The sequence below is a fragment of the Eptesicus fuscus genome, chromosome 2 (assembly GCF_027574615.1).
Source record: "Eptesicus fuscus isolate TK198812 chromosome 2, DD_ASM_mEF_20220401, whole genome shotgun sequence".
Classification (NCBI taxonomy): domain Eukaryota; kingdom Metazoa; phylum Chordata; class Mammalia; order Chiroptera; family Vespertilionidae; genus Eptesicus; species Eptesicus fuscus.
Window position 1 is genome coordinate 94,000,724 of NC_072474.1, and position 72,089 is coordinate 94,072,812.

Here is a 72,089-nt window from a genome sequence, read left to right on the forward strand (position 1 = left end):
ACACATCCTGGCCCACTTCTGCGGGCTGTGGTTTGAATGTTAATTTACCTTTTGAACCTTTGCAGTGCTGTTCTGGACTGCCCCACTGTGCCTGGCTGAGAGGCCAGTCTGAAACCTGGGTGGTATTCCACACTGCAGCCCAGTTCTCAAAGCCATTGCTGTGTTGACTCTGGCCAGTTTTAATGCTTGGGCCACTCAGAGATGAGCCTGGGACTTGATACTTAGATGTAAAGGGTCTCTTTCTTCTGCTCCCTCTTTTTCATAATCCTCTCCCAACTGTCTAGTTGGAAGGGGCAGAGGATGCTGTCTCTCTGTGGTTAGTGCTGGGCCAGCATTGACTACAGGGTTCCACCCCACATTCGCTCACCACTATGCTTGGTGGTGAGAAGGAGAAGCAATGCCTTTGCTTACATTTATTTAATGTGGAACAGGGACAGACAGCAGGTCCAAATGCAAAACTATAAAACTTCTAGAAGAAATAGGGGAAGATCTTGGTGATCTTGGAGTAGGTAAAGATTTTTTAGATAAAACACAAAAAGCATGATCCATTAAAAAATGATAAATTGAACTTCATCAAATTAAAAACATCTGCTGTTTAAAAGTGTTTTTTTTGTTTTTTTGTTTTTTTTAACACCACACCTGCGGCTTATTTATTGGAGTTGATATATTATGGCTATCTTGCCATGCAATCACTACATTGAAATATACAATAATCATCAAATAAATGTACCAACAGGTTGGTCACCCTTTCTTGAGTAGAAATGTTCAGTTACATTATAATTTGCTGTTTTTTTTTTTATTGGAAATAGGCTGTAATATTTGTCTTCATCCCCCCATTCCCATCCCACACCCCACCCCACGGATGCCCCAACCCCCGGTTGAACTTAACCATTGGATAGGCGCATATGCATGCACACAAGTCCTTGGTTGATCTCTCCCCTCTCCCCCTACCCTCCCCTATCCTCCCTCTGAGGCCCGATAGTCCGGTCGATGCCTCCTTGCTTCTGGTTCTGTTCTTGTTCCTCAGTCTATGTTGTTCATCATTTCCCCTAGATGAGCGAGATCATATGTCACTAGATATATACTTATGAGAACTGAATGTGAGACGAGCAATAATAGTTATGCTGACAGGCAAATGAATCAGTCTGTAGTGAGTTTCTTTCTGGACCAACAGTTCTTTTGAGACCCAATTTCAATGTCCACCAGTTCCTTATGTGTACATGGCAGCACTGACCCCTCAGCTCTGGATGGTGGACAAATGGTGGTAACGTAGGTCCGACTCCCTCTGGTTTGGTCTCGGCCGGACCCAGGGGCACGGCTTCACCCGGACTAAGGGGCACATGGCCTCACCCAGACCCAAGGGGCGCGTGGCCTCACCTGGGCCCGGGACCCAGCCTCACCTGGATGGATCCAGGGGCACACGGCCTCACCCAGACCCAGGATCCGGCTTCACCCGTACCCAGGGGCGCAAGACCTCACCCGGACCCAGGGGCACATGGCCTCACCCGGGCCCAGGGACCCAGCCTCACACGCGTGGCCTCACCCGGACCTAGGTGCGCAAGGCCTCACCCGGATCCAGGGACACATGGCCTCACCTGGACCCGGGGGCGCGTGGCCTCTCCCAGACCCAGGGGCACGTGGCCTCACCCGGACCAAGGGGCACGAGGCCTCACCCGGACCTGGGACCCAGCCTCACCCGGATCCAGGGACACATGGCCTCACCTGGACCCGGGGGCGCGTGGCCTCTCCCAGACCCAGGGGCGCGTGGCCTCACCCGGACCTAGATGCGCGAGGCCTCACCCGGATCCAGGGACACATGACCTCACCCGGACCCAGGGGCGTGTGGCCTCTCCCAGACCGAGGGGCGCGTGGCCTCACAAGGACCTGGGACCCAGCCTCACCCGGATCCAGGGACACATGACCTCACCTGGACCCGGGGGCGCGTGGCCTCTCCCAGACCCAGGGGCGCGTGGCCTCACCCGGACCTAGATGCGCGAGGCCTCACCCGGATCCAGGGACACATGGCCTCACCCGGACCCAGGGGCGTGTGGCCTCTCCCAGACCGAGGGGCGCGTGGCCTCACAAGGACCTGGGACCCAGCCTCACCCGGATCCAGGGACACATGACCTCACCTGGACCCGGGGGCGCGTGGCCTCTCCCAGACCCAGGGGCGCGTGGCCTCACCCGGACCTAGATGCGCGAGGCCTCACCCGGATCCAGGGACACATGGCCTCACCCGGACCCAGGGGCGCGTGGCCTCTCCCAGACCCAGGGGCGCGTGGCCTCACCCGGACCTAGGTGCGCAAGGCCTCACCCGGACCCGGGACCCAGCCTCACCCGGATCCAGGGACACATGGCCTCACCCGGACCCGGGCTCCAGCTACACCCAGACCCAGGGGCGCGTGGCCTCACCCGGACCCAGGGGCACATGGCCTCACCCGGACCCAGGGGCGCGTGACCTCTCCCAGACCCCTGGTCGCGTGGCCTCACCTGGATCCAGGGGCGGGTCCCGTGGCCTCACCCGGATCCAGGGGCGCACAGCCTCACCCGGACCCGGGACCCAGCCTTACCCGGATCCAGGGGCACACGGCCTCACCCGGACCCAGGATTCAGCTTCACCCGGACCCAGGGGCGCATGGCCTCACCCGAACCCGGAATCCGGCTTCACTTGGACCCAGGGGCACGTGGCCTCACCCAGACCCAGGGGCGTGAGGCCTCACCTAGACCCAAGGGCGTTTGACCACACCCGAGCCCAGAGGCTCGCAGCCTCGCCTGGACCCGGGTCTCAGCGGGGTTTCGTCTTCTTGATCCCAATTCCTGTTGGTCAATTCCCTCTCAGCAATTCCTTCGGCCATTTTCTCAGAGCTCCAGGGCGGCTGCCGCAGAACTCGTTGGGCGGCGGGCTTGGCGAAGCTCCGGTGTGCCCGGTGCGCGGCGGCGGGCTGGTCCGGTGTCGCTGCGTCGGCCCTTGGGTCTGCAGTGGTGGCCGGTCGCCGAGCGTGCGCACCTGGCCGCTTCCGGGGCATTGAGATTCTTGAAGGACTCGGAGGTCAGCAAGCGCGGAGTCTCCCACCCCATGTCTCCCAGGGGCTCGTCTGTCCGTGCTTGGCAGCGAGTGGAGCCGTCCCCTCAGCCGGAGACCGCCGGAGGAACTGCGCCGAGCACGTTCCAGGTCGCCATTGTGTCGCCTGAGCCATAGTTCTTAAAGTGTGGACTTTGGGTCACCTGCATCAGCATCATCCCGCGTACCCCTCTCTTTTATGCTAGTTGTAGAGCATCTGCTCAGCCAGCCCTCTGGTGGTTCTGGATGGTGTCTACTCTGCTCTCCTGTCGTAGTCTCAAAATTGTTGTGGTAGGCAATGATCAGGCTTCCGCCCTATGTCTCCATCTTGGTCCTCCTTTGTACAGTTAAGTCTTGATTGTTATTGGTGTCACTGGGAGGAATTGTCCTCCAGGCCAATTGGCCGTGAGGACCCTCTTTGTCTATATAGGAAGAGTTGCTGTGCAGGAGACATGTTTATGGGCCGGGTCTTGGTGCAGCAATGCTTTGGCGCTCACTGAGTCTTCCTCTCGAATGTATCCCTTATGAGAGTGGTTGAAATGTGGTGTCATCTCACACCAACCACTAGATCTCCTCGTTTCTGGGTCTCCGATGGAGTGTAGGTCAGCTACTGCCTGAGGCACTCAGCAGGGAAAAGCTTCTGTGCTCAGCTTGGATGGGGTGGGGTTACAGGGTGGAGCCTACAACCTTGGCTTCCTGTCAGCCCCGCCCTATGAGGTTCCTGTGTCTGTGTCCCTCTGTACTCCTTGAAAACACCTCTGAGAGAAACGCGCCCTGGAGTTTCGTCCGCTGCCAAACAGTCTAGTCTCTCCCCTAATGAATCTGGATTCCCAGATTCTCGCCTGGAACTGGGTTTCAGTGTAGTTGGAACTGGATCTCAGCACAGTCTGGCGCCTTTGTCTCCTTCCCAGCAGGGCAATTCAGTGGCGCAGGCAACAGTCCATCCTCTGCGCACCTTCCCATGCGTGCCTCTGGAGCTCTGCCTTCCGCTGCTCCTCTGTGCCTGTGCCCCACATCCCAGATTCATTCCCCCAGCGTGCGCCTGGCTTCCCAGGGTTTCGCTCGGAACTGGGGTTCAGTGCAGTCGGAGCTGGTGTTCAGCGCAATCTGGAGCTTTTATCTCCTTCCTGCTAGTGAACGCCGGCCAGGCCGTCAGCCGCCCCTTCCTCTCCGGCTCCGTCCTCCCCGCACGCGCGCGTGCTCGTGTCTCCTCCCGTGTCTCCATACCTCAGGCTTTTACAGCTCCTCTGATTATCCTTGTGGTTTTCTCTTTCCTTCTAGTTGTGGGCATTTCAGTCCGCCAGCTTTCCTGTGGTTCTGGATGATGTCCGTTTTGACTTTTAGTTGTATTTTTGAAATTGTTGTGCCTGGCTGTAGGTTAGGTGTTTAACCTATGCCGCCATCTTGGTTTTTTCTAAAAGTTACTGTTAAGAGAATGAAAAGACAAGCCGCAATTGGGGAGAAAATATTAGCAAAAGAGGACCTACATCTAGAATATATAGAGATTTCTCAAAACTCAGTAACATGAAAGCAAACGACCTACTAAAAAATGGGCAAGAGACTTGACCAGACACTCCACCAAAGAAGATATATGGATAGCAAATAAAGCACATGAAAAGATGCTCATCGTAAGTCATGAGGGAAATACAAATTAAACCACAATGAGGTACTGCTCCACTTATTAGGATGGATAAAACAAAACAAAACAAAACAAAACACTGGACAGTACCAAGTGCTGGTGAGGTTGTGGAGTACCTGGGAGCGCTCATACCTTGCTGCTGGTGGAAATGCAAAATGGTACAGTGACTGAAAAACTGCTTGGCAGTTTGTTTTAGCACTAACATGCACTCACCACACAATCCAGCAATTGCATTTTTAAGCAATTGTCCAAGAGAAATGAAAATTTATGTTAACACAAAAACCTGTATGTGAATATTTGTAGCAGCTCTATTCATAGGGGTCTCAAACTGGAAACAATCCAAATATCCTTCAACTGGAGAATGCACAAGCATATTGTAGTTCTTGAATGATTAAGAGGAACAAACTACTGATACACATCACATGGATGAATACATAATGCCAAGTGATAGAAAGCCAAGTGAGAGAAGCCGTACTCAAAAGGCTACATCTATTCTGAAAAAGGCAAAAGTTCAGGCATGGCTGAGAGGCCTGGAGGTGGGGATTGACTACAAAGAGCCATGAATTTTAGGGAGGATAAAATTGTTCTAGGTTTTGATTGTGGTGACTACATGAGTGTATGTGCTTGTTAAATTCATTAGAAGGTGCGCTAAAAAGATTATTTTACTTTATGTAAATTATACCTCAATATACCTGATATACCTGACATTTAAAAAATCTATCAAGAGCATTTCCCTGTTCTGTTTCTGTCGAGAGGATGGCTCTGGAGACGGTGCCCGAGGACCTGCGGCATCTGCAGGCTTGTTTGTTGTGTTCGCTGGTCAAGTCTATAGACCAGTTTGAATACGATGGTTGTGACAATTGTGATGCATCCCTTCAGATGAAGGGTAACCGAGAGATGGTATATGACTGCACCAGCTCTTCCTTTGATGGAATCATTGCAATGATGAGTCCAGAGGACAGCTGGGTCTCCAAGTGGCAGCGAGTCAGTAACTTTAAGCCTGGTGTGTATGCAGTGTCAGTCACTGGTTGTCTGCTCCAAGGAATCATGAGGGAGCTGAAAAGTCGAGGAGTGGCCTACAAATCCAGAGACACAGCTATAAAGACCTAGCAAGATGCATGGCTGCCAGTGTCTTTGCCACCTCCTCCTGCCTCTACTTATTTATTGTTGTGAAACTAAATGGACAGACCTTCACATACTCCCCCCTCTCCAATTCTGAGGCTCAGCGGACTGAGGAGAGAGCAGCACAGCATGTTCCTGGGCCATTTTACCTTCTTTGGACTACTAGTTGGGGTAGGAGTGGTGTGGGTTGATGGATTAATAGAGTGAATTGAGTGTGGGGTAGGATTTTTTTTCCTACCCACACCTCTGGCTGCTTCCTTGCCCATGGTCAGGTCTCTGTATCAAATGCCAATAAATGTGAATCCATAGCAAAAAAAAAAAAAAAAATCTATCAAGCTTCATTTATGGAAATCAACAAATTGGCTGTGCAATTATTGAAGGATTAATAGTATTTTTCTAGTTAAGAAATGGATAAGTGGGGCCTGGGATAGTGGGGAGGGCATCTCAGAAGATAGCCCTTGTATGAGCAAAGACAAGCAGATGTGATTTGAGTTTTGAGAGAAGGCACCAAAATAACCTGGCGGTCACTCAGAGGAGAAATCTGTTTAATAGTTAAGAGAGCAGGCTCTGGAGTTAGACAGCCTGAATTTGAATCTGGCTCTTGTACTTCTTATCTTTGTGACTGTCAATGTAAGAAACATTCAAACCTATAGATAATTTTTGTGCATTTATTTGAGCTAAACTGATGACAATTTGCAGGAAGCATACTCTCAGCTGATTGAGTAAATGCTCCAGAAATATGTCAGTTTGCACCTTATTTTATACATTATAATCAAAAGAGAAGACAGTAAGTGGGTTACATGAAATCCATTGGTGATAGATTAGAGAGGCAGGAGAAAGCAAAACTGGGCAATTTCTGAGATTGAGTAAAGAGTAACACGGATAGGCACATCCATCTCTTACACAGATGGGTACAGGATAGTTAAGTGTCAACAATTAACATGATAGCAATAACAATGAGGGGATTTGTGGTTTCTGCTGGTGAGGTATCTGTGCTTTGAGGGGTCTAGAAAAAGGGAGACTTCTTTGATATTCTGTTATAGTAGGTGCAAAAAGACAATAGAAAGGCTCAATTAAGGTAAAGGTTGACTTTTGTCAGGGAGGATTCTAGCCTAGGACATGACTACCCACCATAATCTGCTTTTAGTTAAAAAGTTGTAATTTCAGACCATCCTATGTGATTATTTTAGGTCTCTGAGTTAGCAAGGCCACCACACAGGCCTCCCCTGAGCTTGTCAGGTTAGTATGTGGCCCCTTTTCGTATAGTTGGGCACGTTACTTAACCTGTCTGTGCCTCAATTTCCATCTGCATAAAGAGAATGATAATAGTTACATGCCTTACAGGATTGAGAATTGAACTAATTAATACCCTCAAGTGCTTAGAATAGTGCTGAACATACAGTACATGCTCAATTAATGATAATAGATAAGGCTTTGGGGGTGGGGCAGGGCTGAATTAAGAAGAACCAGTTCAGGTGCCAGTGAGTTCCATGTAAGGCTTTTAAAAGGTGGGGCAGCAACATGATCAGATCTTTGTTTTGGAAGGATGGCCCGGCAGCTGCTGTGGAGGATTGAAGTAAGACAGTGAGGGACTGCTGTGATAGTCCCAGAGGCCTGAGCTGGGGCAGGGGAATACTGGTTCTGTGTCTCTGGAGGATGCGAATACACTAAGTCTTGAGAGAAAGAAGAAACATCAAATGCATTCAATGCGAAGAGGTAAGGTCTAAGAGCCAGAAGATCCAGCTTCTGTCTTCTCTCCTTAACCCAGACCATTCAGGATGCTCATAGGAAATGAAAAACCAGGGACATAATGAGCAGAAGCATTCAAAGCAATAAACATGTCTACCTAAACTTGGTGAGAACTGCACTCCCACACCCCTATTAAGTAATAAGTTTAAAAAGAATTCTAATTTACAACATGTGTCATACTAATTCGGGAGTCACTCTATGCAGAGAGTGCCTGGGAAAGGCCCCTGAACTGATTGTCATCTGAATCCAGTGGTGCCCAGCAGAGCCATGCCCTGGAAACATACCTTGCCAGAGGCAGATGTGTTGTCAGCCTGACCTTCAGCTCAGGCGCCAGAGGGTGGGTTTCATTATCTAAATCAAGCCAAGCACCAGGAACAAACACGATTATCCGGGCCCATCCAGAAGTGATGATTCCAAAGAAGCCACAAGAATGCACATAATCTCCTTTGTCTTGGGCTTTAGTAAAACTTCCTGGTATTTTGCCTATATTAGCTCTGGGTCACTGTCCTCCATCAGAGGACAGCTATTCCACCCGGCCCCAGCTTTTTCCTTCTATCTCTGTGTCTGTCTCTTCCTTTCATTTTCTCAGTCCCCAGCCGCCCTTACTCAGGAATCGAACCGCTCTCTAGCCACACTGGACGCAGAAAAGAGAGAAATATTTATAACTCTGTATATATACTGCACCATTACTAACCATCATGACTGTGGCCACCTCAGATAACAGGAAATGGTAACAGGTTCAATTTACACATCAAAATGAATGTACCCTTGAAGGGCAGTTCATTGCTAAGTTTTGCACGTGTGTGCGCGCACACACACACATACACCACTCTAGTCTTGAATAGCTTAACTTATACATCTATATATTTTTACTACCATCTGAACAGAGCCACTTCCTTTCTTTAATGCACACTAGAATTGATAACTTGCCCCAGCAAGGTTCCCAATCCCTTCTTCTTAAATCCAACAGCATTTAAAATATTGGGCAATGATTATGAATGTGTGTGTGTGTGTGTGTGTGTGTGTATGTGTGTATGCATGCACTGAACATCCGTACTTTGTTCAACCACTCCTCAATAGTTTCTCATAAAATCTATACTTGTCACATCCTCATCACTCACATGGAATCCAGCTTTAACATACAATCTCCTAAGTTGGTCTCATTTTGAACTCAGCAAGGGTCATCTCTCCATATGGGAAGTATAATGTAAGCATTACAGCCAACCATCTAGACTAATCCAAGCCAATGTTCCATTAGGACATGTTACATACAACACCTTTTTGAACTTGTAGTCATGTATCTCAGTATAAAAGCAGTTTCCTGGAAAAGGCTGAGTTCAACCTTCTCCCAACCTCCTTCCAAGCCCCAGCCTGTGACGGTGAGTCACGTGATAAGTGCCAGCCAGACATCATCTTGTGTTTTACTAAGATGAACTTTGGGTTGGAGGAAGCTGCTTGAGATAGAACAAGCCAATATCTCAGTTACAGTTGTGTTTAAGGTGTGTGTGTGGGGGTGAGGGTGGGGGAGGGTGGTATACGGGGAAGGTAATTACATTTTGCTTTTAACAAAATAACTCTAAATCATCATTAGAAATAAATTGTTCCTGTGATGCTGCAGACACAGCAGTGTCCATGGACATGGCTTACTAACAATGTTTATCCAGAATTATTCACTTTAATGCACTTACTGTCTCCTGCCTGACTCACCAAGTTATGAATCCTTTCTTTTATCTTACTTAAAAAGCAAAGTATTTAACACATGCCTCTTAATACAAGGCACTGACATTTTTTTGGAAGCAGGTAAGGGTCATAAATAACTGACCATTCTGAGAATGCATTAGATGAGTTTGTAGATTTATGCCGGGTTGTCTGCAGGTTTATGGTTTGTGCTTAGATTTCCTGTTGGCCATAATCAGAAAACCAGGGACAATGCTTTAGTGCTGAGGTAATTTTTTTTTTTTTTTTTTAGTGCATCTTCCAGTTAGATCGGTTTTTCTTTTCCTCCAACAACAATAATTGCCTATCAGAGTGATTTGCTTGGAAATTTCTGAGCAGGGTCTCTCACAGGTTACATTGCTAAGTTTTGTTCCTTGTGATCATTGCATCTATAGTAATCACATGATCACACTTAATATTCTGATGGTTTTATTAACAAGTATATAATACATATATTGCATACTGTATATAGTATATGAGGACTGTACAGTACAAATTTATGTTCACAGTTTGACATGACAAAATGTCATTACTGAATTCCCATTGGACTACAGAGTAGAAACAGAGAAGGTACATTAAACATTCACATCTTTAGTAAGAAAGGTTACCAAAATGTTTCAGTATTTGCAAGTATACTAATGCATGCTAAAAACCTTTACCCATTCAGTCTTATTAGCTTATAAAATATATTACACTTTATTAAAAATTTCTGCATAGTTTATACAAGTATTAAAGTACTGTAAATGTAATAATCCTGCTATACTTGCAGGTATGGTTTAAGAGATGCTAAGCAGAAAGATTATGTTGACCCTCTATCACTAAGTACATATCAGCAAAAAAAAAAAAAAGTGCTAGTATTTGTAAAACATAATATTGTAGCCCTCGTTTAATGCATGGAAAATGGCTTTGTAAATGTATTATTTCATAAGTGGATTTGCAATCATTTAGAAATTGTTAACCTTGACCAAGAAGAGAATAAATACCGCTCTGAGCAACTTCATGTATGACAGCGATTCCTTCAAGATGACAATATTTTCAAACCAATGGATTTATTTTAAAACTTTAGATCTTTGAGATTGTCTTTAAAACAACCTAACCAAGAATGATGTGCAGATATACAGTATCAGCAATATAGTCTTTCAAATTCCACATTAGTGCAACACTGATAGTGCAGGTGGGTGTTTAATAATGAAATATACATGTACATATGTAGTTCCCTGTAAATCTGTTCCAAGGCTCTCGAAGCTTCTGCATGTTTAGCATTTCCTTAGCTGAACGTAGCTATGCTGCTAACATTCTCCAAACAAGGCGCTTCAGAATGTTTAATGCCCATTTATGATGCCGATTCACATTTTAAAACTCTAATATATGATGGATTCAGATTTAATTTTTCTGACACTTGGATAATAACTGAATAAATTCTATAGCAATTTATACACTAGCTCCATGCTTACAAATCATTCTCATCAACTTGAATATTGCAATTAAAATCAGCCTTGATAGTAACATGGCACATCATTAAAACCACACACTCAAGGGCACCTTCTTTGAGGTCTCCCACAATAACAGCTAAAAATGACTAAGAGACTAAATTTCTCAACTATGATAGTAAGATACAGATATATATATAAAAGGAAAATTTGTAGAGCCAATTGGTAACTAAAGTATGTAGACCAGCAAGGGAACAGAGAATGATGGCTTCTCTGGATGGTTCTTTCAGTAAAAATGGAACTTTGTTAATGAACTGTTAACATAATCTAAGCAAGCTAAGTATAATGTAATAGTCTCTGCAGGGTTTTGCTTGTACTTTTGAACAGAATTTTGATATGCCATAGCAAACATTACATTTCATTAGAACCCATGAAGCTTTCTATTAATTGGACTCAGACTCAAAGCTCATTATAGAAAGATCAACTCTACCCTTTCTCATCCCCCTTCCCACCTTCTGTGGTTAGAATATACATAAACTGGTTTTCTCTATCAAAACAAAAAAAAAGTCCCTTGCATTCAAACTTAATTCTTCGGTGTGTTGTGGAAGAACCATTTCAAGAAATAAACACTTTGGCATGAATGTGACTAAGTATTTACAATACAGACAATACCTACTTTCCCAAGAGCTATTTTTTTTTATCCCTCAATTCATATCTTAGTTGCAACCAAACACACAACAACAAAGAAAAAGCCCAATTAGGATGTTTTAATATTCTAAACGAATTTTGCAGTGCTTAAAAAGAAAAAAAGTAAAAACCAAGTGCCAGATAACAAATTATTTTGCGTTTTTGTACATTTCCTTTCAGTTGGTTCAGAGAGCTGTTGAGTGGGACCTCTAGGTGTGCAGTCCTTACAACTACTTTCATTAACAGAGCGCCAAAGTAAGCTCCCCACACAATTCGCAGGCCTCCAGAATCACTTCTTCACTGATGCTTTGAAAACAGTGTATTCCTCCCAGTTAAAGTTGTGTTGGATCCTGAGTTGTGGCTCGGACGAATCTTCAGGATTCCATTCTTCTCTTCTCCATCCTTTTATGAAGGGGCATTTGGTCACATGTGCCCACTTTTGACCACCGTTGCCACTTCCTTCAAATTCAGAACCAAGGCATTTCTACACATGAATTATTTTTATTGGCATTTAGACTATGATGCTCAAAAGCCTACTTTTGAGAAATGTCCCCCAAATAATGGTGCTTTTTGTCTTGAACATGAACACGAGTCATTTTCAGTTTGTTCTTCTGACAGGATACTTGGTAGTGAGAGTGCCAGCTCCAACAGTAAACTTCGGGAATTGTTGAGCTACGTAGATGAATCCCTGAACTGTGATTTTCTATTTTTTTAGGAATCTGTCCCCCCAGTAAAGGTCTGTGTGCTTCACAACTATTTACAAATAGCGTCACTCAGGTCTTAATGAATCTACTTAGCAGATGCTTACCTGTGATATGTGTCATGAACACCAATGACAGCCAATTTGGCACCTTGTTACACACTTTCTGTACGAAAGCTATAGGAGTAATTTGGTTTGGGAATATAATCACCGCGCAACGTTTCCCTGTTTGCAGAAAGGCTCTCAGTAGGTTGGGTAAAGGAGCCATTCAGACCCCGATCCAAAAGATTCTTCACCATTATGGGGCAAGTATTTTTGTGGCGTCCCTCCTCTCAATGCTTGATGATCTATATTAAGGACATTATAGGACTGGAGATCGGTGCATGGGTAACCCCATCAGTATCTGGCTTCGCTGGACGGTTCTGCACAGCTGAAGATGCAGAAACCGAAGTTCTAGGAACGCACTGCACAGCTAACCAAATGATGAACTCTCACTGAAAACCCCTAGCTGGCTTCCTCCTTTGCCCCCTTGCTCAATGCCCCTTTGCTCCAACTCCATGCGATGCAAATACAGCATCCATCCCTTGAACTGACAGAGATCCCCTCCCTACGTCAACAACTCTAGCTTATCTTCCACTGGTGGCAAAGTCCTCCTTATTAGCTGCAGGCACGAAGGAGGGTAAAGGACTTAATGTCGATGAAGTGATAAATCCAAGTTGACAAGCAAGATTGGTGAAGGAAAAAGGAAGAGCTGACTGTACTCGCCTGGAATCTTGCTGCCCTTCTAGCTGACCTGTGAAGGGGTCCACCCGTCTTTTCTCTGTGCAGCACAAAATGCGATCACAGGGCTCAGAGGTATGCATGTCTCTGGCAAGGACTAGCAGGCTGGATACTGTATTTCTAATACATTTACTTTGACATTCTTTTGAGGAATACATGGACAAACCGACAACTGGTTCTGTTAGTTTACATGTTCCCTTGTTCTCATTACATTAAACTTATCTGTAAGAAGGGTTTGCTTAGCATCCCCGGAAAAAAAAAAGTGTTCACATTCTTTAGGTCTGACCCGTGGTAAGGAGGGAGGATTAGAGAATATTTACTACTGACCATATGGAAGTTTGACTGATATAAATTCAGAGATTCAGACCAGCTGAATCAAAATTAAAATGTACATGTAAAAAATGAGTTAGACAACGGGAGGGAGGACAGAGAGAGCTGGGCGAGTGGGGAGCCGCGTGCCTAGGCAGAGACGGAGACATTCAAACTAGCATGTGGCGTTTCCTATGCAGGGCAAGGTGGTCAGAACGGGAGAAGCTGCGGTCACAGTCCGGACACTGGAAAGGTTTGATTCCAGTATGTTTTCGGAAATGTCTTGTTAGTTCATCAGACCGAGCAAATTTCCATGTGCATCCTTCCCATGTACATTTGTAGGGTTTTTCTCCTGTAAAAAGAAAGTGAAAAAAGCTTATTTTTTTTTTCTGATAGAAAAAGGCTATTAATTAGTAAAGGCAGTAAAATTAAAATGAGCTAAAGCTCTTGACATATATTATTTCCAAGGTATGTCTATCCATTTGTCCCTCAATAACAATCTATATATATATGTAAAAGCCTAAGCAACTGTCCGACTGTCCAACCGGTAGCTATGATGCACACTGACCACCAGGGGGCAGATGCTTAATGCAGGAGCTGCTGAGCTGCAATGACTTGGCAGCTGCATTTCTCGGGTGATGCACCCGGAACCAGAGAGGAGGGAGCCCGATTCCAGGGTGCGTCACCCGAGAACTGCCCTCTCACAATCCAGGACCCCTCGGGGGATGTCTGAGAGCTGGTTTCAGCCCGATCCCTGCAGGCCAGGCTGAGGGACCCAACTGGTGCAAGAATCCATGCACCGGGCCTCTAGTATCTTATAAACCACTACAGGACAAGCAAGAAAACATTAATTCTCTTCAAAAAATCTGAAGTCTCTATCAACCGAAATATCTGTTGGGGATTTCAACATCTTATCTTTTGTTTAATGGATAATAACTATGCCTAAGTATAATGCTTTAATTCGGAAGTACTAACACTATAATAATGCGTCCCCACCCTGTTACAGCCAGGCCTCTCCAACCCCCTCCTGTGGGGTAATGGTGAGGACAGAAGACCCTTGTGGGAAAATCCTAGGGAGAGCCATTGGGAAGACCCTCTCAAATAAAAAGGCTGTTAATGGCTATCTTCCATGTTTAAATAAGTAAAAAATAGGTAATGGGCATCACTAACTAATTTCCATCCCTTGTTCTGGAGAAACCTTATATACTGCCATTCCTTGGCATTTCAATGAGATATTCAGACTTCGTCTTCTCTGCTTTGCAGCACAGAATATAAATGCTAAGAGGTATTTTGCCTACATCTGAATTGTTATACAATATTCAACTTGGTCTTTTTAATATTAGGCTGGAATTTGGTAGCATCCACCTCTGGGTTGTCCCATTAATGTCCTGGAGATGCTTTTATGAACCTATCTGACATAGGTTTGGGTGATTGGGTGTTCCTCTAAATGCAAGCTGTAGGTAGGCTGATTTTTCCTGGCTTCCTCCCCCCAGAATTCAATGAAAAACTCACTTCCACTGTGCCAGACACTTTCCTGCCCTTTTCCAAATCCCAGAGTCTTCTGTTTAAATATTTCTCATAAGAATGACTCATAAGAATTAAAAAAAAAAAAAAAAAATCGCCGAAACCGGTTTGGCTCAGTGGATAGAGCGTCGGCCTGCGGACTGAAAGGTCCCAGGTTCGATTCCGGTCAAGGGCATGTACCTTGGTTGCGGGCACATCCCCAGTAGGGGGTGTGCAAGAGGCAGCTGATCGATGTTTCTCTCTCATCGATGTTTCTAACTCTATCCCTCTCTCTTCCTCTCTGTAAAAAATCAATAAAATATATTAAAAACAAAAACAAAAAAAAAAACAAAAAAAACTACGTTCTGAGTTAAGAACAATGTATACAGAGGCAAATCCCTATCACACTAGAATTTCATACTGAAGAGTCTGAGGTTGGGTCAGATGTGACCTACAGTAAACATTAATCACCAATACGCACTACAATTAATCGGATTGTTTATAACATTTTTATACAATTTCCTTAAGATACTTTGCTACAAAATGTTGAAGAGCCCACGGAATAATTTTACATTTTCTTCACCTATACAACAATTTTCATAAGATCTGGCTGCACACTCTCTATTCGAGACTGGGCAAGATGGAAAATATTCTAGAACAAATATGGCAGGCAATCACATAGAAGTTCCCTCGGTTTTAGAAGTGAGGATTTACCCAAATTCAACTTCTATAGACTGCTGCATTTATTTGTCCTGTGTAAGGAGATGGTTTTTACTATAGTGAACTTGATGTACATTTGCCATAGAAGAGCCCATAGGAAGACCACACCCTGGTGAAGTAGGCCCATGGTTAAGAGTACTCTCCCCTCTGTTCCACTGGAGGATCCATCCCTTTCTCTCTCTTTCAATTGCAGAGTGCACAAGTGATTGACCCTCCTACAGTGATAACCTCGAGTCTATTCTACTTATAACAAAAGTAAACCATTACAAAAAACTTCATGCATCATGACAGACACATCTGTAAATGACTAGGGTTAACTTTCAGATGCCTGAAAAAAATTCATTATAATAACCTCTGAAAGTCAGAACGTTTGACTTAACATGTTAGTCTAATTCTTAAGAAGCAAGTGAGTCTTATATTTCTGATACCTGTATGTGTTCTTCTGTGTGCTTTCAAGTGAGAGCTTTTAGTGTACACTTTGTTGCATCCGTCATAATCACATCTGTGTATCCTTCGCTTCCTTTGGGTGTCTGGAGACTCCACAGGTAAAGGTCTCTTCCCCGGCTGTACTATGACTGAAGGGTGATTCCTGTGAAAGTCAACGTTAAATGCAAAATGTTGAGTGGAAGGCTCTTCCTTTTCTTTAGTCTATCAAAAGCATTAACAACACTGGGCAAAAACAAACAAAAAAACCCAACAAAATAAAAAAGAAATTAGCTGATCAACCCAAGAAGCACTGCTATATCCATTCAACAAACATTGAGTGAGCACCTACCATAAGCCAGGCACTGTGCTTGGCACCGGGACACAAAGATGAATAAAAACAGGGTTCCTGCCCTCGAGGAGCTCACAGTCTAGGGGGAGACAGACATGTAGATAAGTAATGACAGTAAGAAGAGTTAGGTGCTACGCTGCAGGGAGGTGCAAAGTGCTAGAAGTCTCTTTGCCTCAATAAAAATTTGCCTATTTATAGAATTTTGTGGCACTAGGTAATGCTGGACACTCTATTGCTCTACTACGATTCACAGGCCATCCTTACTTTCATTTATTGTTCTTTAGGGAAAGGTCAGATTCCCAAGTCTCAGGCAACCACACTGTAGGATGTCAGCCCTCTCAGGGACTCCTGACATTCTCCCTACCTCCCTGATTACTCGCGCCCAGACTCATATCCTGCATTTGCATAAACCGATCCATGTTAAACATCTCTTTTTTCAGAAAGGTAGTTGGAGAGAAAAGGCAGATGGGGAAGAGATGGGAAAGGCCTGTAGTTTAATGTTAAGTAATTAAAATTCCTAATCCATTCATTCATTTTAATCCATTCATTTGCTTTCCTAATGACCAATTATCTGATACATTACAAAGTTATATAGTTGGCCTCCAACTCTAACAAGAGACTTTTCTTTCAAATTTGAACCTAATTCCGGGCTGGTGGTGCTCAGTGGTTGAGTGTTGACCTACGAACCAGGAGGTCATGGTTCAATTCCTGGTCAGGGCACATGCCCAGGTTGTGAGCTCGATCCCTGGTGTGGGGCATGCAGAAGGCAGCCAATCCATGATTCTCTCTCACCATTGATGTTTCTCACATCCCCCTCCCTCTCTCTTCCTCTCTGAAATCAATACAAAAATATATATGTTTTAAAAACTTTGAACCTAAAGTTCTTAAGATGTTCCACATAACATATGAATGTTTTATGCAAGTGTGTAAAGGGAGAAAAAAAAGATTGGTGAGAAAGAAAAAAGGAATTTAACAAGATAAAAAAGGATAATAAAATTTAGTTATAAAAATCCAAAGGGAATCCCTGAAATGAAACTTGATTTTTTATCTTGGTTAAAATTTAAATACATGTCTTTTGTCAGTAACTTTTTCAGGGCATGCTAGGAAGCAACTAGAAGAAAATCAAAGTCGTGTTTAAGTGACCTCACATTTTCTCACTTTTATTTTTAGCAAAGAAAACTGTCACTTTACCTTCCTACCCTGATGCTTAGAGGGGCGATACAGAAAAAACAAATGGCCAAGTTTAAATACATGGAAAAGTGAACATGAACTAATGATGGGGGAAAAAGACAAGACTTAAATTTTATAAATATACAAACAAATAGAGAAAATAGAGAAGTGAGAAGTTTATGAACAGATATAGTTTTTATCAATTTAAAATTCTTCAATAAAAAGGAAAAGGTTATCAGTTTATTTTTCACTTTCAACTTTAATTCCACTGACTGAAAATGTTTCATCTGCACTAAGAGAACTTCAGGAAATAAAATTCTGAGGAAAAAAATGATTACATGTATCTCATATGCTCTGGGATACTGAAAGAGAATTCTAGATGATTTTAGAAGTCTCTCCCAATTATTAGACTTTATGGGTTGTGAATCAGCCGAATAGATTCTGTGCAGTAGTTAAGGAATGGGTTTTCCAGTTGCTTGTTTTGTGTGTAAAGGTATGCTAAAGAGCTGTGTGCTCTAGCTTAAATCCCAGCTGACAGTCCCAGCTCTGGAGCTGACAGCCCTGGGACCCTGGGGGCAAGGTGTTGATATCCGCTCTGTGGAATGAGGATGATGATACGAGATCTTGGAAGGTGATAGTGAGTAATGTACACAAAGCATTTGAGAACAATATGTGGCCCAGCTGCAGTGGCTCTGCTGGTTGAGTGTTGTCCTGTGCATGGAAAGGTTGCCGGTTTGATTCCAGGTCAGGGCCCATACCTGGGTTTTGGGTTCAGTCCCTGGTTGGGGCACATAGAGAAGGCAACCAATTGATGTTTCTCTATTCTTCTTCTCCCTTCCCCTCTCTCTAAAATACAATTTTTTTTTTTTTTAAGAGAACAATATCTGTTCCAGATGTAAATCTACTCAATGGTAGCTGTTCATAATTCAAGGTTCTGAAATCTATTTGTAAATGTAGCCCCTACATTGTTTAATTTCATGAAGTGTGTTTTTTTGATGTCTCCACGCCGTATCAGGAAATCTCTATACCAGCCACCAGCTACCTCGAAAGGCACCATCATTCTGAGGATGGTTAGCAGCCCCATCTCTAAAGAGCCAGATGTTAGTATAGGCTGAGGCTAGAGATCAGGATCTTGGGATCTCACCCTTCTTGGTCTCCTCACTGCTCATTTTAAAAGAGGCTGTTTGGGAACATTACAACCAAGAAGTTAGAACAGCTATTAAATATCAGAGACCTGGTCATTGTTTTGAGCTAAGCCGATCTCTCAAGTTTGCTACCATTCATATATACAACTAAATGGAACAACCTGATCCTTAAGCTGTTTGATTTTTTATTATCAAGCTGTTTGTTGTACATTTTCACACATGCAAATATACAGCAGCAGCAATTTGATATACACTTGAGTGCCTTTACAAATAATTCTAGAGCAGTAGCTCCATGATCAAGTGGATTCCAAAGCTGTATTTTGAAGTCTGCCTCTAAAGAAAGGTTTTCTTAAGGCACATATTGGGGCTGCCTCTTCGCAATGCTACTAGGCGCTTGGTTTCAAATGATTCCTTCCTGGCTAGCTGGTTTCCTATGGGGCTGCTACTGGGCTTACTCCAAGACATTACTTAATCACATCTGTGAGAAAATTATTTGAAGAGTACATGTCCCAGTTGTGGCTAATCTGTTGAATTTTTTGAGAAGCAAAATGCATTCTTAGGTCAGCATTAGACTAAGCATCTTGCTCATTAATCATTAAAAGCCATCCAGCCTGAGATCATCAAAAGAACATTACTCAAAATAAGAAAGAGAAAAAGTATTTTATCTTCAGCAGCATTCAGGACACAGCATATTGCTTTCAAATACTCTTTTTCCATAATGCTTCACATTGTAATTCACAATAACCTGGACTTTGGAATAACCCCTTTCAGCCAATGGATCACTCCCTATGTGGGCAATTGGCTTTAGAGCATCTTTTCCATCATCTGTGTAGGAACAATTACAAGTGCAAGTCATATGGCCTGTGACACCTGTCATCGTAAGTAAAAGAAGCAGTGCAGCCTACATGATGTATCCATTTTGGTTAGTCTTTCTGTTTTTTCCTTCCACTCGGGTGCATGAGCAGATGTGGGTTAAAAATGGCAGGAAGAGCCCTCATCTGGGTGCAGGAGATCAAGCCTAAGCCCCTCTTGCTGTGAACAGTGTGATTACAGGAGAGTCGTCTCATGTCTGGCTCTTCAGTTCTCCATGTGCTGACTCCCATATGCTTGTTATGGGAGAATAAAAGTTGGAAAAGTTTCCTTTGGGGGTGAAGGGGATGCTATGCAATTTTGAAAAGCAGTAATGTACAAGTCCCTCAGACACTCTACTACTGATGGGGCTGGGTAAGAAAATTCACTCTCCACTTATCAGCAAGTATACGACAACAACAAAAATTGACTGCGATTTGGTTCACTGGGCAATTAATACATGAGCTATTATAAGGGAATCTACTTGGGTTGAATGTGGATACAATTAGAATATTTGGAATTCCAGTAAAACCAGAGAATTCATATTCTATTGCAGAATTATTAACTGTGTAAGAGAGAGGGGTGGAGAAGATCAAGTAGCCAGGTGGGCAGAACATGTGTTTAAGTTGGAGAAAAGTGACTTGGGAGGCAACTGTTGCCTCAGTACTAGGAAGCTGGCCACTAAATCCAATGTTAAAAGCACCATAATACAAGATAATTATAGCAAAATAATAATAATAATAATAATAATAATAATTATGACCAAAAATGAAAATAAAGAGGAAAAAGTATTTTATCTTCAGCAGCATTCAGGGCACAGCATATTGCTTTCAAATACTCTTCTTCCATAAAGATTAAATGATTAGCCCAAGGTCATACATATGGTAGGGAGCAGAGCTGGGATCCAAGATGTCAGACCCAAAGACCACTTCCTGAACTACTTCAAACACACCTTCCAGTGTCATCACTGGTAAACTTCAAGGTTACCTACAGTGGCAATCCCCTTAGTGATGTTATTTAACCTGTGTGTGGCACTGTCATATTACAGCAGGTAAGACCTAAAACAAACCACCGTTCAGGTGTTTGGCTGCTGACCAACACAGCCTGAACCTTCCCCTCCATGGCAGTCCCAAAGCAGACTGAACATCCCAGGGGCAGGCAGGGTTTAGAAGGCTAGAGAATAAGCTGTGTCATGGCCGGGCTTCTCTGAGCTACATGGTCAATTTCTGTTGCCACCACTTGTTTACAGGACTTGTTTTGGAGTGTCTTTCTTGGGCTTGTGGTTGGCCTGAAGATTGTAATTCAAGACATTCCTCATCATGGAGACAGGAGACTCTATGAGAAGTGACAAGTAGGAATACGACATGGGTCCATATGGAGTTTTCATGATCCAACCTTGTGGAATATTTAGAACACCAAATTCAATCCACGGTGGGATTAAGATTCTGGAAGAACTATGTGTGCAGTCTGGACGAGTGAAAAAATAAGATAAAAACAATGTATGTGGTAAGGTGGCAAAATCATGGGTGACCAACTCAGTGGTAACTTGAAGTCATTGTCATAATGCTGTCTGTGTTACAGAGCATTTTTTTTGGAGAGATCCCCTCATCTTGCCCCATGGCTGCTACATGCTACAGGGTGCTCCTGGCAATCCACACATCACACGCTGGAAGCTTGTGCTTCCATTCCAGGTCCCGAGATGCATGCTGCTACGCAAATGCCGGGTAGACCTAAATATACTTACTCTTGCAACAATGCTTGCGGGGGGGACACTGAGTTCATTAAAGGGGGTGACATTTCTTCTGGATAATAATCTGTCCTCTGTGGTTCGATCCCAGGTTCTATTTTAATTTTTTTCTGTAATATAGGCTTCTCGTATGATTCAATTACAGGTACTAAAAAATAAAAATAGAAAAGTCACTCTGTGTACAATTTACCAACTTCAGCTTTTAAAAAAGCTTATTCCACAAGTCCCATCTATAACACTGATGTGTGACTATTTAACTGCCTTTGGCAAATTATAGCAGCAATGAATCTGAGGGGCATTCTTGTTTCTCTGGCCCATTATTTTGCCAGTAAGCAGTGTACATAGGAAACTGGACTTTTAAGACATCAGCCCCCAAATGATTCTTCCTTATGATTTTTATTATCTCCTTTTAACCCCCGTCTTCTGCCCAGGACCAATCAATAAACAAGGTGCTTTTAATAGCCCTGAGTAATCACCATGATCTAAAGGTATTTATTGAATGCCTCTTTGCACCTAGAACCGTATTGGCATTCCATGAAGCAAAATATAAAGTCAAGATTCTTACCAACCCAAAGTTGACAATTATATAGTGAAAGTAATCATTTCATAGCTTTAAACAGACAACCCGATTCTTGGGAGCTCTTCCAGTATCAACACTTTAAGGCAAAACACACACACACACACACAAAAGGAAACGCCTTAGGCAGACTCTAAGTGGGATATTTCCTTTGAAGAGCTTGGCTCAGCTTCCTTCCCTCTCCCCAGGCTGTCTGGTGAAGACACCGGAGGTTCTGGAATTTACCTTGCATGCTACTGTTCGAATTTTCCATCTCCTCGGACAAGGACACCATGAGCGGCTGCTGGAGGTGACTGGTGTACATGAAGGGGACGGGCTGCACCACGACGGGCTGTATGACCGGCAGTATCCCCGGGCTCCGAATTCCGTGCCTGGACAGGGCAGCGGCCATCACTGGTGGCATGGACAGCGGCATGCTGAAGGGCTGCACTCCCGGGGGCGGGGGCGAGTACTTTTTCATGGGCGGGCTGGACGACGGCATGCTCAACCCGGGCGAGGCTCTCCGGTGCGAGGACTGGAACTTCAGCGAGGAAGGAGAACTCCCAGCCGAGGGCGGTGAACTCCTCTTGTTCACGGTCAGGTCCACCGGCTCCATCTGCATCCCATGCGACAGGACCTCCGGGGTCTGAAAGAACTTATCGGATAATGGTGTGGAGTAGATGACTCCATACTTGCTGGGCTTTATGGACTCCATGTAATTAGATGGGTATGACTATTGGAAAGGGAAAACAACACGGGAACAGCCAAATAAGTACATTTGCTTCAAACACAAATTAAGATGCAAAATTCTACAACAGGTTATAGAAGAGAAGCCTTATGGGCTTTTATCATTAGGAGTCAGCATTGGGGTTCACCAAGAACCAGCCAAGCCAAGTAACCTCTTTGCTTTTCTGATGGAGTTTCTTAACTGGCAGGAAATGCCCTCTCTGGCTTTAGTGTGTACCCCAGCAGCAAGGCACTGAACATTTCTCATAATATACCTTTTCCAGGACATCCAACAGTCCTGATTTGCCCGGGACTACCTTGGCTTTAGTATTAAAGTCCTACAACCTAGGAAATGCCTCAGTCTCAGGCAAACCAGGATGTTCGGTCACCCTACACGCCTATACATGGAAGGCCACCCACACTAGGGTAATTATGTCCTTGGCCCCAACTTGTTCAATGGTCTTATGCACAGTTTGAATAAAGGTGTAGAAGATGACTCGATTTATACATTTGTGGATAACACAGAACTGTAAGAAACAGCTAATATAATATGACTCAAATCAGGCCACCCGATGCTTGAAATGAGGCCCAATGTTCTCTACATCTTGCTCCCCACTCTCAAAAGCTAAGCTAAGAAGACGTTGAAAGAGAGACAAAATGGTTTGTTTTTCCCCCAAATCTAAGATCTGTTCTACAATTGACCTACTTTACCTTCAAATACCCTTCTCTCTTCTAATATCAGGATAACCCAACTCATCTACCAGCTTTAAATATAAATAAATCACAATAATTGCATATTCTGGTTCATGTTCTTGGCCATGGAATTCACTAAAATTGCTCCATTCCTTAACTATAATTTAAAAATGAATCTTTGTTGTAGAATGCTTTAAAAAAAATTAAACACCAGCCATTTTCTAAACATGCAGGCATTTTAGGGAAATTTTTAATAACCACATGTATAGTCCTGCAGAAAATAACTCGTATTTGAATGTTTTACAGTGAAAGTGATAAGCAACGTACTGTGCCTCTCTTCCAGCTCTTTTAAAAACATTTTATTTATTTATTTATTTATTGAGTTTTAGAGAGAGGAAGAGAGGAAGGCGGGGGAGAGAGTTATTTTTGTTGTTCACTTACTTATGCACTCATTGATTGAGTCTTGTATGTGCCCTGACTGGGGATTGAACCCACAACCTTGGTGCATCAGTCTTCCAGCTCTTAAATCCTATGTGGTTATGATTCTGAGGCAATACTAGCTCATGACGCAGCTGAGAAAACCCACCAATGGAGACTTGTAATTAAAGGACTGAATGCACTGTTCATTTCTGAGCCTCCCAGACCCTCCAGTGGCCACTCCTGTGAGTTGTAAGTCATTGTGGGGTAGCAGTGGTTTGGACTGGGCTTAAGACAGAGATCACACCCTTTCCTCTCTGGGTCTTGCTGGACGGCTCTCCACCTGGCTCTGCATCAGACTCACTTGTGCTGTTTTTGAAATGCAGATGCCTGGCCTCTACTGCAGGCCTACCGAGCACCGAGTATCAGGGCAAAGGTCCTAGGCAGTATTTACGTTCATCTGACTTTGATGTCAGTTTCCCATCTTTAGGATTAAGTACTTTGTTCTTCTGTCCTTTCTTTATCCATATCATCAGAATCTGTGTGGTCTAGAACAGTGATGTCTGCGGCCCGGGACCCGGTGAACAGACAGTGCTTTAAAATAGGTGTTTATTTAAATGCATACGGAAAAAACTTTTTTTACAGTAGTGATATAATGCTCCCTATTAAAAAATTATGTTAACAAAAGCAATTCTATAAAAGAGGGCAAGAAATATTGCTAACTAAATATTAGAAGTACAGGTGCCATCAGGATATGGCCAAGCTCCTCCTGGAAGGCTGTGAGGCTAAAATCAAAATTGGACTCAAGGAGGTAGCCTATGGATGAGCTTCAACACCCTGCGCCCTATGATCCCCTCTCTTTTCTCATACAAGGAGTGCAGGAAAACGGGCTTTCATCCTCCTAGCCAGGGCTTCACAAATTCACTGGGGATCTTGTTAAACTGTAGATTCGCAATGACTGGGAGGTGGCGGAAGGGGCACCGACCGCCTTCGGAACGGCACGGCTCTCAATAATAGCGATGCAGAATAGAAATACTAACTCTTAGTATGAAAATCTGGTTTGTCGCTTAAAAAACAATTTAAAGAGGGGAGGGAAGAATATGCATTACTAAATCTGCCTAAAAGCAAGGGCATGAAGGAAATAAAATCAGGAAATCCAAACTGTATAAATTGTTTTAAAAAACAGCTTTGAGTCATGTATGGAGAATCAAATGAAGAAAAGACTATTTCTAACTTTCCTTAGACCCTGGCACCCCACAAGGTGTGAGGGCTCCAAACATACAGCAATATTAACATTAAATATGTTTAAATTGAAATACTGAAAGAGGCACAAGACTCACTAACAAAACAAAAAAAATTTTAAAGCCCTAGCCCATTTGGCTCAGTGGATAGAGCGTCGGCCTGAGGACTGAAGGGTCCCAGGTTCGATTCTGGTCAAGGGCATGTACCTTGGTTGCGGGCACATCCCCAGTAGGGAGTGTGTAGGAGGCAGCTGAATCAATGTTTCTCTCTCATCAATGTTTCTAACTCTCTATCCCTCTCTCTCTCCATTCTTCTCTGTAAAAAATCAATAAAAAATATATTTTTAAAAATTACAAACTATGTACAATGAGGTTAGTTTAAAGAAGTAATTAAACACGGGGCGGGGGGATCTCCCCGGGTCCTAAAGTTTAACCTGCTTTACATATAATTCTCTGAAGGGCAAAAGCTCTGATACTAGAAAGAAAAACTTCAGGAAATGAGAGGCGGCATTAGTTGTCTCTCCTCACCAAAATGTAACTTCTCCCTTCTTCCCAGCCCTCTTCTCCCAAGAGCTCCCTATGACCTAGATTTTAATGCCAAGTTATTGGCAGCTCAATAGGAAGCAAAACGAGGACACACTTTTATTGCTGTCGTTGCTGGATTTTTCTATCAGTGGGTGAGTTTAAGGAATTTAGGACCCGGGAGATTGGCAAATTTCATAATATTCCCAGGTTTCTCTCGCCATAAAGGAAAAGAGACGGCCATTCAGAAAGCCGAGTATTCTAAACACGATGCAGTTTTGCTGAGAGTCTGCTCTCCAGCGAATGCCCCCTGCGCCCTCCACTGACTGCTGTGTGGTGTCTGTGAGGCCACAGGGCTAGAAGTAAGGAGACACCGCTGGGCACACAGCGGAGGACGCAATGAACTCTCTCCAGTCCGACCGCCTCACAGAAGGGTGAAGAAATGTGGTTCCTCAGACCGTCTCCCTAGCCAATTTCCTAGCAATGTTTATCAGAGCCTTCGAATGACTGGGGTGGAGCACACAGCTACTGCAATCAGCTCGCCACGACCTGGTCCCCCAGAGTGGAAGGACGGGTGCAGGGTTTGCTTCGGGTGCGCACACCCTGGTCAACAGTTGCTTCCTTTTCTGTTCCAGACCATTCCTGTCTTCTAACTAAGCCATGCAAATAGGCGTGGCCACATGGGCCCCTGATCCAAATCAGAGGCAAGCGTAGAAAAGCGCCTCTGGCCACTGAAGGACATCCAATGCCACCCTCCCCTCCCCCATCCATATGCTCAGCCAAGGAGGCTCCGTGAGCTGGAGCCCAGCAGCCTGAAGACAGGGCTCACGCAAGGGATTCTCCCCCTCCTTCCATCTGGGGGTGGTACTGGGTTTACTTTTCAAAAAGGTTTGGTTTGGACACTTCTCCAAAGCTATCCCTTTATACTCAAGTGAGAATTTCAATAGTTTCTTATTTTATTGGGAATACTTTTGGTGAGGTTTCCATTACAAGACGGTTAAAGTGGATCAAGTCTCTATTTCACTACTCAGGAATATGAAAAAGAAGTGACCATCCGTGACGGGCCGATGGCAAGTCAGAGGAATCTTCATACCGAGGGTGGGGCTCCCAGGGCAGAAAGGCGTGGTGCATGTGTAAACACACACTCTGGAAACTGCAAATGTCATGCCTCTCTATGCAAACACTAGTAGAAAGCTCTCTTTCTACCAGGCACGGAAGAGTCGTGAAAAGTTTATGCTGGAACAGAGCAGAGGAGCTGTTAAGTGCTTCTCAATCTGTCAGGAGTCTGTTAGATAACAATTTTCATTTGAAAAAAAAGAAAAAGAAATGTACTTTCTTCAAAAGTAACCTTCCTATAGGAATAGAATAAGGAAGAATACTTTTTTAAAATTTGTTTTCTTTCTCATTTCCTGAGTTAAATTCTTTAACTTTCTTTGGGAATGAATGGGTGAAAACAATTTCTTCACATGTGCATTTTATATTCATTCACATAGTGTCTATGGTTTATAAATTGTAATTTCCAATTTTACAAATAATAATTAAAAAAAAAGGCTCAGGCAGCTGCTGACAGTTTTGCCAACTTTGCATTGAGAGTAAGTAGCAGAGACCCAGGCACAGACCTGAGCAGGCAGGGTCTCCTCTCCTGATTCTTTCAGTTTCTAATAAGACAGTATCAAGCCTGACTATTTGCCTCAAAGCACAGGATGGTATGAAGGCTTACATGGGGTAAGTGAGAGAAGACATTTCCTCACTTTCTCTAAATTATAGCAAAATACCAAATAGGCAGATTGCTTCTGCTATGCTCTCATTTTAAGAAAAAGGGGGGTTTTGAGGAGGGAAGATAAGTCACAGTAAGATATTTTTATTCTATGTGGAATTAAAACAAAATTCCTCTTACAAATTATTCTATACTGCCTTAATGTTTAAAACATAGCTTGAATAACCAAAGACTTGAACCTTCAGATCAAACATGGAATTAAGAAGGGGGGAAAAAAAGGAATAAAAAAAAAATAAGAAATTTAGTTTCATGCACTCCACCTATGAAGGCAGGAGAGAAGAAATTTGAAGATTTCAGAGTGAAAACAGCCTGGATGGCGTGGCTCAATGGTTGAGTATCGACCTATGAACAGGAGGTCACGATTTGATTCCCTGTCAGGGCACATGCCTGGGTTAATGTTGCAGGTTGATCCCCAGTGGGGGGGCATGCAGGAGGCAGCTGGTCAATGATTCTCTCTCATTGTTGATGTTTCTACCCCTCTCTCTCTCTCTCTCTCTCTCTCTCTCTCTCTCTCCCTCTCCCTTTTCCTTCCTCTCCGAAATCAACAAAAGAATATATTTTTTAAAAGAATGAAAACAAAAGCTTATTTAATTTTGTTAAGAAAATAATCACAGCACCCTAGTCTCCGAATTTTTCAGTTAACTGTGAGATTTCACTGAATTAAAAAGAAACTTCACTGTAAGCACAGACACTAACTGTTGGTGAAACAAACTAATTTCTGTAAGAGTTAGCTAAAGTTGCAAACTCGAGCACGAAGGAGAAAAAGACCATTAATTGCAAAAATACTTCTATGTATTCTAAGTTCATGTATTAATATTCAAGTGCATTTTATTTCCTGTTTTCAGCTAAGTGCATTTTCTTGCATTTAATGATATCAAAACTAACTTAGCAAAGCGCATCTTCATTCTTAGCTTTAAATTAGACTCTGGAGCCCTCCTATTTCCATGCTTGATTAAAAGCACTGGAAGTACACTGAATAGTAAAATGCGCCATTGATGGCTCTGCATCATTTAGAAAACTAATCATACTCTCCGGTACTAAAAACCTATTCATACTTCAAGGGTATAATTAATGGAGAAATTTTACACCTTAATTTTCCTCCAACGTGATCATGCCATAGTTGGGGGAATGGTTGAGGAATGCGATGACAGCACTGCATAACATCAGAAGTCAGTTCACTGTTTTGATTAATAAAATTCTTATTGCCCAGTTATCATATTCAGACACTCAGTTATCCAGTTATTGTGCTGGAATGTAAATGTTATTTCCTTAAAGCCACTCTGGCCTAACTTTTCATTGCACCCAGTGATAAACCCTTCACTGGCTTAGTAACAGCCATGGCAACTCAGTTCCAAGGGCCTCTGACTGACCCCCGTTGTGTTGTATAAACATTCTGGCAGGAACCTCCACAGCCAATGCATAAGCATGATCTAATTTTGCAAGCGTGTCATTACCAACCTTCTCGTATGCAACTCAGGCCAAGTTTTTCCCCTTGTGAATGTTTTTCAAGCCCGCGGAAGAAAAGAGCAAGACAGAGTGAGAGTATGGCCTTGTTACTTCCTATTTGCTAAACCAGATCCCCTCAAGTCTAAGCCACTCCCTGCTCTGCAGTGGGACACACCTTTCTGGTGTCACCCAGGTCCCATAAACACTTGGACTAATGACTCGTCTCCTGGTGGCCCAAAAGCAGCATCTAGAGGGGTCCGGCTCACAGAGCGGCCAGCTTAGCACCAGGTGTTGAAAAAGACAAGGAACATACTTCCCACCCACCCAGACTCTTCCAAGTGAAATAAAATCCCTCCTCACCGCCAAGTTCTTTCTTTCACTAGCTTCTCTCCAGCCGTCTCTCACACGGTCATAGCTCCATTGAGCAAACCATTTTATTCTTAATACACTTACTTTTACATGTAAAAGGACTGAGCAGTTGTTATTTTATTTTCATCTTTTAAATCAGCTCTATGAAACACACCCTAAACACTATGAGACCCAATGGAATATCTTTTTCTTCCACTATTAAAAAACGTAAAACCTCCAACATGTTTGAGAAACTCTTCCATATAATAAGGGTGGTGATCTTGAGTAAAAAAAAAAAAAAAAAAAAACACCTCTAAGTCACCTGTATCATATTCTGGATACAGAATTCTTACTAGGTACATCTGGATATCGCTTCCTCACCATGATAAAATAATGTCCCTAAGTAGGGGGCCGGGCTGAGCAGCTGGCCCGGGAGGGAGGTGCCACAACTTGACCACCATCTGTGGTGCCTCTTAGGCCTGCGTCTCAGCTCTGTGCAGCGTGGAGCTACGGCCCTTGGACGAGACAGCCTGACAGCAAAAGCTGAGCGTCAGCTCCGGCCACGCTAGAGAACGCCACCGAGATCCAGAGCAAACACTGGAGTTCCGTGCAGAGGTTTGCCACTGGCCTGGGTCGTTCCCTACGGGAGGCCCAGGCAGGTGAGAGGGAAGAGGCCAGACGGTGAGCGCCATGGCCATGCCGTCAGGGGGGCCTAGCAGGCACAGGCTGCTGCAGCAGGGAGCACAGCCCCAGGCCAGCAGGGTGCCCTGTGACTCCCCGACTCCCATCCTCTGGGCTTCATCATTGTGCTTTTGTTCATTTTTTTTTTTCTATTAAAAACAAAAATCCACATCCAAAAAATTAAAAAATATATAATTAATTAATTTGAAAATGTCCCTGGGTACACATTAATGTTAAAAAAAAAAATCAGTCTAGCCAAACTTGTGTTTTTTTTTTAAAAAAAATTTTTATTTTATTTTATGCTAAGACCAATAATCCTGAGAGCTCCAACTAAAAAATCTGGAAACTGAGGAGTTTTTGTAAACCTACTTCTGTGGTGGGAAGATTTTCCTGTGGCCCAAGTTCCGTGCTGACCGTATATTGAGGGATGTGGGGCACAGGCCTGAAGGAAGCATAGATCCCATTTATTAAAGGATGCACAGTTGCTAGTAAGGTATTCACCTCACTGACTACCGGGGCCTTTGAAAAATTTACCTGTCAAAGGCCTGCTTGGTAATGAGTAACTTTAAGGAATAACGTAACACATGACAATAGCATTACCACTTGGAATAAATAAGAAAATGTTCAATTTTGGAAAACTTACCACCGAGACAGGGTCCATGGCCTCTTGCTTGACAGGAACTGGGTCAAACATGAGCATTCTTTTAGTTAAGCTTTCTAGGGTGCTCTGGTGTTTGGCCTAGAAAACAAAACAAAGTGTCCTCAATCCCAAGGTTACTTTAAATAAAAACTAGTAAAAATAAAACATAATATTCCTCCTCTCCCCTGCCCCCAGAATGGCTGGAATTTGTTTCCCTTACCTATGAAAGATGCCATTTTGTATAATTAAAACCAGACTCCATGGTCATAACCAGATGAGAGCCAATTGGCATTCCTAACTCAAATCCATAAACCCGGACGTTTCTGGAACAATAGTAAAGCCCCTCCCAAGAAGTCAATCTTCCTTAAGACTGTAGTGCAAACTCAACAGAAGTTCACATTAAATATGAGTGTCAAACACTTTCCCTTACAGAAAAATCAGGGGGGATAAAAGACAAGCAAAAAGAAAACCTAGAACCAACCATCATTAATATCTTTGTTTTTTTAAAAAAAACATATTTTTATTGATTTCAGAGAGGAAGGAAGAGGGAGAGAGAGAGATAGAAACATCCATGATGAGAGAGAATCATGGATCGGCTGCCTCCTGCAAGTCCCCCACTGGGGATCAAGCCCACAACCCGGGCATGTGCCCCTGACTGGAATCGAACCCGGGACCCTTCAGTTCACAGGCCGATGCTCTATCCACTGAACCAAACCGGCTAGGGCTCCTTACAAAGTTTTTACATGGGATTATAGTATGCATAGAATTTAGTATCCATAATTTCACTTGACAATTTATTAGGAAAATGTTTCTTTTCGGTAAGCATGGCTCCATACCATCAAATTCAGCATGCCACATCAGTTTATGTAAATTGTCCCTTTTTACTGGGCACTTAGGTTGCACATCCTTAATTTTTAAAATAAGTATTAGTCTTGGGTGACAAGCATGGACATTTTCCAAAGCATATGATGTATCATCCAGCAAAGATACTGTATTATTTCCATCAATAAAACTGAACCTGTTTCCCAATCCCAACATTTCTACCAGCAACGTATATTATCACTTAAAACAAAGCAAAACAAATCCTGCCAATGTGCTAGTATCAAAATGGCAAATTATTTTTACTCTAAATCGATTTAATTACTGAATTAAAATTTTATCATTTACATTTCTTCTTTTAAGAAATGCCTATTCAGGTCTTGAGTTCTCAGCTTCCCCTCTCCCCCAACTGTTATTGTTTTCTAAGCACTTTTTATATGTGAAGAATATTAGCTTGTATTCACTCCCATTCTTTGGCAAATTTCTCATTAGAAAATAAGACACTCTTCAGCCAGATGTAGCTTGTCCTTGTTCAGTCCTTCTCTTCCCTGCTTCTAACCTTCTGCTCGTTATCCATGTATTTTCTTCTTTGTTCTAAGCTAGTCCACTTGTAGCACTAGTCCACATAAAGCCAACTGCTCCCTCACAGGACAAAGCATTCCGTCTGCTCAATCCCCAGCTGCACTTCACAGGTAATGGAATCACAGCCCCGCTACTACTCAGATCTTCATCGATCTCTTCAGGCACTTACTATCCAAGTTTGGTTTACATGTTAGAGGCGAAGTCTTTATAGACCACTTTGGTTTGGGTGGAAAAGTGAACAAGTTCTAGACTGAGTTCTACCTGAAAGAGCTGTACAGTCCCTGGTTCTCGATTACTTCCTATGTTTTAGCATTAAAACTACCCATCCCCACCCCACCCCACCTCCTGACAGTAATCTGTGGTTTGCTGTGTCCATGCCCTATGGGTTATACTAAGATATCCCCACACACAATTATAAAAGTAATACCGTGTTGTTCTTGTGTTTCACTGCTTCCTTGCAGAAAGCCTCTCCTGGGTCTTGGGACAACACATGAATATCATTTTTAACTCAACATAAGACCCTGACTTCAAAATCCTATTTTCCTACATCACAGGATGTATTGTAATCGGTGAACACAATCTGATACCAGGGTGCTCAAATCAATGGTGCTACCACCCGCATGTCTTCCTGCAAGAACAAACCCCAACCACCAGCGAAAAATGGATGATTTCATGATGATGAAAACCCCTTTTGTGCTTTGAGATCTCTTATTAACCAGTTCCCAGCGTAGCAGCTGTACAGATAGATGTTTCTAAAAATTGCTGTCCAGTGTCCTATACTGGACCTTAAACAAAAGATGGGATATGTGCTTGTATCAATGAGGTCAGATAATTCAGCAGCCCTGACCCATGGCTGGCCACCCCTCCCCCAAGCCTTTTAAATGGAATTAATCCTTACAGATGCACCCACTCCTCTGACAGTATCTTGATGCAAATCCTTCTAAATAAGAGCCCTCATATTCTCAGGTGTCTAAGGAAAGAGCCCAGGTCAGGAGACTCATGAGTTGCATCTTAGCCCTCCCAGGGGGCAACCCCTTTCACATGTAAAAGGACATCTCTTTAATCTACTTCCTAAAATCAATACCCACAATGTTTTAGGAAAAGAAAATTAGAATTAAAACAAAACAAAACAAGCTCTAAATGGTTTATATCAATAGGTATGCACTCAATTTTTTGATATATATCCTGTACAAAGAGCATTAAATTTGTTGGTTCTGCCCTAGCTGGTTTGGCTCAGTGGATAGAGCGTCGGCCTGCGGACTCAAGGGTCCCAGGTTCGATTCCAGTCAGGGGCATGTACCTTGGTTGCGGGCACATACCCAGTAGGGAGTGTGCAGGAGGCAGCTGATCGATGTTTCTGGCTCTCTATCCCTCTCCCTTCCTCTCTGTAAAAAAATCAATAAAACATATTTAAAAAAATTAAAAATAAATAAATAAAAATTTGTTGGTTCCAACTTCTGGAACACTACTATCAGGCACTTGCCTCTTTGCTAACATGACGTTTCAGAAGTAATAAGAGTTGCGTATCACCACCCTATTCAGTCCTCTGTGCTTTATTAGAGGTCACCCCTCCCCCCGCCCACACACACACCCTAAAAAACACCCTCCGATTAAAGTCACTGTAAGAGTTCACAGCTGCCTATGTCCTCCATGAGATCTCATTAAGCACCGGGTCATTTTTCACCCGCTTCCTAGCCTCTCCTCATCTCACCTGCGCCCTTTACTCCCAGTGAGAGCCGCACAGTGGGAGTGAGATGATGGGCTCTGGAGTTCACTTTGGTCCAAATGCTAACGCCACCATTTCGCCCATAAAGCCTTAAGTCCATTTTCCTAATGACCACTGACTCCATTTAGAAACGCATGACACATTAACCTGCTAGCTCTTGTATCATTTTAAGACATTACTTAAGTTACTTTCATTCTTTAATTTTTATGTTTTATCTAAATTTAAGGAAATTAGTGCGCTTGCAAGACTTGCAACCCTAAGAGAGTAAAGTCTAATATAAAGCATCTGTTTCACCAAGCCTGACGCACTTTTATTTTAAAGAGAGCTGTCAATGGGTGTTTCCATTTGTTCAGACGGTGCCTTAGAGAAACTCGGTAGTGATGAAGGGGATATTTCTCATTATAGAAGTATTTCAGCTAATAAATGAAGAAGGAATGGGAGGATTAGAATACCTCATTTTGAAACTCCTAACTAAATAATGCATCACTGGATAACAACAACAACAACAACAACAAAATTCTGTGCCAAGTTCAAATATCACTAGGAACAAAACCACATCTAACAGCACATCGTTGCCTACTTGGTAGCTTGCAAAATGACCGGTTATGCTTTTAGTGCTAATCACAGGAGAGGGAACAAGATAAAGGGGCAGGAAAAGAAACTGATGAACCCTTATCTGTTAACAAGGGCTTCCTGGGAGTGCGGGTGGGAATGTGACAGCTTCATACACACCAGTGTGCCAACTTTAAAGTGAATTCTACAATTAAACCTTCCAATTAAAACATGAGAGGGGAGGCTAAGCTAGAAAGGAACCAAATGTAGGAAGAGAATCAAACATATGAACACAAATCAGGAGTCGGTTTATTTGCGAAAAGCCTGTATACCTGTACCCACTGTGCTTAACCTCTGGACAGACCACTTAGCCACTAGTACCGACTATCTCTGGGTCAGAGAACAGTGACTGCAAGGTCTCCAACGTGCCTTGCCTAGAACTGAGAAGCAGCCAGAACACGGGAAGAACTGAAGTCTCTTAACTTAGTGGCTTTAGTTCCCCACCAGCAACTCAGTACTCTGGGGAGGTTACCATCATTTTTAAAGAATGCTAAAAACTACAAATTCTGCAGAAAACCTGTTACACAACACTGGCAGCAATCTTAAGTCCGACCAGTAGGTGGCGCGCTACAACAGGTATTATAAGACACGGGCAGCAAATTGAGTTTGCCAACATCAGGGTCTTTAAACCTCGTGGGTTTTAAGCAGGCTCCGGAATTCTGTTAACCATTTTATGTGGGTATCACAGACACGAGGAGGCCCCAAATGTGGTTCTGTTTTTTTTCTTACAACTATTTTCCAACCATAAACACATTTACATCTTGGTTGTATGTTGCCTAGCAGAAATATATTCTAATATATTTCGTATATCCCAAGATAACGAAACTGCTTAAAAAAAAAAAAAAGGGCAAAACTAGTTTAAAAAAACTTTTAAGTTACGGAGGTACTTAAAAGGAAAAATATAGAAACACCATCATTGCCAAAACAATTTTCCATAACTGGAGCAAATGTCATCTTTCCCAACTGTGTTATTTTGCTGGGAAGGGCCAAGACAGCTGGATTTTCCTCTGAGAGGAAGAAACACATTTCTCTTCATCCTCTCTCCACTTTTACTTCTAACTTTTCAGATGTTGAAATAAAAGGTCAGATTTTTTACCAAAACGGAAAACTGCATGATTATGTATTAAAAAGCTTCAGTGGATCATTTACATGATGTTTCAGAAGTAATACAGTTGCGTGTCACCACCCTATTCAGTCTTCTGTGCTTTATGAGGGCACAATGTGCCACAGAGCTTAGAAATACACACAGCCCTTAACGTACCACGGTGACGATTTACCAAACCTCCTTTCAAAGTTGCTTGTCTAGAAGATAGAGCATGCTTATTACAAAAACAACTTTATAAATGACTGCCCCTTCTTTAGAAGTATGAGAGAGAGAGAGAGAGAGAGAGAGAGAGAGAGAGAGATTGAGAATATGAAGGCGAACAGAACATGTGTCTGAAGCAGTTTCTTGGTGACAGAGCAGGATTTGCCTCTGACATTCTCCCTTCTCATCTTTTTGTTTTGCCCTCTCTTCCATATCTTTCTTTCCTTATATTCTCAAAGGGTCCCTGCATTATCCTTCCCAACCCAGCCTGACCCCACCTAAGGCTCCAAATCCCCTCCCTCCCTCCAAGCAAATCTGTTTCCTAGCTGACCTCAGCCAGGTGTAAGAAAAACAGGATCAAATCAGCACACCTTCTGTAAGTACCCCCTACCGCCACCCCCCCCCCCCCCCAGCTTTTAACTCTCCCAAGCATGTGGAAGTTAAAGGAGGAAGCATGTCCCCCCCCCTCCCCCCCCCCCCACAACACCCCCGCCGGACTCTTTACTCCTCAAAGGAACTTCAGGGGAAAAAAGAAAAAGAAAGCCCAACAAACCAATCTCTGTGGTGTGTGTGTGTGTGTGTGTGTAAAATTCTTGGCCAGGACGAGGACCAGGACAGGCAGGCAACATCCCTGTAGCTACACTTCCTTCCCAAAGAAACTTTTCTCTCTTCACTTCTATCCCCAAACTCTCTAAGCTCCCAAGGAGCTGAATACTGAATGGCAGCTGCTCTGGCCAGACACACGAGGGGCCAGGCAACAGATACAAGCAGGCGTTTTTTGAAGTTGGAGGCTCTTTTCAGAACGGCCGAAGGCTGGCACCTACCTGGAAATGCGCGTCCCGTTTTCATATCCCTTGAGGACTTCCACCTCCCCCAGTCTTCTCTAGTTGGTTTGAAAGGGGGGCGGGAAAAATCCACGGAGTACTTCTAAATCTTTGCCCCTCATAAATTAGTTATTTTGCATCAAAATGTTTTGTAAATGGGAAAGAAGTTAATTATTTAGTTTCAGATTAAATATAATGATCCAGTGAGCAAACAATCCGCCCTCTCTCCTCTCTCGGCTAACAAGCCACCCAATTTTACTTTCCTGCCTCCACCCATCTGCTCCACCCTATGGAGAGTTGCCAAGCCCAGTCCAACTTGTCCAAACAGGACATGGCTTCAGATAAGATTCTGCCCACACCCTGTACTTCGGAAAGACGGAGTGAAGCAATTGATTTTGCATGTAAATAAGGACAGGTGCAAAGGTAACGACCAGGCACAATCCCTACACTTTAGCCAGGAGGAGGCCCAGCAGTGCAGGGGTGGGGGTGGGGAAACCCAACCCAGGCCCGGCAGGTAAACTCTCAAGTTCACAGCCACCTGGTGAGTAGCACTCCATACCTTTCTTAAAAAGAAATTTTAGCAAACCCTAACCATTTTCAATACTAAGGTTACACACTTGTTTTCCTTCTTTCGGCTGACAATTCCGTATTTTAGTTTTAAGGGCAAGCAACCCAAGATCCATTGAGAAATTCCCATGATGCATAATCCTGCTGTGCACGGATCTTTGTATCTTATGAAGGCTGCCGCCCCAGCCCTCGCAGTTCTCTTCTGTGGAGTGTTATATAATCACATCCAGAAGGGCTGTGTGAGGCCAGGCGGCCTCGCTCGGCTGGTGCCCTATCACTGGAGACCCACCCCACTCCACCCTAAGGGGCCTCCACCCATGGGGCCCCACCCTGGAGGGAGTGGGAGGCTGGGAGGGACCAACTGGCTCCAGCCAGCAGCTAGTTCCTGGAAACTCTGGCCTCAGCAGTGATGGCTGGAACCTTAAAAATAACCAGAAAGAATCGTTCAGGGTGGTGGTAATTCCCTGGGCTCCTGAGAATTCTCCGTTAAAAGTCGATCTCATAGCACCCCGGACCCTTTGGATAGGGACCATGAGCTAACACTGCCCTCTCCTTCAAAGTAAACAAAAAGGAAAGAGAAAAGCACTGGAACCACTGCTATGTAGGAGAATTAATTCAACATGTCCTCAAACCAAGTCCTCCTCCTCACTCCTGCCTTGAAACGGCTGCCAGGCTGCCCCCCACTCCCCGCCCCCCCCCGCCCCCAACTTGCTTTATTTTCTGGTCCTTCAGCATGGAAACCTCTCGTTCCATTTCTGCAGTTGCCATCCAAAGCCAAGCCCTCAGTGCCTCAGGACCCTGACCCTGTTACTGGGGTTTTTTTCCTCTTCTGGCCTCCCCACCTCCAACCCATCCCCATCCCCTGGCCTCCTACATTTCTCAAAGCCCTCTTTTCTCATCTAGTCTTTCCTACGCTCAGGAACCTTCCTCCCTCCAACAGGATTCCCCAGGGCTTGGGGAGTGGGTTCAAGAACCCATGCTCAGCAGCCCCTCTACCAAGCAGCAGCCCCCTGCTCCAACAAGCGCCCTTCGTGCTGGCGGCCCTGTCCCCCACCCCCAATGCCTTTGTTCACTTTTGGCCCTGATGCTGGGCAGCCCGCGAGGAATGCCCCGTCCCCTTCCGGCTTATCTCAATCCTCCTAATTCTTCAAAGACCAGCTCAAGGCCCTCCCCACTCTGTGCAGCCGCTGACTGCACCCTGGTACGGCTGCCTTCTTACCTAGATAGGCTGGGCCTTTTCGCTTGCCCAAGGTAGGTCTCGGACCAGCACCTGAGCACGTGGTATACTCCCCTTGGAGGACTCCCTCCCCACAGGAGAGATCAGGCTTGTCCACGAAAGGACATTTTTTTTTTTTTTTTGGGTCAGGCACGAGGAGCCAATATAAGAGGACTCAGTCCATGCTAAGAGTTCCACAGTCATTTGCTCTCTTCCCTTTGAATGCACTTGGAATCTCCCTTAAATAATTAATGGGGATGAGGCAGACCAGACCTAACCCTAAAGGAAACTAAACTTCTCTTAAAAAAAAAAGGAAAAAAAGAAAGAAAAAGCTTTTGCTCCTAACCTTAATCTTGCCTGTTAGGGGTGTCCTCCAGAAACCTTACCAGTTTCATCCTCAAAGAATATTTTATTACCCACCCAGAGAGATCTTCTAAACACGTCTAGTGTCAAGGTCTCTACGATGTTTTAGAGCCTAAAATAGAAAAGAGATAGAAGAGGCAATTGCATGGTGTGTGTGTGTGGGGGGGGGGGGGGGGGGGGGGGGGGGTGGGGGTGGAGAAGGGTGTTATGTGTAACAAAAAACACTAGGTTTTTTTTGAAAAGCATACTTCCCTTGACCAAAGAAAGCCAGGGGTTTCCTGTAGATCCTTACCACCTTTATGGCTGCCCATCTGCAGGTGCTGTTCTTTACAAGGACTGTGTCCCTCAAAGCCCACGACCTTCCCATTTTACTGATGAGAACACTAGAACAGAGAGGCAAAGTAATCTGTCCAAGATCACACAGCAGCTAAGTTGTAGAGCTGGGATTTGAACCCAAAGTAGGCTGACTTCAAGGCTGGTGTACTTGGCACTCCACTCTCCTTCCTCGGACAGAGGACAACATCCCACCACAAACAGCAATCGTGGGATAGCGATTTCCGTGAACAGATCTGTCCATGGGGCGCGTAGGGCATTGGGGGACAGTGTCTTTCTTTACAGGAGCTGCGATTTCAGTCCCTCCCAACTGGTCCCTGATGCCTACCTTCTCTCGTAGGATGCATGCTTGGACACAAGATCAAAAGACGCGTTCTGAAGGCCCTAAATTAGGCTATTATTCTTCCTAGCCAATGCACCTGCAACTGGTCCATAAAACTGCTGGGAAAAATTGGCAGCTTTACTCAAGTAAATACGGAAATCCTCATAATCACTGTGCAAAGGTGCAAGGGTCAGGTCCTCATCCCCATTTTAGAAATGAGGAAATGGAGGAACAGAGGTGAAATGGCTCGCCCAAATTTGCAGAGCTGCTTGGAGCTGCAGGCCAAGAACGAAAGTGTGTCTGCCTGTAGACCAGGGCTCTTTCTGTTCTGCTTCAGTCTGTGCCGTGGGACCGACTCTTAAGTGAAATCATCTCACATTAGGGTCACTCCCTGGTAACGGAGGGTGTGGGACGTGTGGCGTGCAGCGCCACACCGGCCCATGCTCGCTTGGCAGGGCCAAGGGAGGTTCCAGCGGGCGATTAAGATTTCAAAACGCCTTTCTGGTTAGAGCACCCTGGACCGACACCATCCTGTGGCGCAAGGAAGAAGAATGACTGCACCTAATTTGAGATTAGCTCTAATGAGTAGGTGTTCAATGAACACTTGGGAGATGCATAAATGAATGGATGTCAATCTACACTTCTCACATGCTAGGATAAAATGAAGGGCAAGGGCCACAGAATGACCTTCTACCAGGTGTCACCCGGTGAAGCGAGTCTGAAAAAATCATCTCCTAAAACCTAAAACACCAAGTAAAGGTGAAAACTTCTGGAGGCTCAGGAGAGAATAACTCCCTTGTTTGGAGAACTAAGTGGAACAGGAACTTGAACTGACGAATGAAAGTCCTTTTGGGGTGCAATGCCTTGGAAGGCACCAGGGTATAAAGTGCAGGAACAGATAAAGGAGTGGATTTCAGTGATTAGACTCAAAGAACAGTAATTAGTATAAAGAGCTTATAGGCCAAAGGAGGAAAAAAAAACCACACCCGATTCCCAGGTCGCTCTCCAGGGTAGATGCACTCACCTCCACGTCCACTTGATCTCCTATGTCTACATTTGGCCGCACTCCACTGATCTGGGTTGAGACTAGCTCCAGGCCATGCCTGGAGATCCTCAAGCCTGCCAGAGATTGGTAACCATCTAGAGCATGCCTCAAGCTAATCTGGGCTCTTCGGGGTCCGCCTGGAAGGGGGCAGCCTCAGAAAACACCCGCTTCATGGAAATCAGGGCAAGAGCCAGATCCAGGGTTACAAGGAATGCATGGGCTGAAGGGCCACTTAACTTGCTACATTCTGTCTCCAGGTCCCCTAATCATTAGATGGGGGGAATGATAATGTATTCCGCCTAGCAACACAATAGAGTGAGTTTCAAAAAGATCCAGAACCTGTTTTGTTAGAGAAAGAACTTTACTATTAAACACTCTGACTGAGAGGTATAAAATATACTGATAATTTTTTAAAATGGTCCATTGAATTATGGTGACTTTTCAGGAAAAGCACACAGCCAGTTAAGATATATTTAATTTGAGGGAAAACAGTCCTAGTTCTGGTTCAGAAACGGTGTCTCTAGCATTATGTCTCTTATTATTGCTAAATTTCAAGGAAAGAGGTGGGGTTTCAGGGGGTGGGGTGGGGAGCAGGGCTACCTCCTTTGGACAATGCTCTCCCCTATCGGGGTAGACTGCTGTCTGGTTTCCTGTCTCGAGCTCTGCTTCAGAGGACAAACAGGGTCTGGAAAATGAGAATGCTAAAAACCATCATAATCCTTCCTTTCCACCTCACTCCAAAGATGATTTTTGACTAGAGTATTATTACATGTTAGCAAAGCAGGTAACAATTGTTTTACGATTCTAGGGATTTTTTTAAAAAAGCTAGAACCAATGATAAATGAAGCACTTCAGAAAGAAACCCAATTTCCAGAATAATGTAATTCCTAGTATTAAGAAGATGAGGTTGTTTATATTTATTTTTCTTCAAACACAACCAGTGTGAAAATAGAGTGAGAATTACCACCTAAGAAAGCTGCCCATTTTACAGCAAAAATGGTGATTTGGAAATATTAAGAAGGGGGAGCGAGGATAAAATGGAATTGAATTAGGAATGATGATTTACATGGTCAAGAGATAAAATTATTATTCCCTTTTTTTGTAATTATAGTAACTTTCAGACTGTTATCATTTACCCTATTGTTTAGTTTAGCATTTAGAAGCTTGCAGAATTTTTTTTTTCCCCTTGGTAGAATATATTAGCTCCTTACAATCTCTATTAACCACCTCCCTTTTCCCACAAATGAGGAGGGAAGAATGATTTGGGGTAAGCCAAATAAAAAAACTCAATCTATCAAATCTACTTGGATTGTTAACAACTTTGGAACCAAAACAAAACAAAAATCTTGCTTCAATGTGGGTTACTTATGAATTATAGTTGAAAGGCCTCTTGTCCTACAAGTCAGCTAATAAATCAAGTTTGCTTCATCCAAAGAAGAAAAAAAATCATATTGAAACTTTCCAAAACTCCCATCTTTTTTCAAGGAAAGTCATCAGTAGTCTACTATTAGATCCTAGTAGTTTTCTTAATATCATATTGTATATTTATCCATAAGGCAAAAATGTGGCGGAACAAAACATTAAAACCAAAGTACTATTATCATCAACTTTTGGAAGAATATGGCCTAACTTGCTGCCTTACTTAATTATTCCATTAAATAATATTGTAAGTAATTCCTTTAGATTGTAAAGAAAATCCAAAAATAAGAACTTTAAAAAAGAAACTTGCCAAGTTTTCTTTTCCAACCATCTCTTTAAAACTTGGTTTCTGAAGAACCAGGAGAAAAATAATTGGTTCAAATAGGTTTTAAATAGTTAACCCACAACTGGCAGAATATACAAAAAAGAAAAAAAATGGGGTTATAAGAAAGTTGTTCTTGTAAGACAATAAAAATAAAAGAGTATCCTCCTGTTTTCAAAACATAAGATTAAAAATTTTTTCCAAACTATCATTAAATGAATTTCCTATTTCCAGTTCTCCTTTTCTTTGACCTGGTTCTTCTTAAAATAGTTTGGAAATCAGATGTAGAAGACCGTCAAATCTTTGTCCTTAAAAAAATCCTCCTAGTACTTAAGTGTTTCTCTTTAAAAAGACATGAACCTGGGATTCCCTCCCGCCCCCCCCCCCCCCAATATATCTTGTTTTGCTTTAATACTTTTCCTAAAGATTTGTTCCTTAACACAGGCAAGACTTTCACGCTTCCGATGCCTTCAGCATCCCTTGTTAAATGTGATCAAGGAGGGGCCACCTCTCTCAGATAAGCATAGGTCTTCCAAACTGTGAGGTGGTAATCCTGAACCAGAATTGACAGCTTCAGGGCAAAATGCCTATCTCAAAACAAACACCCTAGGCACCTCAAAACAAGGATAAAAACCAACCAACAACAACAAAAACCAAAAACCTCCTTTAGACTTCTAGCCAATATGCACACCAGTCTCAAGTCACAATGGACAATGATACATTTAAAAAGGTAAAAGTCTTTTATTCACCCCCCATAAACACACTGGAGGCAAAGGGTGTATGTAAAAAGGTTAACTGACTTCTCATTATGACATAACGAGGGCATCTTAAGCAATAGCAAGTGTGTAGAGACATGATAACTCCCTGGGTGGGGATAGGGAGTTGAGGGGCAGGGACCAAGGCCTGGTCTGGGCTACTGATCTACCAGAAAACAGCCTGAAACAGGAAAGAGCACACATATGCCACTTGGAATGTATGACGCAAACCCCAGCCTTGAAACAAAGAACAGGAAACAGCTCTGCTGGCTGTGCTGGAGAGAAAGCACAGAGAAACATTTAGCCGGCCCTCCCTGACCCTATATTCATGAGCAGCTGGAGTTTTTAAAGACAACAACAGGGGGGTGGAGGTGTTTGTTCTATGGGTGTGAATAATAACACCCGCTTTATACAGGGGACCTGCCCTATTTACAAATAGGAGCTTCCACATACAGTCAACGTAAGTGAACATGGGATTTTATCATAGTCAAGCAGCAGAGACCTTCCTAATTAACACCAGTCTCCCTACCGATTTCTTTTGTCTCTACATCCCCCATCCCAATGGCTGGTCTCTAGCCATGACCAAATTCTGGGTTAGGGTAATAATTATTATTCAGCCTCAGAGCATCAGTAGGAAAATGAAGATAAAACACTGCTGTTAAGAATTCAGATTACAATTGGGTTATACCACACAACTGAAAAAGTGTCCCTTAGCCACATAACTAAATTCTAAGACAAAGTGTGGACAGCTAGTCACCTCACATTTTCAGTCCTTTTCAACTGCATAATTATAAAAATATTTGCACACAGCTATCTGCACATCTGTACACACGTCGACAGAAATTCACCTTTTGAGAATATGATTCTGCTCCAGACATTTCATATAATCCAAAATTGTTACACAATCTGTAGAACAGAGTATCAATTAGCAAGAGTATCAATTTTTATAAGCTAGGCTAAAATATTTCCTTTAGGTATTTTTAGGTTAATAAAATCCATTCATATTCCTTTTCCCATTATTCCTCTTTATTTTGTTAGCACTGCTGAACTCAGGTTCCCATGATCAGAGATTTAAGAATTTCTGTGTAGACATTTAACTCCAGGTTTAAAAAAGAAAGACAGGAAGAAAAAGGCATCACTCTCCTTATAGCAACCAGAAGATTGGGTTTTAATTAGAAACTTTGCAGTGAAAAAAAAAAAAAAAAGCAACAACCTTCCTCCAAAGCGATGTTGCTGTTTTATATCTGACAAGGTTTTGCAGTCTAAGCAGCTACTTTTCTTTGTTATTGTCAAGTTAGGATTTTTATACTTGCATTCTCCTGCATGCAAGCCAAATGCCCCTTACAGTGTCTCTTCATTGAACTTACTAATAGTACATTACGTTTTTTCCCTCCTAATGGTTCTGCAGCAAACCCCACTGACTGTAGAAATTGAGATGTTTCTCTAGGGAATTTAAATTAATCAAACATCTCATTTCAGGTTTCTGTTAACAGCCTAAGGTCAACTAACATGTTCCATGTTTCAAGCCGGAAGAAACTTATACCTTCACTTTCTTAAAAAAAATAAAAAATACTCGCACAATTTTGGATAGTGTAATGCTATCAGATTGGTTTTTTTCCCTGAAAGGAAAGTCTTCCCTCAGGTGAGGCAGATTATCATTCAGATGGACTTCTCTCCAAAATAAAATGCTCCTCGGATTCAGACATAAAGCACTCAAAAAAAAAAAAAAAAAAAAGGACATCACAAAATTGCTCTGTGGAAAAACCTTTAATGAACAACTGCCCTATGCCTCACTTGATTTTGCTAATAATTACAGGTACAAACCCTAAATAAATAATAATTACAGACTCTTCCCCCCCCCCCCCCCATATATACCAGACTCTTGTGAGAACATAATATATCTCTAAAGTGTCTTGGCGATCTTCGTGGAAAAAATACATTCTGAGTGAGTGAAAAATTCAGTGCAAAGTATTTATTTTAGCGAAATACAAAAAGGTGTGCAATTTCCAATTTCCGTTTAACCTGCCTTACTCAAAACAAGTCCCGTTCACATGCTTTTCTCCTAGTACTCGAGTGTTTGTCTTGTTGGAAAATGTAAAGCAAAAAAAAAAAAAAAAAAGGTTCTCCCGGTTATCTGCCAAAGAAGCGGCTATGACCATCCAGGGCTTATCTGCCATCTCCAGGAAAGCCGCCGGGGATCAAGCCCTGGGTCCCGGGCCGGCTCTGGTCCCTAACTGCGGGCAGCTGCCTAAGGCGGTCGCCGCCTCCGGCCACGCTGCAATCGTTGCTCCAGGCACTGCGGCAGGTTCTCTCCGCGCCCCGAGGAGGACGCTCCCAAGCCGGCCGGCCCCCGGGGATCCAGACGCCCGGGCAGCTCCTGGGCTCCAGGACCGAGGATGGGATGCTGCCTCCTGTCCCAACGGCCCCAAGTTTCTTCCCAGAGGGACCGGGAGGCTCTTCCAAGTTTGTTCCGGCGGGCGAGCCGCCGCGCGCCCCGTCCGAGAAGGGGGGCGGCGGGGTGCGCGGGCGGAGGGCGGGGAGGGGGAGGGCGCGGGAGGGAGGTGGGGGACCCGGAGGGGGAGGAGCGGGAGCGCGGCCTCGGCGCTACCTTTCTCCAAACAACGTTGCCACACGCGGAGACCACTGAGATTTAGGGGGCTTTGGAGGGGATCGCGAGCGGGCGGACGGGCGGGCGGCGGCCGGGGACCACACAGGTGAGCCCCCGCCCGCGCCCTCGCCGGCGCCGCGGCGGGAGCTGCCGGCCTCGCTCACCCGCACCCCCGGATCCTCATGGTGGCTCCCCCCGAATCCCACACTTTCTACCGCTAAACCCGGGGACTTCCTCCTCCTAGTCTCCCTCTCCGCCCCCACCCCTGGCTGCGAGGAGCTGTTGCACTTTTCCCGAGCCCACGGGCGCCTGCACCCCCCAACCCATTCACAGAGCACCCCCTTAAAAATAGGAAACCGGACGAGCCCCGAAGGGGGGCAGCCGGAGGCGGGCGAGGAGGAAAGGTGAGGGAGAGGGGACTTACTTTTCGAGGTGCAGTGCTGAGCGCTGCAGATAAGAAAATAAAGGCCCGGCTCTGGGCTGCCTGAACCCCGCGAATGCAGTAAATGTCAGCGCCCCAGTGCGGGCGCGGCGGCGGCGGGGTCGCAGGGGACGGGGGCTGCGCGCGTGCGGCGGCGCTGCTCGGCTCGCGGGCGCTCGCTGCGCTCCGGCTCCGGCCCGGTCCGCGCGGCTCCGCTCCCGGCTCCCCTCTGGCTCCTGGCACCGACTCCGGGCAGTCACATGACGCCGGCGCCGCTCGCTCTGCGAGCCTCCCGGGGCTGGCGGGGTAAGTAGAGGCTGGGACCCGGGGTGGGAGGGTCAGGGAGGGGAGAGGAGCCGCCGCGGCCGCCCGGGCTGGGCGGGTCCCCACCCACTGGGTGGAGGCAGCCGCCGGAGGGGTCGACCGAGTCACTCGCGCAAACACGCACCCCGCCCTGCGCCCTTCCCCCGCCGCCCCCGCCTCCCGCGCCGCCTCCGCCCCGCCCCGCCCAGTCACCCGGGGACGGCCTGACAGACACTCATTATTCCCCGGAGCCGGGCGCCGCCCCGCCGGCCCAACCTGTCCCGCGAGGCGCGGCGCGGCCGTGGGGCTGGGCGGGCGGGCGCGGCGCGGCCCCCGCCCAGGAGCCCCCGCCCTCCGGCCCCCGCCCGGTCCGGCGCGCCCGGCCCCGCGCCCCCTCCCTGCGCCCTCCGCCCGGGAGCCCGCGCCCCGCCCGCCTGGACCCGCCGCGCCGCCGCCCGAGCCCGGGGGGAAGGAAGGGCGGCGTTGCCCGCTGCGGGCGGCACAGGGCTTCAACCCGCCGCGCCGCTTCCAAAACACACAGCCGGGCTCGCGGGCGAGCTGAGGCGGGGGACCGGGCCGGCTGAGGCCATCCATCAGCCGGCCCCGGCGGGAAGGGCGGCCCCGGGCGCGGCGGGAAGGGCTGGGCCCCCGCGGCCAGGCGGCCCCTCCTGGGCCGAGTGCATCCAAGTCTCTTAAAGGAAAAGCAGAAAGGGCACCCGTGGTGACGGAGCGGGTGGACCGGGGCCGAAGCGGAGAGGAGCGGCGGGGAAAGGGAGGGCATTTGGGGTGCCTGCAACCCTAAAGTGGCCCCGAGTGTCCAAGGTCATTCCCCATTCTCTTAGCGCGCCCTTCCTTTGTGGCCGGGGCGCGGGGACCCCCCTCGTCGCCCACCCCACAGATGGACGGCCCGGGTGGCGCACCCCGCCTCCCAGGACTTTTCTTTGAAGGCCCGGTGACCCCGGAGCAAACTTCCCACGGGCCTGGCCTTGGCCCTGGAGCGAAAAGGAGACCAGGAGCGGCGGCGTTTTTGCTCAGCCGGGCCTGCCTGAAAACTTGGCAAACTTCGGGCCGGGTCCTCCCTCCCGCCCCCGCGGGAGAACTCGGGCCAGCGGAGGGCTCTGCCCCGCAACCTTTCATTTCACGCCGCTTCCCTGGGACCCAGCCCAAGGGTACCCCGTGGCCTTCCCTGCGCCGGACGGCGGAAACGCGCGTTCTGGCCCAGCCAAGCCAGGCCATTGGGAGGATTTTGGATAGCCTGGTACCCGAGTTCAATGCTTTTGGAGTTTTCTTTTTTTTTTTTTTTTTTTAACAGTATTAATGTAATAAGGAATTAAATAAAAAAGAACAAAGGACAAATTGGTTCAATTGTTTTAGTCCTGTGTAATGTTTAAAAAACGCCCTGCTTCAGTCTATGGCTTGTTATTGCTTCAAGATGTTTTAAAGGCCCTTTCAGTTCACCAGTCTCACTTTGATGCTTCATCCAGGCATGGTACTACTTAAAACGCGGAGATAGAGATATTCTGAGCCTCATCATTTAGCTATACAGTAATATAAAGTTAGTACCGGTAACCTCAAGTAGTAAAATTACAAATTGTAAAAAAATGCACGTAAAAGCCCACATGGAGAACACCCAGAACTGACACTGATTCATGTGCCATCATGCTGTCTCACAAGATTAATCTTTAAAAATGTAAAGAGCTGAGAGTTTTTTTTTTTAAATGAATAAAAGGCAAAGGCAAGAAAGAAAAGTCAAACTTGTGTCAATTATTAATTGCAGTTTACTGATCACTGACATCATGAAATGTCTGATTGGATGCCGGAGATTTGTATTCGCTGAAAAACTTTTATTTAGTGATGACTGATGGGATTGTTTTGCATTTCGGTGCCTGGGCTCATGGTAGGGGCTCAAAAAATATAGGCTTCACTCAAGGGACAGAGTGATGAAAGCCTAAAGCACAAAAACCATGGTTTTTACATTGTTCATGTGGGTGTGGACCCAAAGTAGAAGTGAGAAATAGGTCTATCTGAGAAAAGTGGGACGGGCTTTGACATGAAGGGTGGGGGAGGGCGGAGAAGAGTCATCCAAAGGGTTAATTAGTGAACACATGGTGTTCAGTGCCCTGTGGGAGGCAGCTCAAACACATCTTGTGAAAAAAAAAAAAAAAAAAAGAATCCATCCAGGGAAGGACACTACCATCCTACCATCCCCCAGGTGCCCAAACCAGAACTGCCTGAAGTCCTCCTTGACTCCTCCCCTCCCTAGCCAGTCACAGCCCGGTTATTCACTGAATCTTGGACCTCCTCAATCACTACCCACGCCTTGGCTACTATCCTGGGCCAGCCTATTGCCATAGTGTCGTGCAGGTCATTCTGTTTGTAGCATGGCTGGACTGTGAGAAAGGGAACAAAGGAATAGGAATGCCTTTTCTAAAATGCAACCTAAACATGTCAATCCCTTCAATGACTTCCCCCCAGATAAAATCCAAGAGTTCAGCACTGTGTAGGCCTGGCCTCCACCTGTCATTTTAGCTTCACCTCTCCCCGTTCTCCCCTCCCATTCTTGAGCAACACTGAGCGTTCCTTTCCTTTACCAATGCATTCTCCCTTTGCACATGCTCCTTGTAGGTGGGCTAGCCTCCTCTCCTTCTCCCCCAACTCCTGACCTCTACTCTCATTTCCCTTTAAATATTCACCCTTAATACTATCTTCAATGACATTTTCAACAAAATATATCTTCTCTCACTACCATCCCTCACCCCACCTTTGGAAGAGTGGAGGCTCTCCTTGGTACCCTGACAACTCCCATGCCTCAACACTTGCAACATGTTTTCTTTTTGGCAATTGGCTATAACTCTCTATGGCACTGGAGTAGAAACTCTGTGAGGACAGGGACCTTGTCTTTTTAGCAGAATTGTATTTCCATGGCCCAGGTGGTCAGTGGATATTTGCAAAATAAGTAAATGTGAGCTGTGAATTGAGAAGAAGTCATTCACAGCTCCAAAGAGGAGATGGCTTCAGAGTGGCAAGTGGCCGTGAACTGTACCTTTAAATGGTGAAGAGGAGGGGAGAGGGAACCATGGTGAATGTTTTCAAGCAGTAGAATGCTATGGTGAAAGTGGTCCCTAGGTCTTCTTTCTATCCCTGACACTAGCTCGGTACCTGGCACTTGCAAAGGTGTTCAGTAAATTCTGGAAAATTTAATATCTCAAGCTTGATCCTTGTAACTGTTTTACTCCTGTTCTTTGAGGACAGGAAGCCAGTCTGGTTTAGATTTGGGGATACCTCTCCCTGACCCCAGCATCATTGCTTCCAACCAATCTTTGAAATCCAGTGTCTTGCCGAAACCGGTTTGGCTCAATGGATAGAGCGTCGGCCTTCGGACTCAAGGGTCCCAGGTTCGATTCCGGTCAAGGGCATGTACCTTGGTTGCGGGCACATCCCCAGTAGGGGGTGTGCAAGAGGCAGCTGATCGATGTTTCTCTCTCATCGATGTTTCTAACTCTCTATCCCTCTCTCTTCCTCTCTGTAAAAAATCAATAAAATATATTAAAAAAAAAAAATCCAGTGTCTTTGTCCTGACTGGTTGGAGGGTAGATATGCGACCTACTTCTGTCCAGTGAGCTATGAAGGGAAGTGTGATGGGACTTAGCTATATATATAAAAGCCTAATATGCTACGTGTCCGTCCGAGTGGTCAACCGACCGGTTGCTATGATGTGCACTGACCTCCAGGGGGCAGATGCTCCAACCGGTAGGTTAGCTTGCTGCTGGGGTCTGGTCAATCGGGACTGGGCAAGACAGGGCTGGACACACCCTGGAGCCCTTGGCGGTTCCTCCTGAAGCTCCTCCCCGGCCACCCGCCCAAATCAGCCCCGATTGGGACTGGGCGAAATGGCCCTGATCAGCCTGATCGCTGGCCAGGCCAAGGGACCCTACCCATGAACAAATTTCATGCACTGGGCCTCTAGTGGGAAATATTTTTCTTTCTGATAAAAGGAAACTCTTACAAGGATAAACCCCCAGACCTGCTTTGGAAGTTATGTGATGCTTGAAGCTATGGCAGCCATCTTTTTTTTTTTAATTGATTTTTAGATAGAGAGGAAGGGAGAGGGAGAGAGAGAGAAACATCAATGTGAGGAGAAACATCCATTGGCTGCCTCCTACATGCCCCCTACCAGGGATCGAGTCTCAAATATGGGCATGTGCCCTGACCAGAATTGAACCAACAACCTTTCAGTGTATGGGATGATGCCCAACCAACTGAGCCACACCGGCCAGGGCTATGGCAGCCATCCAAGAGAGGAAAGCAAGGCTCTGTTGCCCAAGTTGCAGGCTTGATCCCCAGTGTGGGGTGTGCAGGAGGCAGCTGATCTGATCAATGATTCTCTCTCATCATTGATGTTTCTATCTCTCTCTCCCTCTCCCTCCCTCTCTGAAATCAATTATATATATATATAGGGGAAAAGCTCCTTGACAGTGGTCTTGGCAACAATTTTTTGGATATGACACCAAAAGCACAAGCAACAAAAACAAAAATCAACAAGTGGGACTACATCAAATTAAAAAGCTTCTGAGCAGGAAAATAAACAATCATCAAAATGAAAGGGCAACCGACTGAATGGGAGAAAATATTTGCAAACCATCATCCTGAGTTTTGTTCACCCCACTCATCTTGGGAAGGCTTCTGCATGTCCTGGAAGAGGGTGCAGCAGCCAAGTTGGTTTTGCATCTTTAAGAGAGGCTTGCCCTAGCCAGGGTGGCTCAGTTGATAGGAGCATGGTCTACACCAAAGGGTTTCAGGTACAATTCCAGGTCTGGGTGCATATGGGAGGCAACTGATGGATGTTTCTGTCTTCTCTATCTATCTCTCTATCTCTATCTCTCTTCCACTCCCCTCTCTCTAAAAGTCAATAAGCATGTCCTCAGATAAGGATTAAAAAAAAAGACAAAGAGAGACTCAATGCCCTTGCATTTCTCCTTGGCCAACTCAAAGAAGAACTGGCCCACGCCCTCCAGGGTCACAGTGGTGGAGGAAATAGAAGCCCAGAGGCAGGGGTAGGAACCCCTCAGATGCAGGTTGACCAGGTAGTTGATAGCGGTCTCCACCTCAATGGAATAATTCTGATGAATTCGGGAACTCACGGTTGCTCAGCAATAAGGAGTTAAACTAAAAAATCAGTGTTGGCTGATCTTGGAGGCCAAGGATGGCTGAGATGGTTCTGAAGGAGGTGACTGGAAAAGAAGTTGGAACGTGGTAGGAAGCTTTATTGACTCTGGCTTTTTCACTGTTGCTTGAGTGGCTGGACCTGTGCAGGTTCTTGGAACAGGAATTCTTCCTCAAAATAATATGTATTTATTTTAAAAACCAGTCCAAGGAGGAAAAGGTTAAAACACACACACACACACACACACACACACACACACACACACACACACACACAGAAGAACCAGCAAACTGGACTGACTAGAGCCCAAGTTCCTATTTCTCAAGAGATAGAAACATACTTCCTGGAGCACAAGGTCCACTCACCCTCTCCCCATGGTCTTTTGCCAGGATCTGTTGATTGGATGGGGACAGAAGCGTCAGCATTTGTAGTGGACAGGAACATAATAGGAGATTACCTTAGCCTCCTAAAGGCACCAGTAATATAGGGGGGATCCAACCTCTCAGCTAGTGGGGTTCCAGCTTCTCTCACGTTTCTTTCTAAGCTACCTTTGTTTGTCTGTTATTGTTCTTAAAGTTTTCTGAGTAACTATAAGCAACAGACCTTGTTAGTTCCTCTTGAGATTGCCCACTACTCCCCACCCTTATTTCTCACCTCCCAGCATCCTGTTTGTCTCCCTGACTCTGTCCCCCGCCCCATCCCCACCCCCACCTCCACTCAGCTACTAGTTCTTTTAGCCATGTTTTTCTTCCCTCAGTTTGTTAATTTTAAATTTCTATTTTTTGTAAGTGTTCTCACATCAAAGGAGGCATGCCACGTATTCAATGTTTTTATGCATTGATTTGTGCTTTCTCCTGTTGTAAAACCTCCAAAAGATGTCTCCATGTATATTCCAATGTTTGCCCCCCACCTCCCTTTCCTTTTTCTTCCTTTTTCTTTCTTTCTATTTATTGAGGAAGGGGAAGAAAGGGAAGAGGGAGAGGGAGGGAAGATAGGTGGAAGGAGGGGGAGGGAGAGAAAGAGAGGGAGAGAGACTTCTTGCTCCACTTAGATATGCATTTATTGATTGATTCTTGTATGTGGCCTTACCAGGGATTGAACCCCAAACCTTGGCCTGTTGAGTAGAACCAGGACCTCCCCTTCCCTTTTCTTGAGCACACTATTTCCAGGAGCTGGTAAAAGAAAATATGGGGAACTTTGGACTATGCACAGGACTGTTTTGGTGATTTTTGCCTATTTAACGTTACTCTGTTATCAAAATCTACAATGTATACTGTGTTTGTGCTCACATCAGTAATAATAATCTTTAGTTTATTAAATTTTATTCTATTTTTTAAAAATTTATCTTTATTGTTGAAAGTATTGCAGATGTTCCCCTCTTTCCCCATTGACTCCCTCCACCCTGCTCCCGCCCCCTCCCGAGGCTTTCATGGCAGTATTGTCCATGTCCATGGGTCATGTATATATACATGTAAGTTCATATACATGCTCCCCTTCCCCCCGAAATACATTAGTCTGTTGCATACTTCTGGTCCTATTAGTTTAATAAATTTTAAAGAATACGTTAACCTGTCAATAACTTTATGCAAACTATTCAGACTTACATTTCAATTTTATTCATTATTGTTGCAAATGGATCTATTAGTTATTAAGCACTATGGGATCTCTTAAGTTTAAGAGATTTAACCTTGTAAGTTTTGCAGGTTTGTGAGAAATATTTTTAAACACCTTAGAACACCATAATAGAAGAAATCATTAGTTCTACTGAATACATAATTCTGCCTAGTAGTCACAGTATCTTCATAGGAGAGAAAATTCATTTTCTGAAAGAAGGAGAAACACTTGGAAAATTCATTGAATACAACTTTAGCTACACAGTCATTCATCTAATCAGTTTCCTTTTCTGTGCAGAAGAAAAATGAAGATTCAAAAGAAGCAGAATCCTAAACTCATTTCTCTTACTACTTCGTGGATGTCTGGAAAGTTAAAAATTCTCTCCTTTTCCATATGTTTGTTTATTTGACAAAATTTTCAAATGCAATTCATTTTCACTTGGTGCTGAGAAGATTTGGGCATCTTAAAGTTCCCAAGATTCAGGAAGAGAGAAGAAAGATCCTTTCAAAAAATTTGTATTGAATTTATTGGGTGATATCCTATCTAATAAAAAAGTAATATGCAAATTGACCATCACTCCAACACACAAGATGGCTGCTCCCATGTGGTCAAAGATGGCTGCCCCCATGTGGACAAAAGATGGGCACCACAAGATGGCCAGCAGGGGAGGACAGTTGGGAGGGACCAGGCCTGCAAGGAGGGCAGATGGAGGCTATCAAGCCTGCAGGGGAGGGCAGTTAGGGGTGACCAGGCCGGCAGAGGAGGGAAGTTGGGGGCAACCGGGCCTGCAGGGAAGGGCAGTTTGGGGGGACCCAGGCCTGCAGGGGAGAGTAGTTAGGGGGGACCAGGCCTACAGGGGAGGGCAGTTAGGGGTGACCAGGCCTTCAGGGGAGGGCAGTTAGGGGTGACCAAGCCTGCAGCGGAAGGCAGTTAGGGGCAAACAGGCTGGCAGGGGAGCAGTTAGGCATAAATCAGGCTGGCAGAGGAGTGGTTAGGGAGTGATCAGGCTAGCAGGCAGAAGCAGTTAGGGGCAATCAGGAAGGCAGGAAGGTGAGCAGTTGGGAGCCAGCAGTCCTAGATTGTGAGAGGGATGTCTGACTGCCCGTTTAGGCAGTCGGATATCCCTCGAGGGGTCCCAGATTGGAGAGGGTGCAGGCTGGGCTGAGGGACACACACCCCTGTGCACGAATTTCATGCACTGGGCCTCTAGTTGGTTAATAAAATCATATAGGTTTCAGGTGTACAATTCTATATTGTATTGTGTGTTCACCACCCAAGTCAAGTCTCCTTCTTAACCCTCATTTATCCCCCCTTAACCCTCATCTAATTCTCTCCACCCCCTTTTTCTTTGGCAATCACCATCCTGTGGTCTGTGCCTATGATTTTTTGTTTGTTTGTTTTTCCTCAATCCCTTATTACCATGTCCGGGAGAGTTACTTGGTAGAATCTTAGTTTACTTTCCCTTACCAGATACCAAGTATCTCAAGGTTCCCTGTCCTGTCGCATTTGGAAGTACCTTACCGAAGTCCAGTCCTGAGACCTTTGTAGTATGATTAGGTGGTAGTGCTGTCAAAGGGGTAGTGCGTTTGGATGACAGAATTTGTCACATCTCTTAATATATATCCCTTTACTTTATTCTGTAAAAATAAGCACTATGTACATTTCTAGTCTTAAAAAACAAACAAACCAGTTAATTTAATCTAGACCAGTTGGTACAGACGACCTGACAAAGATGCATTGTCTAATTTCAGACACAGTGATGGCTGTCAGGTGCCCTCCCTAATAATGCTGTTGATTATGTTACCTCAATTCTAGATAACCATCTTTCCATTCCATAGTCTTTAGAAACCAGGGAAGGAAGGCAAAGTTTGTTTAGTACTTTACAGAAAACCTCTCCTGTATCGTCGTCGTCGTTTTTAAAGTGTATAATTCAAACTTTCTTTTTGAATCTAAAAAAGAAACTTTCCCCAAAAATTTTAAAATTTGTTATTATACACTAGAATTACCTCCCCTCTCAGCCCCCAATACAGTTTCTATTTCTAGTTAGCTCGAACTCCAGTAGTTGTTTGTAAGCTCTTTGGGCTTTATCTTTTTATAGTTCCTGTTAGAACTCTTTAGACATAACAGACAGTTCTATATTATCCCAACAACTAATTTCCTTGACCATATAAATGACTTTATTCATTTGATTTTATGTATGAAAATATACATGTACTCTGACTTATATAGTATTGATTTGTATTTTTATATTTTATACTTTATTGGATATCACTTGCTTTAGTATCTCTGAGCTATATGCCTGAAAATATAAGCATTACTAAAAAGTGTTATTAGAGCCTAATTTCCCAAGGAAAATATTACAATTAAATGTTACATTTAAAATATTATAATTAAAGTTTCCATTAGAAATGTCCTCTGACATACATAAAAATGGAAAGTTAGACTGGGGATTAATTGAGGAATGCTTACTAAAATAGTAAAGGTTGGTTACACCCACGATTATGTATGATGTTAGGAATCTCCCTCTCCAATTACCTTAACATTATTGTTTGGATCCAATTAGATGAAAAGCATAACAATAGGATTTTTTGAAGGTCATATGAAGACAAAGGGTCAGAGTGCAACTTGAGGAATATCACACTCATTTTTCCTAAAGGCTTTGCATTAAATCAAGAGAAAAGACTTGTCCTTACACTGGATCATATTGCATAGTGAGGGAATCAGAAAAATCACTGACAATGAAAAAGTAATTAACTCTATACAGTATTATTATTTTTTTAAACCTATGATTGCATAAACACACACTAGCTGTTTGCCAAAGCCCAAGGAGGTGGAGATCAAACCTATTTCTGAATCCTGCTGCTGATTTGGTTATCTGAGGTAAGTGGCTATTTGATCAAAAAACAGCCAGAGGAAAGAATAGTAAGAATTCTTGGAAAGGAAACTCCTAGCATTAATCAAAGAGGTATTATTAAAAAATAGGGCATGATACTTGTTTATTAGGCTGATGTTAGTGGTAGTGCTATACCTTTTGGATGCTACAGCACACTGCTAACTACGTTAATTACAATTCTCCATTTCCCACTCTTCAGAAGATTTGTGCCTAAGTTGTTAAAGAGACATAGATTGGCCAATACCTTCTCTAGCTCTTTGTACTGTCAGACCTGGGGTTGGATATGAGTGCTGATTATACCGTTTTCCCATATAAAAGCCAAGTGACCTGAATGATGGAATGACCAGAACGACTGGAACAACCAATCACTAGGATGCGCACTGTGGCGGCCAACTTCCTGCGGCCCCTCCACATGGCCAGCCTGGCCTCCAATTGGCCCCCCACCCTAATTGGGGTTGGGGCCAGCTGGCCAACTGCCCATGGCCCCTCCCCGCAGCCAGCCCTGCCCAGGCTGGCCAGACCCCACCCATGCACGAATTCATGCACTGGGCCTCTAGACTATAATAATAAAAGTATAGTATGCTAATTAGACCAGACATCCTTCCAGACATTCTTCTGAACGACCTTCCAGACAAAGCCAGGGCTGCAAGGGAAGCCCGGGTCCCAGGTGCCTGCCAGTGGCCGGAGGAATGCCTGGGTCCCAGGTGCCAGAGGGAAGCCAGTGCCAGCACCCCGGGGAAGGAAGGCCTACACTTGAATGAATTTTGTGCATTGGGCCTCTGGTATATATATATGTGACCAACCATCATATGGCTAGTGACCAACCATCCACCCATCCAACTGTCTGGCAGGTACATATGACGATCACTGGCAATTTAAAAATAAACGACTCATACATGTGTTATACATATAAAGCTCTTGCTGGCTCCAGTCGCACACGTGTGCATCGTGAATTTGGTTGTTTTTGTTGACATTCTGAAGTTGAAAGAAAGTGGCATCATCAACAGAATATGTCTGAAGACCAACTATTGGCACAACGTACCTCGGAAGCCAAAAGAAGCCGGCGTCATCGACAGAATGTATCTGAAGAGCAACTATTGGCACAATAGTTGAGTGATGATTCCATTGATTCAATGGATGATGCCAAAAAGGAAATTTTTTTCATCGATTTCTTAATAGTATTACTCCTTCAGGAATGCCGTGTCATAAATTAAAATTGAAAGTAGGTGCAATCATCATGCTACTCAGAAATCTTAATAGTAAATGGGGTCTTTGTAATGATACTAGATTTAGTATCAAAAGATTGCCACCTAACGTAATCGAAGCTGAGGTATTAACAGGATCTGTGGAAGGAGAGGTTGTTCTGATCCCAAGAATTGATTTGTTCCCGTCTGACACTGGTTTCCCATTTAAATTAATTTGAAGACAGTTTCCTGTGCTGCCAGCATTTGCAATGACTATTAATAAATCACAAGGGCAAACTCTAGACAGAGTAGGAATATTCCTACCTGAACCCGTTTTCAGACATGGTGAGTTATACGTTGCTTTTTCTTGAGTTTGAAGAGTATGTGACGTTAAAGTTAAACTTGTAAATAGTTCATCACAAGGTAAATGAGTCAAGCTCTCTGAAAGTGTTTTTACTCTTAATGTGGTGTGCAGGGAGATATTAGAATAAGTTTAATCAATTTATCAGTCATTGCTTTTATCAATGTTGTTTTTATATCATGCTTTTGTTGTTTTTATATAATGTCTTTGTTGTTGTTATGTTGTTATCATTTATTTATTAATCAACTAGTGGCCGGATACACGGATTCATGCACATTAAAGGAAATTAATTAGAAGAAATATTTTAATATCATTATTTGCACTTTCTCTATAATAGAAGTGTCAGAGATGAAAGAAAATCAGTAAAATGTATATGAAAATAATATATAAATTGATTAATAAATAAACAATAACAACATGATATAAAAACAACAAAGACATTATATAAAAACAACATTGATAAAAACAATGACTGGTAAATTGATTAAACTTATTCTAATATCTCCCTGTATACCACATTAAGAGTAAAAACAGATCTGAAAAGATGGCGGCTGGCAGGACAGAGGTGAGGGAGAGGAAGTGAGTGGGTGAGGATATGAAAGGAGAGTGTGTGGATGTGCATGGTGTGTGTGTGAGTGAGTGAGGGACAGTTAAATCCTGCAGGAGGAGCAGGGGCTGGCAGAGCAGGCTCTCTTGGACAAGGAGAGACTACTACCGCTGTGGGCACTCCCTGGACTGCAGGACTCGGGCACGGAGCCCACGCCATCTTGAAGGGGACAGCAGCCTTTTCTAGGAACTCATCAGCACCACCACCCAGTCAGGACTTGGACACTGCCTGTGACCCAGCAGCAACTCCAGCCAAAATCCTGCTACCCCAGCCGCAGACACATGAACCCTGGGACCTCCACCTCCAAAGGTGCACCGTTCCCGCAGCAGTAAGTGCATCTTCCCCCTCCCCAGCAGCAGAACTCCGGACACCACATTCGCGCATCTTCAGCTGCCCAGGCATCCAGGACACGCCACTCCTTAGGCAGCACCTGGGAGCCCCTGGGAGCCCCTGCTGGTGTGATTCTGTACAGATAAGGGCACGCTGCCCCGCAGTAGAAATTCTGAATTTCCTCTGCCTGAATAACTGCCTGCAGACACCCCAGCTGTGTAACTTCAGTGCCAGGGCCCCTCAAAGTACGTCAGAGCTCTGTGCCAGCAAAGGCACTGGCAAACACACTGCCAGCCACAGTCCACTCGCATTTCCAATGGGCAGGCACCCTGAGCCCATCTATCCACAGGGTGCCTGTGGGAGCTGCTGTGAGTCCTTGCTGGGTGTGATAGTGGACAAACAGGGGCACACTCCCTCTGGCAGTAGAAATTCTGAATTCATCCATCCTGGAAACCTGCACACAGACACCCCAGCAGTGTAACTTCAGTGCCAGGGCCCCTCAAAGTGCATCAGAGTTCTGCACAGGCAAAAATACCACCACAGTCCACGCACGCATTTCCAACGGGCAGGCTCCCTGAGCTGCTGTGAGTCCTTGCTGGGTGTGATCTTGGACAAAGAGGGACGCATTTCCCCTGGCAGTAGAAATTTTGAATTCACTCATCCTGGATACCTGCCCACAGATGCCTCAATTACGTGGCTTCAGTGTCATGGCCCTTCAGAATGCTTCAGCGCCCCTCACTGGCAAACACACCGCGAGTGCCCCTGTGACCCTCCACTGGGAGCGTGTGCATATCCACCACAGGTGCAGCAGCAAAAGCTGAATCTGCCTGCCCCACAACTCCAGAACACTGGACACCACAATCACGCCTTTCCAGAGCACAGGCCACCTGAGACCCATTACCCATACAGACAGTTCCTGGGTGCCACTGTGAGTCCCCACTGGGCATGCACGATTTCAATCAAGGGTGCAAGACAGCAAAAATTGGGACACCCCCCTCCACGGCTGCTGACTTCTAGACACCGCAGTTGTACATTTCCAGCTCACAGGCCTACATCAAGAGAACCCAAATAGCTCAAATAGGAAGCTACACTAGATTACCAAGCCCAGGAGACCTGAGAGATCACACCAGTAGCACCATCCCCAAAATAACTGGAGTAGCAAACCAATCGGACCTACAATTAAAACGTTACAGCAAAACATGGGAAGACAAAAAAGCAATCCCCAAAGGAAAGAAAAGAGGAATCACCAGAAAGGGAGTTAAATTAAATTGAGGCTAGCAGCATATCAGAGAAAAAATTCAGAGTAATGGTTATAAGGATGTTTAAATGGCTGGATGACAAATACACACAACTCAATGACAAATACACACAATTCAATGAGAACTATAAGGAGCTGAATGAGAACATCATCAATATGAAAAGGAACCAAGAGGAGATGAAGAATGACATAGCTGCAATAAAGAACACAATGGAAGGCTTAAGCAGTAGACTAGAAGAGGCTGACGACTGCATCAGAGAATTAGAAGACAAGGTAGGAAAGAACACACAAACACAGCAGCAACTGGAAAGAAGATTTAAAAGGCAAGAGGAGAGCCTAAGGGAGCTTTGGGACAACACAAAACGAAACAACATTCACATAATAGGGGTACCAGAAGGAGAGGAAGAGAAGCAAGGAATAGAAATCCTGTTTGAAGAAATAATGACAGAAAACTTCCCTGATATTGGCAAGAAAAAAACTATGCAAGTCCAAGAAGTACAAAGGGTCCCAAACAAGTTGAACCCCAAAAGACTGACACCAAGACACATCATAATTAAATTGGCAAACACCAATGACAAAGTAAGAGTCTTAAAGGCTGTCAGAGAGAGACAGAAAGTTACCTACAAGGGATCTCCTATTAGAATATCAACTGACTTCTCAATAGAAACACACCAGGCCAGAAGGGAATGGAATGAAATATACAAAGTGATGCAAAGCAAGGGACTGAATCCAAGAATACTATACCCAGCAAGGCTATCATTCAAAATTGAAGGTGGAATCAGGAGCTTCACAGACAAAAAAGGACTAAGGGAATTTATCACCACCAAATCAGCAATGCAAGAAATGCTAAAGGGTCTGCTGTAAAAAGAAGAAATAGGAAGCGAAGAAGGAACACAGGGGTAAAGAATAAAAATGGCGACAAACAAGTACCTATCAACAATAACTTTAAATGTAAATGGATTGAACACCCCAATCAAAAGACACAGGGTAACAGAGTGGATAAGAAAACAAAACCCATATATCTGCTGTCTACAAGAAACCCAACTCAGAAAAAAAAAGACGCACACAGACTGATGGTGAAGGGATGGAAAAAGGTTTTTCAGATGAATGGAAATGAAAAAAAAGCTGGGGTAGCAATACTCATATCTGACAAATTAGATCTCAAAGTGAAGGACATAAAAAGAGATAAAGAAGGCCACTTCATAATACTAAAGGGAGAAATCCAACAAGAAGAAATAACTCTGGTAAACATATATGCACCCACTACAGGAGCACCCAAATACATAAAAAAAACTCCTGGAGGATATCAAGGGAGAGATTGACAGCAATACAATCATAGTAGGGGACTTTAATACCCCACTATCACCATTGAACAAATTCTCTAGACAAAAAATCAGCGAAGAAACATCAATCCTAAATGACTCACTAGACCAGATGGAATTAATTGACATCTTCAGAACATTTCACCCCAAAGCCACAGAATATACTTTCTTCTCAAGTGCACATGGGTCATTTTCAAAGATAGACCATATATTGGGTCACAGGCAAAGTCTCTTTAAATTCAAGAAGATAGAAATCATATCAAGCATCTTCTCAGGTCACAATGGCATAAAACTGAAAATCAACTATAATACAAACAATCCAAAAAAGTCAAACACATGGAGACTAAATAACATGCTATTAAACAATGACTGGGTTACCAGAGAGATCAAAGAAGAAATAAAAAACATCATGGCAACAAACAACAATGCAAACACAACAATCCAAAATCTATGGGACACAGCAAAAGCAGTCTTGAGAGGGAAGTTCATAGTTCTACAAACCTACTGCAAAAAAACAAGAAACAATGGTAATAAATTATCTAACCCTACAACTCAAAGAGTTAGAAAGAGAGCAACAAGAAAAGCCCAGTGTAAGCAGAAGGAAGGAAATAAAGATCAGAGCAGAGATAAACAACATAGAGACCAAAAAAAACAAACAAACAAAACAAAAAAACAAAAACCCAACAAAACCAAGAGCTGGTTCTTTGAAAGGATAAACAAGATTGATGAGCCTCTAGCCAGGCTCATCAAGAAGCAAAGAGAGAGGACCCAAATAAACAAAATCAGAAATGAAAGAGGAGAAATAACAACAGACTCCACAGAAATACAAAGGATTTTAAAAAATACTATGAACAACTCTATTTCAACAAACTGGACAACCTGGAGGAAATGGACATATTCCTAGAAAAGTACAACCTTCCAAAACTCAATCAGGAAAAATCTAAACATCTTAATAGGCCAATAACTATGGAAGAAATTGAAGCAGTCATCAAAAAGCTTCCAGCAAACAAAAGCCCGGGGCCAGACGACTTCACAGGAGAGTTTTACCAAACATTCAAAGAAGAACTAAAACCTATCTTCCTCAGACTATTCCAAAAAATTCAAGAGAAAGGAACACTTCCAAGCTCATTCTATGAAGCCAGCATCACCCTAATACCAAAACCAGATAAAGACAACACAATGAAAGAGAATTACAGGCCAATATCCCTCATGAACATAGATGCCAAAGTCCTCAACAAAATTCTAGCAAATCGGATTCGGCAGTACATCAGAAAGATCATACACCATGACCAAGTAAGATTCATCTCAGGGATGCAAGGATGGTACAATATCTGCAAATCAATAAACGTGATATATCACATAAACAAATTGAGAGATAAAAACCATATAGTCATATCAATTGATGCAGAAAAAGCATTTGACAAAATCCAACACCCATTTTTGATAAAAACTCTCAGCAAGGTGGGAATAGAAAGATCATACCTCAACATAATAAAAGCCATATATGACAAACTTACAGCCAACATCATACTCAATAGGCAAAAACTAAAACCATTTCCCCTAAGATCAGGAACAAGACAGGGATGCCCATTCTAATCACTCCTTTTCGACATAGTACTGGAAGTATTAGCCATTGTGATTAGACAAGAAGAAGAAATAAAAGGCATCCAAATTGGAAAAGAAGTAAAACTCTCCTTATTCGCAGATGACATGATATTATACATAACCCAGAAGACTCCATCAAAAAACTAATAGACTTAATAAATGAATTTGGCAATGTAGCAGGATATAAAATTAATGCCAAGAAATCTATGGCATTTCTATACACCAATAGTGAACTTACAGTAAGAGAGACTAAAAACGCAATCCCATTTACCATCGCACCAAAAAAATTAAGATACCTAAGAATAAACTTAATTAAGGAGGTAAAAGACCTATATGCAGAAAACTACAGGACACTGAAAAAAGAGATAGTGGAAGACGTAAACAGATGAAAGAACATACCAAGTTCATGGATTGATAGAATCAACATCATTAAAAATGTCCATACTACCCAAAGCAATCTATAAATTCAATGCACTCCCCATTAAAATACCAACAGTATATTTCACAGACCTAGAAAGAACTCTCCAAAAATTCATCTGGAATAAAAAAAGACCCCTGAGAAAGAAGAACAAAGTAAGTGGGATCTCAATACCAGATTTCAAGCTGTATTATAAAACCACTGTTCTCAAAACAGCCTGGTACTGGCACAAGAACAGACATATAGACCAATGGAATAGAATAGAGAACCTAGATATTGACCCAAACCACTATGCTCAGTTAATATTTGACAAAGGAGGCATGAATATAGAATGGAGTCAAAACAGTCTCTTCAATAAATGGTGTTGGGAAAATTGGACAGCTACATGCAAAAAAATGAAACTAGACCACCAACTTAGACCATACACAAAAATAAACTCAAAATGGATACAGGACTTAAACATAAGACGGGAAACCATAAAAATACTAGAGGAATCCACTGGCAGAGAAATCTCAGACATATGTCGAAGCAATTTCTTCACCGATACCGCTCCTAGGGCAATGGAAACTAAAGAGAAAATAAACAAATGGGACTACATCAAAATAAAAAGCTTTTGCACAGCAAAAAGAAACCATCAACAAAACAACAAGAAAGCCCACTGAATGGGAGAACATATTTGCAAATGTTATCATTGAAAAAGGTTTAATCTCCAACATTTACAGGGAACTCATACAACTTAATAAAAGGAAGATATATGATCCAATAAAGAAATGGGCAACGGACCTAAATAGAAACTTTTTGAAAGAAGACAGAAGGAAGGCCAAGAGACATATGAAAACATGCTCAAAGTCACTAATTTTCTGAGAGATGCAAATCAAAACGACAATGCGGTACCACCTCACACCTGTCAGAATGGCTATCATCACCAAATCAACAAATGACAAGTGCTGGCGAGGATGTGGAGAAAAAGAACCCTCGTGCACTGCTGGTGGGAATGCAGCTGGTGCAGCCACTGTGGAGAACAGTATGGAGTTTCCTCAAAAAACTGAAAATGGAACTCCCATTTGACCCAGTAATTCCACTTCTGGGAATATATCCCAAGAAATCAGAAACACCAATCAGAAAGGATATATGCACCCCTATGTTCATAGCAGCACAATTCACCATAGCTAAGATTTGGAAACAGCCTAAATGCCCATCAGCAGATGAGTGGATTAGAAAACAATGGTACATCTACACAATGGAATACTACACTGTGGTAAAAAAGAAGGAATTCCTACCATTTGCAGCAGCATGGATGGAAGTGGAGCACATTATGCTAAGTCCGTGGTCGGCAAACTGCAGCTCGCGAGCCACATGCGGCTCTTTGGCCCCTTGAGTGTGGCTCTTCCACAAAATACCTCAGCCTGGGCGAGTCTATTTTGAAGAAGTGGCATTAGAAGAAGTTTAAGTTTAAAAAATTTGACTCTCAAAAGAAATTTCAATCATTGTACTGTTGATATTTGGCTCTGTTGACTAATGAGTTTGCCAACCACTGTGCTAAGTGAAATAAGCCAGGCAATGAAAGAAAAATACCGCACGATCTCACTCATTTATGGAAAATAAAGAACATTATAACCTGATGAACAAAAAGATAGAGACAGAGGCAGTAAAGCATCTAACATAGTGTCAAATTACAGCGGGAAGGCTGGGGAGTGTTGGGGAGGGGGGGGAAAGAGATCAACTGAATGACTTGTATGCATGCATATAAGCACACCAATGGACACAAGACACTGGGGGGGGGGGGCGGTGGGCGCGGATGAGGGCATGCGACAAGGGTTAGGGGAGGCTGGGGGAAGGTCAAGGGGGAAAACAAAGGAGATACATGTACTACTATATGTAATACTTTAAACAATATTATACAATTAAAAAAAGAGTAAAAACACTTTCAGAGTGCTTGACTAATTTCCCTTGTGATGAAGTATTTACAAGTTTAACTTTAACGTCACATGCTCTTCGAACTCGAGAAAAAGCAACATATAACTCACCATGTCCAAAAACGGGTTCAGGTAGGAATATTCCTACTCTGTCTAGAGTTTGTCCTTGTGATTTATTAATAGTCATTGCACATGCTGGCAGCACGGGAAACTGTCTTCGAATTAATTTAAATGGGAGACCAGTGTCAGACGGGAACAAATCAATTCTTGGGATCAGAACAACCTCTCCTTCCACAGATCCTGTTAATACCTCAGCTTCGATTACGTTAGGTGGCAATCTTTTGATACTAAATCTAGTACCATTACAAAGACCCCATTTACTATTAAGATTTCTGAGTAGCATGTTGATTGAACCTATTGTCAATTTTAATTTATGACATGGCATTTCCAAAGGAGTAATACTATTAAGAAATTCGATGGAAAAATTTTCCTTTTCGGCATCATCCATTGAATCAATGGAATCATCACTCAAATTGTATGTTGTGCCAATAGTTTCTCTTCAGATACAGTCTGTCGATGACGCTGGCTTCTTTTGGCTTCAAAAGTACGTTGTGCCAATAGTTGGTCTTCAGACATATTCTGTTGACGATGCTGCTTTCTTTCAGCTTCAGAATGTCAACAAAAACAACCAAATTCATGATTGACACACGTGCGATTGGCGCCAGCGAGCGCTTTATATGAATCACACATGTGAAAGTCAATGTTTATTTTTAAATTGCCAGTGCGCATCATATGAACAGGCTGATTGGTTGGTCCATTGGACGGTCGGACAGATGGACGGTCAGTCACTTAGTTTTTTATATATATAGATTTACGTATTATATATATTTTACTAATTTTGTTTCATCTCTGACACTTCTATTATAGAGAAAGGGTGAATAACAATATTAAAATATTTCTTCTAATTAATTTCCTTTCAGTGTGCACGAATCCGTGCACCAGGCCACTAGTGATTTAATAAGAAAGCTATACTACTTGCTGGATCCCCTACTTAGATAGGAGTAGACATAAGTAATTTTTAAAGTCTCTGTCCTTAGCCACGACCAGGTGGCTCAGTTGGTTTGAGCATCATCCTGTACACCAAAAAGGTTTCCGGTTCAATTCCCAGTGAGGACACCTACCTAGGATTCGAGTTAGATCTCTGGTCAGGGTGTTTATGGGAGGCAGTTTCTCTCTACTAGTAAAATCAATGAACATATCCTCGGGTGAGGATAAAAAAAAAAAAAGGAATAAAAATGTCCCTGTCCTTAGAGAACTTTCAATCTAAAATGGAAACTAGACAGATATCTTCACACAAAGGTAACAAGGCATAAGGAAGTAAGTGAGACTTATATATTTAAAAGTACTCCAAATTAAGAATGGTATCACTTTGGCTTCAGAATGTCCTGAAAGGCTTCATGTGTGAGGAGAGATTTGAGTTGAGCCTAGAAGGATGGTGTGTCTGTAAGTGATGCAAAGACCACTGTGTTTCCAGCAAAGGGGTCCTGTGCAGACCTGGGCATATGAGAGTTCTGTAGCACATAGTGCTTTAATTTGGGCCAAGGAGCAGGGACGTCAAACAACTGGCAACTTACTCTACCCAAGTTGGATTTTCCAAGACCAACTTGAATTTTATGACATTTTGCCCTTTTCAGTTAAGGTGATTTGTTAAGTGTGATTTAATATTTAAAGTCTTACATGGCTATATAAATACATTTACATAACTTTTTTTTCCAGATTATGTCCCGATTTAGTATTTGGGAAATACAATAATTTATTCAGTCCTAAAATATTTGCTAAATATCTTGTGCCAAAAGCAGGACTGGATATTGCTTAGGAGCTGAACAATTTTTTATTAGGTCCTTACTATGTGTCAGGCTCTGTTCTAAGACTTTAGGGTTTGTCACTGAACAAAAAGAAAAATCTCTACCCTCACAGAGCTTCTCTTCTAGTGATCTGTTAGTTTCCTAGGACCGCTACCAAGTTAGTGTCTCAAGCAACAGAAATTTATTTTCTCATAGACCTGGAGGCTGGAAGTCTGAGATGAAGCAGTCAGCAGAACTGGTTCCTTGTTAGGGCTGTGAGGGAGAATCGGCTCCAGACTTCTGTCCTTGGCTTGTAGCTGGCCATATTGTCTCCTCTCTAGTCTAGTCTGTGTTCCAGTTTCCTCTTCTGATAAGGCCCACCCTAGTCCTCACTTTAAATTACTTTGGTAAAGACCCTATCTCCAAATATGGGTCATATTCTGAGGTTACTGGAGGTTAGGACCTCAACATACGAATTTTGGGTTGGGAGGGTGCATCATTCAGCCCGTAACAAGTGAGCATGAATGACAGAGCAGTGAATAAAGCCTAGAACGTGGGTGGTCCTGGTTGCAGGGCCAGGCACTGTACCAGACATGCTCATGTACATCAATCCATTTAATGCTCACAATGAGGAAACTGAGGACAGAACACATTAGTTTGTAGGGATTCTGTGTTTAATGTTTTTTTTGGTGGAAACCCAGAAATTGAAATGTGTAGGGCATATATTTATGTTTAATTCAGGTTCAGAACTGACCAATTTCTGGATGTAAATATAGAGAGTGGAAGGTTTTTGGTATTTTGTTTTTTACATTAGGTTCTAAGAATAAAGCCAAAGATAGGAGTCATCTTTTGATAATTAAGTATCTTTTGTTCTCTATAGATAGTCTAATACATTATAGTATGTCATAACCTATATAACACATTATTATAAGTAGCTATAATTATTTACATGTAATTATAGTTATTAATAATATTTAATTATTATGTAAATTCTACATTTTATTAGCAATGATTATTTCCTTTTGATTATCTAGATTCAAATAAAGTTACAGGTTGTTTCTGACCTGTACCCTTGATCTATTTCCAGACTAGCAAGTCTGCCTCACCACTGCTCCTATGGACAGCATCCTCCTCATATTATCTGTTTTGTCTATTGATTCAGTCACGCTGCTCCTCTGGTGGACAGATTCAGACTCAGCAAACATTATCGAGAGCCCACTGTCATGTGGCAGGCCATTTCACATAAATCCCTGCTTCTCATAAGTATGGAATGCCAAAGGGTAATATGGTACATTTTTTATGAGGATCAATTATTTTATGAAAAAAAAGTTAAATTATCAGTGCATAATTTAAAACATCATTTAACTATTGAAACAATATAGGTATAAATTATAGTATAAAATGCAAAATTTGCATGAACTTTCCAAATGAAACCTATTTCAAAGAAGTTGCTTTTGTTCTGAATGTGCCTTCAGTTCAACAGAGATGTGAACCACACCCCCCTCCTTCCTGAGGGCTTCTTGGGAGAAAACCTTTGAGAAGTTCTGAACACTTTTTAAATTCAAGCTTCATAACAACCAGGTGAGGTGTACTCATTTAAGAGATGGGAGAATAGAAGCTTGGGTAAGTTATGTTGCCCTAGTTAACACAGCAAGTAAATAGCAGAGGCAGGTGTTAAACTCAGCCTTTCTGACTCCAATTCCAGGGCATTTTCCATTCCAGCACAGCCACTCCGTGGATGACTAGGCTTTAATCCTCAGGAGGCTGGATAGGATGCACTCACACCTCTACATCTCCACAGGTCCCAACCTCATTCATTCACTTATGTGTGCATTAAATCAACAATAAAAATTTAAATTAATTGTTGTTTAACAAATATTTATTGGGATCTTAATATATGCTAGGCTTTATGCCAGGCCCTAAAGACAGAGTGGTTAGCAAACAAAAAGGGGGGGGGGCATAATTCTTTCCCTCATGGAGACTACAGTCCAGTGGGAGAACAGATATTAAACACATAATTACAAAAAATATTTGTTTACAAACTGTGATAAAAGTTATAAAGCAAAAATATAGAGCCATGAGAAAGAAAAAAACAGGTGAATTAATTTACATTAATGGTCAGAAAAGATCTCTTTAAGGAAGTGAGCTTTGATCTTAAGCACAAGTTAGCTAGAAAAACTGATTTGCACTTAAAATAGTTACAAATTATCATCTACAAAACCCACCACTACAATTCCCTCTATTTCGATTATTTCTTTTTTGTCTACAATAAGACTACATTCTCATCCTCAGCCATCACATTTATCCTTTTCTATTATATTCTTCTGATTGTCTGTCCGTCCATCCATCCATCCATCCATCCATCCATCCATCCATCCATCCAGTCCATCCATCCTTTATTCATCCATCATTAAGCATCTACTATAAACCTGGCACTATTGTGCCCCAAATCCTTTAATATTCCATTTTCTCTCTCCTCTCCTTTTGCCACCTTTGCTTTGATTTTTTTCTCCTTTATTTGATTTTGAATCTCCTATTTTTGACTCACATCTTCAATGTCACGCTCTTCCCAGCCCTTTCTGTCACTTTCCTCACCTTTGGCTAAACTAACATTTCTCATTCTATTTTCAACAAATGGATTCTTTACCCACATTTTTCTGAAATTTTTCTAATCAGGCACAAGAAAATTAATGATCTTTTTGCCAATTAATTGGAGTTTCATCTCTTAATAAAGAAATGCCACTAATATAAACCTTTTTCTATCTATCTATCTATCTATCTATCTATCTATCTATCTATCTATCTATCTATCTATCATCTATCTATCTATATGTCTGTCTATCTATCTATCTATCTATCTATCTATCTATCTATCTACCCACCTATCCATCTACCTACCTTCTATCTAACCTGTCACCTATCTATATTTTGGTCAGTTCTTTCCTTTAACTATAAACACCTGGAGGGAGACACTTCTCTGTTTAACTTACCATAGTATCTGGAACTGATGGTAATCACTTCATAAACTTCTTACATGTTTTTAAAAGAGGCACATCCTTTCTGGGCTTGCTATAAATGCACTAATGAATTCAGAATTGCATAGAAAAGATTAGTCTGCTTTCAGATTCTCCCATAAAGTCATCTCTGTCCTTTCTGTCATAGCCTTCCCTTCCTGACATTACCTGAATATGAGAAGTCCGGGTCAGCAATAATATAGTGTATCATCAGCTACTTAGGTAAACTCACCAGGAAAGGTTTTACACTTTCTTCTCTATTTCCACACAAGCCAGTCAAATCTACCAAATCTCCTTTGGAAAGTCTGAAGAACTAGAATGTACAATCTAGAAAAGTCTACCTACCTCTCAAGAGGTAAGTAGAGGGGATTTCCACTTCAAGGCATGATGGAGACACAAGGACCAAATTTAACCACCCATGAAAAAGAATTAGAAAGCTGGATAAAATATGAAACAGTTTTCATGGGACTGAGAGAAGAGAAATAAAACGAGTTCGGTAATTGCCCTGTCTTTCTGGAAACAATTTCTAGATTACAGACTAAGAAAGGGGGAACCCTTACTGCATTGATGAGATGGAGTTGGAGTTTGGGAAGTCTGAGGTGGCTAGAAGTAATGGAAATAAAATTAAATAGTAAAAAGTACCAATTAATTTAAAAGAAATTGGAAAAGTACTAAAAAGTAACAAGAAAGGATAAGACAAATAGAATACCAATAGTAAATGGTGGATTTAACTCAACCATATTGATAATTATTTTATTTTTATTTATTTTTTAAAAAATATTTTTATTGATTTCAGAGAAAAAGGGAGAGATAGAAACATCAATGATGAGAGAGTCCCATTGATCATCTGCCTCCTACATGCCCCACAATAAGAATTGAACCCGCAACTCGGGTATGTGCCCTGATCAGAAATCAAAACTTGACCTCATGGTTATAAGTTGATGCTCAACCACTGAGCCATGCTGGCCAGGGATAATTATTTTAAATGCAAATGGACTAAAGACTCCAATTAAAATTCAAAGATTGTCGGACTAGATAAAAAATTAAGATTCTGGTACGTGCTGTGTAGAAGAAAACCACTTTAAATATATAGGCCAGATAAATTAAAACAAAAAGAATGGAAAAAGATGTACTATGACTTATCTGACCATTCCAATATTCCTAGGAGCCAGAAGTGGAAGATTATCATAGGCAAACATGGAGAATTTCAGGAGAACTCAGTTGGTCAAAGCAAGATGCATTCTGATTGTCATAGCAACACTCATCCCAATTCTGTTTCTGTTCATTCACTCAATATCCATTCTTTCATTCACATGCTTTGAGCACTTTCTATATTACCAAGTGTAGGGAATGATCAGATGCTGGGTGCTGAGAGACGGTTCCTGCCCTCGAAGCGTTCCTGTGTTCTCAGGGGATGATGCATTCAAAGGCAAAGCATTAGAGCACGAGAAGACTTAGTACAGAGATGATGAAAAGGTCCCAGGATCATGGAAGAAAGACCCACTAACTTTGCCAGGGCGGAGGAGAGGGTTCAGAGGAAAAGAGTAACATTTCGATGTAGGAAGTTTTTGAGGAAGATGTTGAAGCTCTCAGGGAGTGGGAGGAGCTACGGCAAACCCTGCAACTCACTCACTCAGGGGTCTACCCAACACCGAGGCTGGTATGCGGCAGTATCTGTGTATTTCTCAAATGTATTTTAAACTTCCTGAGAGTAACCACACCCCCTGTTTTTTTTTTTTTTTTGGTCTCTCCCACCTAATGTTTTAGCATACAATGAATGGGGGCTAGCTCCTCTATTCCTCTCTTCTCATCCAACTTAACTCTGCTCTGTTTTCCTCAATAGCACTTTTTACCTTCTAAATATACTATGTATTTTACTTATTTGTTATGTTTACTATTTGTTTCCTCCTCCCAGAAGTAAGCTCAAGAAGGACAGGAGTGGTCTAATTTGTTCTCTGTGACGTCCACCTCCCCCTCCACCCCACCTCTTGGAAAAGTGCCTAGTACATGCACAATAAGTTCCTGATAAATAATTGGAATGACCTGATCAAGTTAACAAATTTCTGTATCCGGGACATAATTAGTATCTGCTCATATTTGAAGGAAAGTGTAGACGGAAATAAAGGCCTCCAGGAACCATTTATAGTAGCATCCTTTCTCTCCCATCCTTCAGCAGTATTTATTGATCACCTGCTCTGTGTTATCCTTGCTCTGAGCACCTGGATTTCAGAGAAGAACAGAACAGATCCTATTTCTGTCTTCAGGGAGCTCCCCAGGCAGAGTGGATGCAGATGTTAATGAACTATGTAACTGTAATTGGGATAACTGCTAAGAAAAAATAAGTAGAGGGTGCCAGGAAAGCATAAAACAGCAGCACTTGGCCTGGGAGGTTAGAAAAAGTTATTTTAAAGCTGAGTGGAAGTTAACTCCAAGACAGAGAGGAGTGGGATGGAGAGCATTCAAGCAGAAGAAAAAGAATTACAAAGGTCACAGCGTGGGAGAGAGAATGCCTGAGTATTCCAGGAGTGGCTGGAGCCAGGCTGAGGGGAGAGGTACTGAGCATAACAGAAGAGGTAGGTGGAGAGCAGGTAGGCAGAGCAGATCACGGAGCTCCAGGTGGGCGCACACGTTAAAGGGTTAGTTCTTCAGCCCCCTCACCCCCAGCAGAGGGGAGCCGTGAGAGGGTGTAAGGTGAGGGATGTTGAAAAGATCTCTTAGGCTCAAGTGTGAACAGTGAACTAGGGAGTGCGGCGGAGAGGTATGGGAGGTAAGTTAGGAGAGTGCTGAAGTGGTCAAAGCAAGATGTGATGGTTGGAGTGGAGGTGAGGAGACGTGGGTCAGTTAGAGAAATATTTAGGAGATAAAAT

The 72,089-nt window shown here is 43.5% G+C and overlaps 2 protein-coding genes across 3 annotated transcripts; one reads left to right on the plus strand and one right to left on the minus strand.

The window, feature by feature from the left end:
* Window positions 1-5,440: 5,440 nt before the first annotated feature.
* Window positions 5,441-5,874, plus strand: LOC103284902 (transcription elongation factor SPT4-A-like). Its single transcript, XM_054723913.1, has one exon. The coding sequence runs from the start codon at window positions 5,457-5,459 to the stop codon at window positions 5,808-5,810; it is 354 nt and encodes a 117-aa protein (XP_054579888.1). The 5' UTR covers window positions 5,441-5,456; the 3' UTR covers window positions 5,811-5,874.
* A 5,595-nt stretch (window positions 5,875-11,469) lies between these two features.
* KLF3 (KLF transcription factor 3) lies at window positions 11,470-45,746 on the minus strand. Of its 2 annotated transcripts, none has more exons than XM_008140214.3 (6): window positions 45,393-45,746; window positions 30,153-30,248; window positions 21,905-22,391; window positions 21,100-21,250; window positions 15,845-16,005; window positions 11,470-13,545 (listed from the first exon to the last, which is right to left on the minus strand). In XM_008140214.3, exons 2-6 carry the CDS (start codon window positions 30,207-30,209, stop codon window positions 13,364-13,366), a joined length of 1,038 nt encoding a protein of 345 aa, XP_008138436.1. In that variant the 5' UTR covers window positions 30,210-30,248; window positions 45,393-45,746; the 3' UTR covers window positions 11,470-13,363. The 2 variants fall into 2 exon arrangements, with proteins under 2 accessions (XP_008138436.1, XP_027999464.1); XM_028143663.2 differs by lacking the exon at window positions 45,393-45,746 and adding an exon at window positions 36,019-36,209.
* Between the last annotated feature and the right edge of the window lie 26,343 nt (window positions 45,747-72,089).

Excerpts from the sequence above, each read along its gene's own strand:
- LOC103284902 (XM_054723913.1), top strand. The coding sequence starts at position 5,457 with ATGGCTCTGGAGACGGTGCCCGAGGACCTGCGGCATCTGCAGGCTTGT.
- KLF3 (XM_008140214.3), bottom strand. The coding sequence starts at position 30,209 with ATGCTCATGTTTGACCCAGTTCCTGTCAAGCAAGAGGCCATGGACCCT. Across the intron at positions 22,392-30,152 it reads CCATGGACCCTGTCTCGGTG|TCATACCCATCTAATTACAT; the intron begins GTAAGTTTTCCA and ends CCTTTCCAATAG. Across the intron at positions 21,251-21,904 it reads TTCGAACAGTAGCATGCAAG|TACCTGTAATTGAATCATAC; the intron begins GTAAATTCCAGA and ends TTTATTTTTTAG.